Source organism: Rhineura floridana, chromosome 19 (genome assembly GCF_030035675.1).
Source record: "Rhineura floridana isolate rRhiFlo1 chromosome 19, rRhiFlo1.hap2, whole genome shotgun sequence".
Classification (NCBI taxonomy): domain Eukaryota; kingdom Metazoa; phylum Chordata; class Lepidosauria; order Squamata; family Rhineuridae; genus Rhineura; species Rhineura floridana.
In genome coordinates, this window is record NC_084498.1 from 25,486,847 (window position 1) to 25,547,530 (window position 60,684).

General features: G+C 49.4%; 2 protein-coding genes across 3 annotated transcripts; one reads left to right on the forward strand and one right to left on the reverse strand.

The window, feature by feature from the left end:
* Positions 1-4,576: 4,576 nt before the first annotated feature.
* On the forward strand, positions 4,577-12,220 carry RASL10A (RAS like family 10 member A). Its single transcript, XM_061603025.1, has 3 exons — positions 4,577-4,792; positions 9,841-9,965; positions 11,950-12,220. The coding sequence occupies exons 1-3, from the start codon at positions 4,577-4,579 to the stop codon at positions 12,218-12,220; spliced, it is 612 nt and encodes a 203-aa protein (XP_061459009.1).
* Positions 10,601-50,640, reverse strand: GAS2L1 (growth arrest specific 2 like 1). 2 transcript variants are annotated; one of them, XR_009759670.1, is made up of 7 exons: positions 49,768-50,640; positions 43,853-44,527; positions 24,578-24,685; positions 21,502-21,598; positions 18,727-19,117; positions 15,036-17,491; positions 10,601-10,654 (listed from the first exon to the last, which is right to left on the reverse strand). XR_009759670.1 is itself a non-coding variant. In XM_061603023.1 (6 exons), exons 2-6 carry the CDS (start codon positions 44,501-44,503, stop codon positions 15,892-15,894), a joined length of 2,847 nt encoding a protein of 948 aa, XP_061459007.1. In that variant the 5' UTR covers positions 44,504-44,527; positions 49,768-50,640; the 3' UTR covers positions 14,883-15,891. The 2 variants fall into 2 exon arrangements, 1 of the variants encoding a protein (XP_061459007.1); XM_061603023.1 differs by lacking the exon at positions 10,601-10,654 and having other exon boundaries at positions 14,883-17,491.
* Positions 50,641-60,684: the final 10,044 nt, after the last annotated feature.

Genomic DNA, 60,684 nt, shown 5'->3' on the forward strand with positions numbered 1-60,684 from the left:
TTTAGAAGAGGATTAGGCACATTTATGCAGGATAAGGCTGTCAGTGGCTGCTATTGTTGTTGTTGTTATAGATACAAGGCAAGGCTAGTAGCCAAAGGATACTCTCAAAAATATGGATAAGACTACTATCAAACATTTGCTCCTGTAGTCGAACACACGGCCATCTGAACTCTTCTAAGTGTTGCTGCTAACAAGAAAATGCAGGTGGAGCACATGGATATAAAAACAGCATTCTTAATAATAATAATAATAATAGTGTGTATTGCCTGATCACCGTCTTCAGCAAAAGAGGTTTAAAGATGTTCTTAAAGTGAATCTAAAAAAATGTAACATGACCATCGCGAATGGGAAATCTTGGCCCATGAACATCCCAAATGGAGGTCGGCTATTATCAAAGGTGCAATGGACTTCGAAGAAGCACAAATACAGGGTGAACGGGACAAATGAGCTAAGCGGAAGGCACGCACGTCAAACAAATCCTCATTGCAACCATCTTCCATCTGGAAACCGATGTCCTCACTGTGGGAAGCTGTGTGGCTCCAGAATTGGCCTCCACAGTCACTTATGGACCCACCGTTAAAGACCTTATCTTGGAAGTCAATCTTGCTCGGCCACGAGTGAGCGCCAATGAATAACAACAACAACAACAAGGTTTATTAGTCACTTGATACCCGAAGGTCACCAAGCGACTTACACAATGTCAAAACAAAACAAATAAAACAGAATATAAAAACATAACAGTGAACAACAAGATAATAACAATGCACCTCCACAACAGCTATGTTCCAGCACCACAGTCTGAGGCAGACACCTCTGAATGCCGGTGGCCAGGAATTGCAGACAGGGAGAGTGCTGTCGCACTCGGGTCCTGCTTGCTGGCCTCCTAGAGGAGGCTTCCCAGTTGGCCACTGTGAGAAGAGGATGCTGGACTAGATGCACCACTGGCCAGGTCCAGCTGAAGGGCTCTTGCTTTATTCTTGCATTCTTAGATTTGCAGATATTAGACCGTAAGTGTGGGAGAGGGCGGTGGTGAGAGGGGCCTTCACCTCCCTGCCAGACTCTTCATTTCTCTGACGGGCTGAGGCAGGTGTTTGGAGCGCAAGGCTGGTTTGCTTTTATAGCTGTGGTAATTAAATCACTTCATTAACTGGGAGCCGGCTCCCCTACACGTTCCATTGTGTTGGGCCTCCGGAGCAGAGGGCAAATGCTGGAAGCTTGTCACAATTTCCCGGTAAAAACAGCTGGCTGGCATTGGGGATGTGAGTATTCCATGATTTTTCACCACAATTCGCTGTGTAAAAGAAACGCCAAGTAGAGTTTGGTTGCTGTGGTCCTTAGCTGGGCATTCAAAGACATCTGTCAGAGCAAACTGTGCTATAGATCAACGAAGGGTCAAACTACCACACACTTTCCCTGTCAATCTATGTTTCTTGGCATGGCTAGAAGTCTTGGGGGAGGGGAAGTCCCAATTAGCACTTAATAATTACTGGATGGCTTCATAATGTAATCATCAATGTCTGTACTTTTCCACATTTCATTTCTATCTGAATTCTCTGTTTGCAATTCTCTCTTCCCCTTCTGACATAAACACTTCACACATCAGATGGAAGGCACAATAGTCCACGGAAGCACATACCATAATCAATGTGTTAATCTTTAAGGTGGTGCAAGGCTGTAAGAGATTGACATGCTCAGGAACACAGGGATGCAGGAAGCTGCCTTATGCAGAGTCAAACCACTGCCCATTTAGCTCGGTGCCATCTATACTGACTGGTCATGTTTGTCTTCCAGGCCTACCTAGATATACCAGGAATCAGGGGTGTAGTCGTCCAGGGTCTCAGGGGAGCTTAGACCCCTTACTTTTTTGGGAGCAGGATCCCAGCAGAGTCCCTATGTCTCCAGTGTCGTATGAGCCAATCAGCATGAAAGAGGTGTGTGCTAGCCACTGAGAAGAGTCTTCTAACATGCTTCCTTGTCCTTTCCTGCTGATTGGAGCCAATCAGAGTGAAAGGAGATGAGTCAGCCATTGAGAATACTCTTTTCAGTAGCTAACTCTCTCCCCTTTTATGCTTATTTGCTTCTAGGGATGTCTGTTGTTGTGGGAGAAGGTGTTAACGAGGACCTCATCTTCAACCCAGCAGCAAAAAAGAGGGGGAAGGGGTATGGCTGTGACTATCATGAAAGGGACCCTGCACTTCTGAATTTGCCACTACACTAGTGCCAGGAATTGAACCTGGGACCTTCTGCATGCAAAGCAGATGACCTACCACAGAGCTACAGCCTTTCCCCTTACAAACAAAAGCTTACACACAGGAAAATATCCATAGACATTAACTTGGATGCAAATAAAGTATGGTGTAAACAAACCTAAAATGCCCCATTTTCCTGACAGATTGCAACATGCCCCTCTCTTTAAAAAAAGGGGGGGGGAATGTTCCTCTTTGAACAATTATTAAAAAGAAGCATTAAAATAAATTAAAATAAATTCAAGCACAATATTTCCACTGGGTAGAACAGCGGTTCCCAAACCTTTTTCCCCCCAAGGATCACTTGAAAATTGCTGAGGGACCATTAAATGATTTTTCTGCCTGTTGCAGCGATCATAATATACTGTGCTAAATGCTGAGGGTTTTAAATTGCATTTAAAGTGCCGCCCTGGGCTCCTGCTGGGAGGAAGGGGGGGGATATAAATCAAATAATAAATAAACAAACAAATACATAAATTTCAATTGCTTCTTTTATTTCTGACATTGCATTTTATTCCATTGCCCCCCTTCCCCTCACAAGGCTACGGTTCCCAGTTCTGTGAGGGGAACAGGGAGTTTCCGAACCCAGCTCCCAGCAGCCTTCACAAACCACACCTCCCAGGAGTCTCTGGAGGAAGCCAGGAGCGTTTAAAGCGCTGCAAGGGTGCTTTAAATGTAAAGCGCAGATGTGCCCCCCTCCCCCCCCCGTCTAACTTTCTGGCTCGTCAGCTGGACTCTGCTACGTGTCTAACTCGGAGGACGGGTTGCATTGTAGCCCTGAACTCTGAAGTCGCCTTTCTCTGCATCCCTGGGAAGTGGGGGAGGGGAGGGAGGAGAGAAGAGCACGGTACATGCTTGGGGATGTAATGCAACTCCCCCTCCGTCCCCTGCCTGCTCTTCCTACACCCAACCCTTCCTCCTCTTCTTCTCTCTCCGGCGCTGGATAATCTTCACCACCCGCCTTCCATCCTCCACCAACGAGCAGAGACACCTCCCCCGGCTCGCTTCCTCTCCTCCCCCCCCCCCCCGCCTCGCATTTCTCACGTGCTTGACCTCTCTCTCTCTCGACTAAGCAGAGCCGGTCTCTCTGCCGCAGATTGGCCCCCGGCGCCGAGGAGAGGGGCGGGCGAGCACGGCGCCCCGCGGCGCCCCTGTCCAGGGTGCTGAAAACGGAGCGATGCGCTCTGCTTCCCTTTCGGCGCTCGGGAAGGAGGCAGCCGCTGCAGACGAGAGCTTTCCCCGGGCCAAGATCTGCGGGCAAAGCGAGAGGCCAGCATGAGGACCAGGCGCCGCTGGAGCGAAGGCTGCTGCGGGCAGGCAGGAGCAGCGATGCCCGGCCGGCTGCGCACCGAGCGCCGCCGGTGCCAGCGCAGAGCCCTTCCGCGGAGGTCCCCTTGGCATTGCCGTCCTCAAGGTTGAGCGCCCTTTTGGAGCGAGGATCCAGAGCGGGCCAGAGCTGGAGTGAGAACTGTCCCGCGGTGGCTGCATCTCTGGCTCCCTCCCTCCCCAAATTTGGACAACTTCTCGCCTTCCTTTTGATGCTGATTTTGACTTAGTTTCTCTGGAGCGCACACGCTCAAAGCAAGGGGGGGGAAGCAAGAGGGGGCAAGCTCTCCGCCGGCACAGGAGCTGCCCTTCAGAGCAGTCCAATTCGGTTCGAGTTCGGAGGAAACGCGGCTCGCCACGGAGAGATCCCGAAGCGGCTGTCCTTCAAGCTCCGGTGGTTTCTTTCCCTCTCGATTTGGCGAGTTCATTTCTCGGGCGAAACGTTAAATCGCCTCCTTACCTGACGGCGGCTCAACCGGCAGCTTCCGTCCATGGGACAGAAGCTGGATTGGCGCGAACTCGGGGAGAGTTGGAAGGGTTTGGGGGATCTTTTCCTTTGGGGCAGCTGAAGAGGAAGAGGAGTAGCCGCGGGAGAGCCGGTTGAGCGGTTGTAGATGGGGAGGAGGGCCTTTCAGAGTAGGCAAACAAGAGTTGCAATGAATCCAGAGTCAAAGCAAAAGGTCTGATGTCTTTTATGATGACCAAATGAAATGAACAGCAAGCCAATCCAGTGCTGCAGAGAACTAATTTTAGACTCTCTGGACTTAATGGTCTGACAGCCTCTCCCTCACCGCCCCCGACCTAATTAATATTCCTTTAAAATGTGATAAGCCACCCCTGCAGTGTTTGTTTTTTGGGGGGGCTTCCTGCCCATTCTGCTGAATGGGGCCCTGCCCTCTGCCCGACGGTCCTTCGCCGAGGGCGCCTTCGGAGTCAACCTTCCGAGGGGTCGAGCTTGGCCGGACTGGGGCGCCTTGCGCTGTCCAGGGTGCTGAAACCAGACCATGGTGGAGACTCTGGCCGTGGCTGTTCTGGGAGCCCCTAAGGTGGGCAAAACAGCCGTCGTCCGCCAGTTCTTGTACCACGACTTTACAGAGACCTACAGCCCAACGAAGCGCCGCTGTACCTACAGGCCCTCTGTCGTTTTCAACGGGAGCATGTATGACCTGAAGATCATGGATGTGCCTCACTTAACGGCTTTCCCAGCCAACAGCTCTCAGGTGGGTTCTGGCCTCTCCACCTCCCCACCCCTCCCTTGCCCCCCAATTCATCCCGAGCACCTGTAGTACAGTACGACGAACTTTGGGAATGATGAACTTTTTTTCTTTTTGCATGCACTTGTGCAGGTGAACAGCAGGTCACTGGTGGCATACTGGACTGCTATCAGATTGATTTGTTTTTTTTAAACCCAGGGCTGTTTCTAATTGGGTTGGTTTCTGTTGGTGTAAGTATCTACAGGCTTCCGAGTGCAAGTGTGTGTGTGTTAGGTATGATGGAAACACCCAGCACATCGCTGAACCCTGGAATTCGCTCCCACAAGAGGTGGTGATGTCCTTTAGCTTGGAAGGCTTTAAAAGACGATTAAGCAAAATCATACAGGATAAGGCTATCAATAGCTGGTATAGCACAGTGGGGAAGAGAGCCTGGCTGGGAGTCCAGAGTCTGTGAGTTCCAATCCCCGCTCGTGTCTCCTGGGTGTCAAGGGCCAGCTAAAGATCACCCCCACAGGGAGTAGCTCAGGGGTTATGTGCCCTGCCACCTGTGCAGCCGTGGGCAAGCTAACCCAAGGAGCCCAGTTGCCCCCCAGCTGGCACTTGTGGACAAGGAAGGGGCTGGCTTGTGCAGCTGTGGCAAGGTGAGCAGGCCCTAGCCAGCTGGGGAGGACTAGCTTCAGAGGGAGGCAATGGTAAAAACCCCTCTGAATACCGCTTACCATGAAAACCTTATTCATAGGGTCACCATAAGTCAGGATCGACTGAAGGCAGTCCCACTCCAAGGCTATCAACTGCTACAAGCCACAATAGCTATGTTAGGCCTCCACTGATGAAGCCAGTGTGCCTCTCAATGCCCATTACTGGGAACTGCAGATGAGGACAGTGCTGTGACCCTCCTCAAGTCCTGCTCGGGGGGCTCCCCAGAGGAAAGGCCTTGCTGGCTGGGCCATGGGTCAGGATGATGGGAGGGGCAGTCCCACAACATCTGGAGGGGCACAGGCTCCCCACCCCTGGCCTACACTGACTGGCAGCAGCCTTCCAGGGCTTCAGGCAGGGGAACATTCTGAGCCCTACCTGGAGATGCCACTGGGGATTGAACTTGGGACCTTCTGCGCACAAGGCGGGTGCTCTGCCACTCAGCTCCAGCCCCAGACAGTGCTGAGTCAGACCCATTGTCCCATCTAGCTCAGTATCTTCAACACTGACCGGCAGCAGCTCTCCAGGATTTCAGGCAGGGGTCTCTCCCAGCCCTACCTGGTGATGCCAGGGATGGAACCTTCTGCATGCAAAGCGGGTGCTCTGCCCGGTACTGAGCCACTGCCTTTCCCTGTAGGAGCGTAGGAAGGTGCCTTATCCTAAGACAATCTACCCCAGTGCTGTCTGCTCTGACTGGCAGCATCTGCCCAGGGTCTCAGGCAGGGAGTCTTTCCCAACCCAACCTGGAGATGCCATTTGGGCATTGAACTGGCAACCTGCTGCATGCAAAGCAGATGCTCTAGGCCCTGCACTGTGGCTCTTCTCTGCTGGAGCATGTGTGAGCGAAGTCTGGGGAAATCTTGGAAGCCAGAGGTGTGGCTGAAGAAGCTGCCATTTGCTTCCAAGTGGGGCTTGCAGTGCCCTCCGTGCCTCCTTGCTGCTCTCCATAACTAGCAGAAGTCAGGCAAAATTGTGCAGGAAGTGTAACAATGGCTGTCGAGCTGCAGGGGATTTGGCTGCCAGTCCAAAATAAAAAATAAAAAATAAACTTTTGAGCACAATTCTCCCATTTTTTGCACTTTCCTCCAGGGCACATGCTGCTTCTCAAAGCTTTCCACTCCGGCTTTTAGAATTCCTTAAATAGTAAGTCGGAGTGAAGAATTGTGTTGCCTGCTGATAAAAATGTAGGCTGAAAAAAAGCACACAACATGACAGATTGCCCAGCTTCACTTAGAGGCAGCATGTGGTGTGTGTGTGTGGGGGGGGTCAGGCCGGAAGCAACAAAGGGGAGGAATAAAGAGAGAGCTGTCTGCAAAGGGTGGCGGGAGCCAGATTAACAATATCTTGACGACAGACCAAGGTCCGACAGACCAACATTTTTTCCAACTGAGGGCCACATTCCCTTGTGGACAACCTCCCGAGGGCCGCATGCCAGTGAAGGGTGGCACCAGAGGCACAAAGAGGCAGAGCCACTGATGTCACTCTTCCATTTGCACAGCAGGTTACCTTCCAGTCCTGCAAAAGTAAGCGGTTTACATGCACACAGGCGTCTCCCCAACCTGGCAAGGAAAAGGCGTCATCATGGTCCTGTTATGCTGTGTGTAGTTGTGTTGCTTAATTTCGTTTAAAAGCAGCACCACAGCAGCAGAGAGTAACAGCAGATGTTGAAATGCGAGTGTGCCAGCGAGTGCATGCGTTTGCCTAAGAAAGCAGGCTTTTACCCTGCAACAGCATCACTGAGACTGGAGACTTAGTAAAATAAGAAAAGCTACTTTATTTAGAGAAATACATAGTAGATAGAAAAGGCATACCTAGTTCTAACTAACTAGCTAAGTTGGAGGCATAATGCCCAGGTGCGGGAGTTAGCCCCATGCTCAGAGAGAGAGCAGAGACAAAGGGATGTCTCCTCTCTCCTGGACAGCTGGAGGACAAAAGGAATGGAAAGGGTAGAAGGAGGAGGGGCAGGTAAGCTTCCCTAAAGGCGTCACAGTCTAGCGACAGAAGGAAGTCAGTCAGAGCATCACAGGTAAAAGGTAAACAAGCCTGTCCATCTGAAGGACCCTAGCTCTATCTTCCTTCTGGAGCTTAAACAAAAGAACAAGACAGGAGTTGCTCTTGCCCCACTTCCAACAGGTCCAAGGGAACATTTCAGGCAAGCAAAAGCATTCAAGGAGGGCACGGAGCAGGCAGTGGAGCTTGGTACCCTTGGGCAGATGGGGAAGTGCCCCACGATCCTCACTCTGCCTCCAGCCAGCCCCCACCTGACTGCTTCCTGGCTTACATCCAGTGCTTCTGGTGGCCCTCTGTCTGCTTCCTCCTCCCTAGTGTCATAGAATTTGGCAAAGACGAGGAAAGGGACAAGCTAGAATTAGCAGGCTCTGCCTGCCGTGGGCTCTGGCTCCACCTGTCATTGGCCCTGGCTCTGCTTGTCATTGGTTCTGTCTCTGCCTACTGTTGGGCTCTCTGCCTTCCACCCTACCAGTCCCAATGGGTGCCAGGCACCACTGGGAATGGGACAGGTGAAGGGATGGCCTGGACAGATATGAGAGACAGCCTTTGGGCAAGACGACATGACAACACGTCCTTGTCTCTCTGTCTCTCTCCACCAACACCAACAGCCCAGTTTCGTGGCATTTTATTATTACTATGTAAGTTTAAAATAGATGCTTTGTTTTCATCACCTCCTCTGCACTTCAGAAAGCTGCTAATTGTGTTTCTCTGTTGACTTCAGTCGATACTGAGGGCCTGGCTGCATTTAGCAGGAGACAGAACAGAAAGGAAATCTAAATACGGAGATGAACACTGCTTACAGATTTAAAGGGAGATCTGCCTTGCTCCGCCCACATTTGCCTCTGGCTCCGCCCACCACTGGCATGGGCAGAAGGGGTCCAGAGGGTGGCAACACAGGAACAGGCCTTTTCAGTGGTGACTCCCCAGTGGTGGAACACTTTCCCTAGGGAAGTGCGCCTGGCACCACTATTATCGACTTTCAGATGCCAGGCAAACATCTACCCGCCATCTGATTTTTGAACTGGGATCCTGTGGCATGATGAGGGTACCCCAGCCTATTGTGGTGCTCTTTTGGAAGGGTGGGGGGTAGGATTCATCCTTTCCATCATATTGTGGGTTGAGCACTTGTAGCAAATGTGGGGGAGGAAGGGCAAAATATAAATTTGATAATAAACAAATAAAAAACAAATAAATAATGTAGTAGTAGTATTCTTTGATGTTGTTTTAGATGTTTGTATTTTTGCAAGTGTAAGCCGCTTTTAGGCATTTTATGTTGTAAGCCATGAATGAATGTAATTAACAGTAGTAGTAGTAGTAGTAGTAATTTGCTGCCACAAGAGGCAGTGATGGCCACCAACTTGGGTGACTTTAACAGAGGATTAGACACATTTATGGAGGAGAAGGCGATCAGTGGCTACTAGCCACGATGGCTATTGCTCTACCTGCATGGTTGAATACCATTTGCTGGAAACTGCTGGCGGGGAGAGCACTCTTGCACTCAGGTCCTGTTTTCACGGCTTCTCTCTGGGGCATCTGCTTGATCACTGTAAGAATGGGCGGCTGGATTAGACAGGCCCCCTTTTGCCTGCTCCAGCTTCCGGGCTCTACTGCGGCTCTTGTGCCATGTTCTACCTCTGCTGGCAGGGGCCATGTGCCTCCGAATGCCAATTGCTGGGCATTCCAGGTGAGGCGACTGCTGCTGTGCTCAGGTCCTACCTGTGGGCTCCCCAGAGGCATCTGAGAGAATGAGACTCGTGAGCTGGAAAAGGTTCCCTACCCATGCTCTGTCTGGGTACAATTTGGAGGGCTTCTGCCTTGCATGCAGGAGATCCTTCTAGGAGGAAGGGCAGGATAGGAATTGAATGAATGAATAAGGTCCCAGGTTCAAACCTCGACATCTCCAGGCAGGGCCTGGAAAGATCTCTGAAACCCCGAAGAGCGGCTGCCAGTCAGTGCGGATATTGCAGAGTTAGATGGACCAAGGGGTCTAACTCAGTATGAGGGAGCTTCCAAACCTCCCTCTCAGCTCCTCTCTTGGGGAACTTCCAAAAGGCCGTCTTACTGAGAATTCATTCTGATCTGTTGGCAGGGAGATTGTCAAAGCAAACTTTATCCACCGTGTCTTCCCATCACTTCCTTCATTGCAGAAACTCTGATCTTTTGGGGAAGACAGCTTGTTGTACAAGGCCACCCAATCCACTTTAATGAGACCACCTGAATTTGCCAGCATACAATTGAATCCACCCCCAACATAGTGACAGTCTGGTAGCCCTCTCAGAAGTGTAACAATGTCCCTCACTGTTGCACCAAGTTTTCCATATTTTCTTCTCCCCCTCTCCCTAAATCAGGAGTGGTCAGACCTCAAATCCCGAGGGTTGAGGAACACGGATGCCTACATACTTGTGTATGATATCTGCAGCCCTGAGAGCTTTGAATACGTGAAAATGATCCGTCAGCAGATACAGGAAAACAGGTGAGCATAAGGTCTGGGAGAGAGGGTTTAGGGCAGGGATGGGCTCAGAAGTTTTGCTCTTTCCACCGGATTGAGGCCGAGGTCTTCAGCCCACTCCTTTTCTGAGTAAGCCCCGGTTAATTCAGCGGGATTTTACTTCTGAGTAAATGCACCACAGACACACATGGTACGTGCGCAAGGAAGGGCTTGGGCAGGTCGAATAGGATTTTTCTCTTCTGCATTTCCAGAACTTCCTTCCCTTTGCAAAATGCATTTCCTACAAGCGGAGATGGGCCCATTTGTCAATGTCACTTTCTGAGTTTTCCGATCTTCAAGTCTCCCACATTTTCACATCCGTTTGCGATTCGTTGATTTACTTATTTTAAAAATCCTCATGAAAATTCACCATCATGTTAGTGCAAATGCCTAATCAATATACACATTTTTGTACGAGCCTTTGCCTAATATACACAATCGTGCAAAGCAGTTTCCCCTATAAGAATGCATTTCTGCATGTGGTTTTCACCAATATATGCATGTTTATGCACACTTTAATATAGCCAATTTTTTGAGCACGTTACTTGGCTGGAGAATCGCTTTGCGAAATTCAGAGAAGTACAAATTTCAAAAGACAGCTGTGTTCCAGTTTCAACCCAGAGCCTCTTTGAGCATATTGACAAGTCAGGCTGCAATCTGGATTCTAGCTTCATCTTTTTCAAAGAGAGAGAGAGAGAGAGAGAGAGAAAGCCACAAAGCCTCAATTAAGATAATTAGGATAAAAGGGCAGGAGTATTAATGTTTAAAAACAAATCTGTCTTCCATCATTTTGACTGCTGGCTCAAAATCCTCAAACAACTATAAAAGTGCCAATTTTTAATTTATGTTTGTGGATAATGACAGGCTGCAATACTAACTCCACTTACATGGGAGTAAACCCCATTGAATTCAATAGAATTTACTTCAAAGCAGGCATGGTTCAGGTTACAGCTGAAGTTTAAAGATTTTGCTTAGGGCTTGCTGTTTCTTAAAGCAGGCATTCTGCACTCGTGCAAAAGAGCCACAGAGTGTGGCAACGGGGAGAGAAATAATAATCTCACATTTTCTCCTTAAAAGAAAGAGAGAGAGAGAGCAAAGCTTCTACCCCGCATGCCTGTGCTTGAAAGATGTAGGAAACACATGACTAAGGTTGCAGTTCAAAACATGTCTACTCAGAAGTAAGCTCCATTGGGTTCAACAGGACTTGCTCCCAGCTAAGTGTGTATTGGATTGCAGCCTGAGTCTCTGCAAACTGAGGTTGAGTTGGATTTCCAACAGTCAGGAGATGAGTCTTTGGTGCTCTGCATAGCCTATTGGTCCTCAACATAACCAAGAAAATAAAGTATGTAGATAAAGGAAATTTATGCAAAATTGTGAAATTTCTACAGGGTGCAGAACATAGATGCAGAATTTCATATTTCAGCGCAGGGACCTCATAGCTGTTTATTTTGCCAGTAAACCTTCCCATCTCCCTCCGTGATCTCCCAGGATGCTTTTCTTCTTGATATTGCTGTGCAATCCTAACCATGTCCACGCGGAAGTAAGTCCCTTGATTGAACTGAGTGGGGCTTACTCCCAGGTAAGCAGGGCTAGGACTGCGGCCTAAAAGAGCCCAGTCCTCCTCAGATTGACACTTTCAATTATTCAGTTAATTGAATGGTGAGGAATGTTCCCCAACCTGGTGCCCGCCAGATGTTTTGGACTGCAACTCCCATCAGCCCCAGCCAGCATGACCATTTTGGACTACAAGTCCCATCAGCCTCAGCTGGCATGGCCATTTTGGACTACAACTCAGCTGTGCTGACTGTGTCTGATGGGAGTTGTAGGCCAAAAAACTTCTGGAGAGCCCCAGGTTGGGGAAGGGATTTTTATTTTTGTCCAGCAACTCAGAGTTCAGGGCCTGTGCACTGCTCTCGTCTTCTCTCTGTGCTCTGTGACTCTTTGGATTCCTTTCCCCCATCTTCCCTAGGATGGGTAGCGCCGGTGAAGTCCCCATCATCGTGGTGGGGAACAAACGGGACCAGCAGAGGCAGCGCTTCATGCCCCGGCAGACCCTCTCGGCGCTCGTCAAGAAGAGCTGGAAGTGTGGCTACATGGCGTGTTCAGCCAAATACAACTGGCACATCCTCCTTCTCTTTAAGGAGCTGCTGGGCAGCGCCTTGGCCCACGGCTGCAAGAACAACCACTGTGCTGTGCGCCTCCAGGGGGCGCTGCATAGGGACAGGTGCAGCCTCATGTGACGAGACCCTGCTGGCCACAAGGGGGGCCACACACTCCCCCATGGGGCTCTTCCAAAAGCTTGGAGCTTTGGAGTGGTGGGCAGGTCAGAGCCACGCCCAGCTGGCCACCAGATCCACGCTCACGGTAGCCCCTTGAAATTGCTGGGCATTCGCTCTTGCCCCCAGATGCAGCCTTTTAGCGTGAGACACGGTGTGGCAACCGCCTCGGGGCCTATGATGCTGCTAAATCAGGGGCAGGGAACCTTTAACCCTCCAAGACAGAGGAGACCGGTGGCTCCAACATCAGTGGGGCAGAAAATCCACTCTGGATTTCAGTCCAAATGGTCAGGGAGTTGTCCAAGGTGCTGAAAGACCAGGGAACCCGTTCTGCAACTTTTGCCTTCTCAGGAATTTATCACGAGATGTCCCCGGCCAGGACTGTCCTCAAGAGCACAATCCTGGACGCCACCTTCAATGATAACCTGGAAAGACTGACATCTTCACAGGTTAGGGAAGTGGAAGAATTGATACAAGATGCTCCCAGCCCCACAAGGACAGGTCAGCTTAGTGAGTCACTTTCATTTTGGGGTGGAAAGGTGCTTGTTTTGGACTCAACGGTTGCCAATGTGGACCACTGGGAGGAATCAATGTCCTAGCACAGGTCTAACTTGTTGAGGACTAGCTTCTCTTTACCCCATCACTGTCTTATCAGGCTAACTGTGGAGAACCTCTAGCCCTCCAGATGTTGGTGAACTACAACTCCCATCAACCCTGGCCTGGGGCTGATGGGAGTTGTAGTTCTCAACATCTGTAGGGCCAAAGGGTCCCCACTCCTGTGTCAGACATTTGTTGGCTAGGAGAGACTGTTTGGCTTGCTTTGAATTTTATTTTATTTGTTAAGTATCGCAGAGGTGCTCTTAGTATCTGAGGAAGGATGGGAAAGGTCGTATCAGAAGTCCTGCTTTTCTCTTCCCCTTTCCCACCCTCCCTGGGGAGGGCACCGGCACGGTTTCCCCACTGACCAGAGGCTACACCACACTGGGGTCTCCCACCAACATACCCAGCGGGGACTGGTGCCTCTGAATATCACAGGGACAGTGAATCTGCTCCGGGTTTTAGTCTGAACTCGCAAGGAGCTGTCCAAGGTGCTGGAATCACATTGGACAGCTCCTTGAGAGCACCTTGGAGAGCTCCTTGAAACCTGGAGTGGATTCCACTACCCCACTTACATTCTGAGCCGCCGTCTCCGCTGCATTCACCTTTCCAAGGCATCAATCATGTCAGCGCAGTTTGTTTTAACAGAGTTCCCAAGTAAGGGCTAACCCTCTCAGTTGTGAAATTCTGGGTTACATATATAAAGCAATCTCAACCAGGCATAGTTTGATGTTTTGCTTGCAAATTGTGATGCGTTTCTGTTTGGACAGGGCACAAAGAGATGAGACGTGGCAGCAGGCAGTGTGCCCTCCCCAGTGCCCCAGAGTGGGGGAGCAGAGAAGGGTGATGGAACTGCCCCCAGCCCGCTGCTTTCGCTCTCGCCCAGTGCGGTCAAACATGCAGGGCACATGTGCTCTTTGCACAACACTTAATGAGCTTGTGGAACTGCCCTCCACAAGGTGTGGCGGCACGCTTACAAAATAAGGGGTTGCATGCCACTACGTCCTACTCAGAGTAGACCCACCAAAACCAATGAACCTCAGCCAGTCCTGTCTATTCACTTTAATGGATGTACTCTGAGTAGGGCTAGCACTAAATACCATCCCCGATTCATTCATACAGATCTATTAAAAATTCTTTCTGTGGCTCCCAGTGTTTTGTGACAGGCCATGCCCCAATGGCAACAATTTTGTGGCAGGCCACGTCCCCCTCCCACGGCAGCCATTTTGCAACAGGCATGCTCCACATTTTCTCAAAGGCCTCACAAAGGGTGGGGACCTTTACCGTTAAGCTGTGGCAGCCCAAATCAACCCTCCTTGTTCAGAGGCAGTATGCAAGAGAGGATGGGCAATGCCTTCAGGCCCTATTTTAAGCTTTCTATAGGCAACTGGCCAACCCAGGTGGATACAAGACTCACCACAACAACAGCCATCCGTAGGAGCGAATCAGCATGAAAGGAGAATGTTAGCTACTGAGAAGAGTCTTCTCAATGGTTGACTCGCCTCCTTTCACTCTGATTGGTTCCAATCAGCAAGAAAGGACAAGGAAGCATGTTAGAAGACTCTACTCAGTGGCTAAGACTCCCCTTTCATGCTGATTGGCTCCTAGGGATGCTGGAGACATAGGGGCCCTGCTGGGACCTGGCTCCAAAAAAAGTAAAGGGTCTGAGACCCCCCCAAGTCCATGGATGATGACACCCCTGCTCCCCATCACTCTTGACCACTGGCCACGCTCGGCTGGGGCTAATGGGTGATGCCGTTCAGCAACATCTGGAGGGTGACAGGTGAGCCATCTGTGCTCTAGGACTGTCCCCAACCTAGTGCCCTCCAGATGTTGTCAGACACCAAGTCCTAGCAGCCCCAGTGGTCAGCATGGCCAATGGTCAGGGCCAATGGGAACTGTAGTCCAATGATATCTGAAGAAGATCATGATTGCTCTCCCTGGCCTAGAGCAAGGGGGGATTAAAACACACACATACACACAATAAAGTCAGAGAGACAAACAGCATGATTTGTCTTTTTTCCTTTTTTTACTTTCTGGATTCCGAGATCTCATAAGTCAGTTCAATTAGCTACATTCGTGGGGTCGGGAGGCGGGCACTCTACGGGAAGCAGCGCTCAGGAAACGAGCAGACCTGCTCCGCATTTATTTATATAAATATGCATAGATTATTTAAACACACCTGCAGTACATCACGGCAGGGCCAGCGGGGAACCTCATTGGCCCAGATCCCAGGAGACCGAGCGAGTCCAGCTGAAGAGGAATTCATGTGCAAGACTTCATCCAGACCCTTGCTCTCCAAAAGTGTGACTTGTTAAAACAAAAAAGAAAGATAATCTGCAAAAATAGAAGCTTGAAGGAAACGCCATCGCATAGTGGGGAGTCACACTGTCTCTCTGTGTGTGTTTGTAACCCTCATCCTGTGAATGCTACCTCCCCCCAATTATCACTATTTGCAAGACTGCAAGGGTCTCCATTATACCACTAGGCTTCCTTCTCAAAACGCCTCCAAAGGGTGGCCCAAAATCAAGCTGAAATTGCCAGTCAAATAAGAGACAAACACGAGGTGGAGAGGTCAAAAGTGCTACTCGATTTGGAAGACTAAGGGAGGTGGTGGGAGTTGGGAAGATGCACAAACCCAATGGAAGAGTTGGACTACGGTAGGCCAATGCGAGTCAGTATTGGCTCCAAAGCCAAGGCCATCTCAGAAGTTTCCTTCTGCATTCTCCAGTGTCCAAGGACTTTCCCCTGAAAGCATGTCACGCACACACACCATACAAAATGAAGCTGCGATAAAGCCATGCCACTCTGCAGCCTCGGTTTAAAGTAAACCCAAAAGGAAAGGACGGCCTTTGACATTAAAGGCATCCCCTACCTTCACCCCCCTTCCCAAAAAATATCTTTTCGGAACAGCAGCAATATCAAGGGTCACAAAAGGAACTGAGTCGTAGGCAGAGCGGGGAGGAGGGATGGGCAACTGACGCAGCTGCAGCATCCGGCAGGCAGAGAGCATGGGCAGTGCTCTCCAGCACCCCTTCTCATGCCCACGTGCCCTCATCGTCCACCCCCGACTCTGCCGGGCCCTCGGGAGGTTCCACAAAGAGGACATTGTGGAAGGCTGCCCAGGGCCTGTGCTCTGAAGGGTGATTTGAAGGGCTGTCCTTGGGCAAGGCAGGCCCCGCGGCCTTGTAGCTGAGGGGAGTGGGGATCTTGGAGGGTGCCTTGTCTGGCTGGGAGTCGGTGCGGGGCTTGGTCTGAGGACGCAGCTTGAGCTTGTAGATGGAAGGCACACGGTCGGGTTTCTTCAGGGACAACTTTGGCCTGAGCAGGACTTCCTCGGGGGGAGGGCCTCCCGGGGATCCCTGGAGGGGCTCGTGGGGCGAAGAGCCCAGGTCTGCCTCGGCAGCCACCAGCTCCACAGCGCCCCACGGGCTGTCCACCAGGGGCTCAGGGAGTTCCACCCCCTCCTGAACCTCCTGAGGGTCGTTCAAGCCTACGTAGTAGTTGCTCTCGTCCGAGGAGCTGGACAGGGCCGGCTTCCTCCACCGCGCGGCTCGCTCCAGAGCCACGGGCGAGTCCCAGAGGTCGCAGACATCCGCAGAGCCGTTATGGAAGTTGGGGTTCACGGTGCCCGCTTCGGAGGCCCAGGGCCTCTGGGAGGCGGGGTTCTTTTTGGGCTCGTCCTTCACCTCGGCTGGGAAGCCGTGCTTGCTGAAGAAGTTGAGGGAGGAGGAGGACGAGCTGGAGGAGCAATAGGCGGAGTCGGCAGCCCCTTGATCCGGGGTGGTTTGCAGGAGCCGAGGGCCATCGCAGGCCCGGCCCAGAGGCTCCACCTGCTGCTGCTCGCCGTCCTCCTCTAAGCCCATCATTTGGGAGTTGGCCAGAAACTCTTCTTCCAGCCGCCGGTAGAGCTGCTGCTCCTGGCTCGGGTCCAGGCGCAAGGGCGTCCGGAAGGTGTGGGCCATGGCCTCCAATTCCTGCCCCAAGCTGTCCAAGGGCTGCCGGGAGTGCCAATTCTCCCTGGATGAAGGCTGCCTCGGGGCCCCACATGGTCCCGTCAAAGGTAGCTGCCGCTGCCTCTGTGAGCCTGGAGCTGAGGGGGGCTCTGTCGTTTTCGTGGCAGGGAGAGATCCTCTGCGATTGGAGAGTGCCGGGCTCCTGGACCCCACTGGAGCTCCTGCAACCCACCTTGCTGGGCTCTTGGTCCTGGGGGTGTTTCTTCCAGAGCCTCCTGGCTTCTGTTTCGGTTCTTCGGCTCGCGCCCAGGAGTGCTGCCCGTCCTTACCTCGGCTGATAACTAGCACAGGCTCCCTGGTGGGCCGCCCCTGGCTGCGGGCCCTGGGGCGTGGGCTCTGCACCACCAGCTTGCTATGCCCGTTGGACAGCCGGGGACGACCCCGATCTTCTACCTCGGTCCTCCTGGGCCCCGGCGAGGGCCGCGGCAAGCCCACCCGGTCTCGTGACTGACTGCGGCTCGCCGGCTGCCTCTTTGGACTGGGGTGGGTCTGCAGGCCTGCCCCTCCGCCAGGGCGCCTCGTTGGCTCCTTCCTGAGACCCAGGCTGCTTCCCAGGGTGCCACTTTGCACGGAGGAAGCCGAGGAATCACTGTCTCCGGAAAGACGCCGAGCTCTGGGGAGCCTGGAGCAGAGGAAAGGGAATAATAAATATGACGACGACGATGCATTCAATGATCTCTGGCCGCAGATGGGCGAGTTTTAACGCGCAATGGAGGAATCCAACCCAACGGCCGCGCTGGTGGAAACTCGTTCCGCAACAGACTGTTACGCAATCTGTTGCGCAACAAAATTACCAGCAAGCTCTTTCTGGGTTCTCTTGCGCAACAACGGTCTGCTGGTGCAAAACATTTCCCCCGAGGAACGAGCATACCACTAAATGACTTTAGTTTAGCGCTATATTGGATGCAACCTATTCTCACCATTATCATAATCACAGCACTCTGCATTTATGGTAGAACTTCTTCCACACAGTGCCAGAATTGCAGGTTGCATACATTTCCTCGGTTGTCCTTACAATCCCCCTGTAGGGTAGTCCAGTATTATTGTCTCTGTGCTGCAAACTGAAGGAGGGAGGCATAGGAGGGAGTAAACCCCCTCCCCCCACTGAGACTATAACTAAGGAAGATTTGAACCTGGGACATCCTGGTTTATAATCAACACTCTCAGCCAGGGACGTTGTCTGGGAACAGCCCAAGGGTCTCAAGGCCACAGGGTATCTGGGTTCACTGCAAGGCACAGATGAGACACGCACCCCACCACCCATCCCTTAAAATTTCTCACAGGCATCTATGCATATGCATTAGAACATGCAAATTGGCATGGAGGTCCATGCTCCCAGGCCTTTAAGCTCTACTCAGAGGAGACCCATTGAAATTAATGGGCATGACATTTTGGTGGGTCTAAGCTGTAGGAAAAAGCACCAGATTTTTTTAAAAAAAGAGGCTAGATTTTCACTGCAAAAGAAGCATCAGGAGTTCGTTTACTGGGAGTATGTGCCTGATTCTTCCAAGCCATTTGAACTTTCTCACGACGGATGTCATATGGCGTCAGGCACTGGACATTGGGGGGGGGTGCATCATGGTGAGATTTCTGTTCTCTCTCTCTCTCTCTGAGCAGAGACTTCAGTCCTGGCCCCTGCAGTGAGTGCACTCGTGAAACAGAGCAACCTGCAAGCCTGAACCCCACTCTTCCCCGGCCCATCAGCTGATGTCACCTGGCTGACTGACAGGTGGGCGTGGTTTGGGGGGAAATGGCCTTGTGGGCCAAATTGGACTCCCTGGCGTAGGCCGTACTGAGCCGGACCAAGGCTCTGACTCAGTTTCCAACGTACAAAAAGCAAGCATTGGCCCATTTTACCTGAGGGTGTTGGACAGACGTGAGTCACAGGTGTCCTGGGGAGGGTGGGCTGTGGACCCCCTCAGTGGGCTGGCGGAGCTCTGGCCAGACGAAGCAGACCTTGCAGGGAGCCCGTTGTGCCTGGCGGCTGATGAGGTGCCGGACCCCTGTCTTGGAGGGATGGAGTCTCCCAGTCCCTTGGCCGGGTACCCAGGATGGGTCCCCTTGGTGTGACTCAAGTCCCCTCCAGCAGAGAGCCGCTTATCCCCTGCACGGAGGGGTTCGGAGAGCTTGTGTAGGCTCATCACTTCAGCCCGGCGCTGGGTGCTGGGGCTGCCAGTTTGGGGGCTGCCCGGGCTTGCTGACTTCTGGGGGGAGAAACCGAGTCCCCGGGCCTGTGTCAGACGGTGGGCTGAAAAGAACAAGTGAAGGGGTGTGTGAAAAGAGAAAAGGGAAGCAGAATGGTCTTTCATTCCCAGAATAATGGGCAAGCACCCAGAAACCTGCCTGCCAGCTCACCTAGGGCGAGTGCTCCCAGACCTCTGGTGACAGAGATTCCCCAGCCCACACACCCGAGAAAAGACCCTTTCCCAAGCTCTCAGTGCATGACAGTGGACACAGGGGGGATTACAAATTAGGGCTGGCTAGTAAACCAAGCCAAAGTTTGTGGACCCTCAACTGTGGCAAATGGCTTTTTTCCAGTGGCGTCTCCTCAGCTAGATTTGAAAACAGCCACCTTCTTGCTCCCTGGAGGCAAGGAAGAACCTCTATCCGGCCAAGCAAGCTTGTTCCTTTTGTGTCATGAAGGTCACAAATGACTAGTGCGTGGTCAGGTGTAAACATTCTTGTGGACTAGAAGCTTATACAAATTTATTTGCAAGGCTGCCTGGGCCAATCTCAGTCTGGTGAGAGACAGACCCTGAGGAGGCTTAAAAGCAGCTGCAGACAAGACTGTTGTGCGGAGTTAACACAAAACTGCTTCCTGTTTTATCATTTTTCCACATCAAGGGTGAGGAACGTCAGGCCAGGGGGCCCAATGCGGCCCTCCAGACCTCTCTATGCAGCCCTTGGTACTCTCCCCAGGCCACACCCCTCCCTGGCATTGCTTTGGGTGTTTTTGCCTTGCTGGAATGGGTGCTTGAACTCTGCTCATGCCTCTGGCTGTTCCGGGTGGGGGACAGAAAAGGGTGTGAGAGTGCAGAAACTAGCCTACCGTACAAAGATAAAAATTTTCATTTGCTGCTCTGCCTGCTTTTGCATCTGGCCTCGCCCACTACTGGCATGTGGCCCCTGGGAGGTTGCTCAGAAGGAGATGCGGCCCTTGGGATGAAAAAGGTCTCCCATCCCTGCTCACATTATTATCATATCTGCAACACAGTTTTTGCACCAGCACTCTGCCCTTGCACTAGGAACTTATCCCCATCTCCTAGCCAGGAGACAGAGACGGCAGTATTCTTGGCAGAACATTGTGGAGCTTCAGCTTTTTGATTAAAAAAAACAAACAAGTTTCTAGCCCTCTGGGTTGCAAAGCTATGCGTGAAAGTACCTGGGCGACACCTGTCAGGATGCAGAGGAAAAAGCAACCTGGGTAAGCCCAAGTCACGTTGGTGCAAAGAGCAATGAATGTGCATGGAAGAAAACTACGATTACCACAAGGGGGCGCTGCTGGAACGCTGCAAATCCCCCGCCTTCTTTAGAGAGCCCTGAAGCCGAAAGCTCCAGTTTGATTATGGAACCGTTTCATGCTCTCCACTTCCCTGAGCAACAGGATGGAAGACTCAAAGTCAGCTGCTGCAGAGTCAGTTTCCTTGGAAGGAGAACATACGGAAGGCTTGCTGAGCAGGCAACCCTCACCCGGACAGTGCTGTCCTTTAAAGCAGGCAGCAACCCTCAGGACCCTCCAAAGACCACGCCAGGGCAGGGTTACAAAGCGGGAGCAATCCAGAGAATGCGGCTCATCATGACGTGGAGCCAGCGTGAAACCAGCCTTTGCAGACGACAACTGGAAACAAGGGGCTTCAAAATGGGGCTTGCCTCGGACTCAAGCACTCTTTGGGAATAACAATGGTGTGAGTCAGTGTGGAAGAGTGGCTAAGGGTGTCCACAGGGGTGGGGGACAGTTGGCCCCCAACGAACCAGAAACCCCAGATCCCCAGCTTTCATTTTAAAAAAAGTATAGTTAACAGCCACACGATACATTTAAATCACATTTAATGCACATTTAAAGCTCGTGGCATCCCGCAAAGAATCCTGGGAAGTGTAATTTATTATGGGAATTATAGCTCTGCGAGGGTAAGCTGCACTTCCCAGGATGCTTTGTGAGAAGCCATGCACATTAAATGTGGTTTAAATGTATGGTTTGGATGTGACATACGTTTCTAGCATTTGCAGAACCTGAGATATGAGGCAAAATGTGCAAGTGCTAATTCCTCTCTCTCTCTCTCTCTCTCCCTCCCTCTTTGTGAGAAACTAGCCTGCTCCCCTCTTTCTTTTACGTTGTCCTCCCCACATTAGCGGCTGGAGTGCCAGTCTATAAGTGGCTTAAATCCCTACTGGGCTGTGATGCCGGCTGAGCGACCTTGAGTCTGTCTCAATCCCCCAGCCTTGCCTACCTCACAGGGCTGTTGTAAGGAAAATTGGGGATGAGGGAGGAAGGGAATCACACAGGCCCCCTTGAGCTCATTGAAGTGGGAGGTAAATGTAGCAAAGAAATTAAACAAATGAAATGCCGTCCTTCCCCCTCTGCCCCGCCCGCTGCCTGCGCCCAGCATGGGAGTCCCAAGCCTCTATACTCACAGAAAGAGGTACATCGGCAAGGATCATGTTTGTCCAGATAGTGCTCCAGCGTGTCCCAGCCACCGCCCACCCGTACCATCACGTGGCTCCTCAGCACCTATGTGGACAACCCCCCAAAAAAAAATCAACTTTCACAACAAGCGGGTAGATTTTGCCTCTGGGATAACTATGTTGGGTTTCTACCTGGAAAGAGAAGAGAAGAGCATGCTGGGTCGACATTCCAACTGAGCTAGGCTGAGTCATCAGGCCTGGATAAAATGTGGTGCAACGGAGGGGGAGCCTGAGCTGTGCCAGAGAGATACGGATTCAAATCCCCATTCAACCATGCATGCTCACTGAGTCATCTTGAGCCAGTTACTTGCCTCTTAGTTCTTTCTCAGGGCCTGTGCATTTCTGGCGATGCAGCAGGGATAGGGTATTTGGGTGCAGCATCTACGTGTATTTGTTTTAAAGCAAGTTTCTAGTCCTCAAGGTGGCAAAGATACACGTCAAAGCGTGTCGGCAATGCCTGTTGAGCTGTCAGAAGCCAGATGAATTGAGGAATGATATATCAAAAAAAAAAAATCATTTCTCCTCCCCCCCCCCCGTGATTAAAACAGAGGCCAAATTACATTTTTGGGGGGAGGTAATTTTGATAGAACTGGCTGACAAAAAGTATGCCGTACCAGGCAGATAAGGTACATGTGCTCAATTTTGTGTAATTTATAGTGACTGAAGGTTTCCTTGGTGCAGAATTTGAGTTACATTGGTGCAAAAAGTTCTTATGTATATGGAAGTGCGGTGTGCATAACCCTACCTTGCAGGATTGTAGTAAAGGTGCAATGGGATAGCCTCATCTATACTACTCTATGCTATTCTTTCTTGCAGAAAGGATGAAAATGTACCTACTAGTAGTATACCTATTATAGTAGCAGTGGGAATAGTATAGTAGTACTGTAATGCAAAATGCAATCAGCAATGTTCCCAGGGTGTGAGCCCCATTGAATGCAGAGGGACGTACTTCTAAGGAAACACGGTTATGATTATTCATTCTGTTTATATAACCGCCCTTCCTGTGAAGGAGGCCAGGGCAGGGCACAACTCAGGAAAAAAACATAAAAAATCATCATTTACGATAGTAATTAAACATCTACAAATGACAAAATGAAAGCAAACTTACAGAGGATTACTCTGTTAATTAGTAACATAATGAATGGACGCAGTGTCAGTCAAACTGGGTATTTTCAAGGTTGTAATTTAACTGACTCCAGGTGGCTAGCCCTTAGGAAACACTTTATCACGTACAGTTCTTAAGGCGGGGTGAAATTTGTATGCCAACAGCTTTCTGTGCCTTCCCTGGTCTTGTTGTAAGAACATAAAAAGAGAATTGTTGGATCAAGCGAACAGCCCATATCATCCAGCCGCCTGATCTCATGGTGGCCAACCAGAGGAGGGCCGGAGTGTAACGGTGCTCTCTCCACCTGCAATTTCCAGCAACTGACTTTAAGAAATATACTACCTCTGACAGCGGAGGTTATCTTTTTATTACTATTACTTGAACACATTTACAAACCACTTGCCATTTAAAAATATCTCCAAGCAGTGAGATATAAACATACGTGGCTATAGAGGAATCATTTTGGAGAAAAGGGGGCATCAAATGCAAAAGGTAGAGGCTATGACAACTCAATTAAAGCTAAAATACATGCGAAATCAGCACACGGCGTTCCTAAAAGCTGTAATCATTGGTGAGAACATAGTCACCAGGGCTGGTAACTATTGGAAGCCTCAAACTCCATGAATTTTGCCCAATTCTTTTTTAAGCCATCCAAGTTTGTCATCGTTGCTCCACTGAACTGAACAGGACTTACTTCCAAGGGAAGATGCCAGTGTGGTGTTGTGGTTGCTGTTGGACTACAACCTGGGAGACCAGCGTTCGAATCCCCACACAGCCACAAAGCTCACTGGGTGACCTTGGGCCAGTCACTGCCTCTCAGCCTCAGAGGGAGGCAATGGTAAACCCCCTCTGAATACCGCTTACCATGCAAACCCTATTCATAGGGTCGCCCATAAGTCGGGACCGACTTGAAGGCAGTCCGTTTCCATTTTTCAAAGATGCATAGAGCTGGACTGCATGCAGGTTTTACAGATCCCCCCCCCGCCCTTCAAATCAAACATTCCAGGTCATCTACTTTGGTCACCTGGGGAAACTCCAGAGATATTTAAGATAGCCTGCCTATTCATATAGCATTTTCGAGAGAAGGATCTGTGCTATATCTGTCACAACAAAGCAGTCTTGGGGCACCTTAAAGGCTAACCAATTGATTATGGACACAAAAGTGTGCACCCCACTCAATTTGGTAGCTTATAAGGTGCCGCCGGACTCTTTAAAATTAAGCTAGGGCACTTTTTTTTTAGTTTTGTTTACTAACATTGCAATCCTATGCATGCCTACCTAGGAGTAACTGAGTTCAATGGGACAACTCCCAGGTAAATGTGCACAGGATTTCAGACAAAACAAACATACTAAATCAAAATCCAATGATTTCAGGCAGGGTTGGGGGACATCTTTGGCCGTGCAGATCATCCCTAACCATTGGCCATACTAGATGCTGGGAGCTGGAGTCTCAACAACACTTGCCACAGGGTCCCCCTCCTTGACTGAGGGCACTGGAAACGTGTTCCAGCACAAACACTCCCAAGGAAAATCCTCAAAGCTGCCCAGGGCATCTGCCGTCTCCTAGATGAGAAGCCAGCATCTTCCTTTAGGGAGAATAAGTTCTTTGCATCCATGGGGCTGTGATGTCATTTAACCCTGCAGCCCCTTTCCAAATCTCACAGAGCCTGGCGCCTGGCAGAGAGGTTTTAAAGCGTGTTTTAATAGCATTTTCATCATTATTTTGTTTTTTGGATGTTGTTTGGTTCTTTTTATTGTTTGTTTGTTTTGTTTCTTGTTTTATTGTATTATTGTATTCATACACTGCGCTTGTTTTTATCTTTTTGTGCACCGCCCAGAGAGCCTCCGGGCTTAGGGCGGTATATAAATAAAATAAAATAAATAAATAAAATAAAAAGATGTATTTGTAGAAGACCTTACTCGAACAAAGATCAGCGCGTTGGAGTCTCCCACTTTGTATTTACCCTCCGAGACTTTGACCATGGGGAACTGAGAAGGACAGGTGCAGTGGCCCAAGATCTCCCTTACCTGTGGGGGGGGGGAGAGAGAGAGAGGAAGAAAGAAACAAAAGTCATTGTTTGGTGAGCAATCCATTGCCAATAACCCAGCATGCACGCCTGCTTCTTCCCAGCCCACCCCATGCTATGAACATAAGAACATCAGAACAGCCTGGCTGCTGGATCAGACCAGTGGCCCACCTCGTCCAGCGTCCTGTTCTCACAGTGGCCGACCAGAGGCCCCAAATGGGAAGCCTGAAAGCAGGCCCTGAGTGTAACAGCAGCATCTCTGCCTACTACCAACAAAATTACGCTGATGCACAATGTTGCCTAGGTTCATGGAAGTGCAGAGTGTGTGAACCTACCTCGCAGGATGGTAGTGAGGGTAAAATGGGACAGTCTCCTCTCTCCTACTCTATGCTATTCTTCCTTGGAGAAAGAGCAGGCTAAAAATGTAACTACTAATAGTATTATAGTAGTAGTGACATAGTAAAAGCAATGTAAAATGTAACATAATTTGTAAGGAGAAGTTTAGTAGTAGTAATGTAAAATGCAACTATTATTACTATCAGAATAGTAGCAGAAGTAGGAATAAAGTAGTAATATAAAATACAGAGTAACAGTAATTGCATATTCGTCTTCATCTTACAGCACATGTAACGGATGATGTAAAATATATAGTATAATTACATTTAAAATATGTAATTCTATTGTAATTAAAATGTAAAATATATGGTATAATTACATTTATAATTAAAATGTATAATTACATTTTACACTACTAGTACCACCACCACCAGTCTTTCAGCCTAACTACCTCACAGGGCTGTTGTGCAGATAAAATAAGGATGGGGAGAGACATGCGTGCCACCTTGGAGGAGGAAACGGTGGGATGCAAATACAAGAAATAATCAGTCATTACTAATAAAATACTATCTCCTAGGCTAGAGTGAGGGGTGTGAGTGTGTCCCGAAACTAGACCTACTGCTCAAAGGGAAAATTTATTGTCCCACCCACTTTTCCATTTGACCCTTGGATGGTTGCCTGGATTGTGGCCCTCGGGTTGAAAAAATATTCCCCACCCATGATCTAGCCACAGCACTGTTCACTCAGGCCATTTCACAGCAGCCTTCCCCAACCTGGTGCCCTCCAGATGTTTCAGACTACGACTCCCACCAAGGCCACCCACCACATGCACTGCCCTGAGCACCTGGGATAAAAAAGAAATGCAGTTAAGCGAAGCCCCTTGCTGACTGTCAATGAAAGAACAGCTGGCAGCGGACCGAAAGCTGGGAGGTGTTTTCCCCTCTCGCCTTGGCAACCGGTGCAAAACAAGGAAAGGCCCCTCCCTGTCTGCAGCTGGAAGCTCTGATGCTTTGGCAAAAAAACCCCAGAAACAAACGTGCTTCCCATTTCTGTGATTTGTGCCCTCCTGGGTCAGGGAGCCATCGCTCCAATCGAATGGGAAAACAGCAAGGCAAACACACTCCCCGGGCGCAGCCTTCCCAAGCCGGGGGCCCTCCAGATGATTTGGGTGACCATGCCCATCAGCTCCAACCAGCATGGATACATGATGCTGAGGCTCCTGGGAGTTGTCTTCCAAAACATCTGGAGTGCCCCAGGCTGAAGAAGGCTGATGCAGACAACACTGTGCTGAATGGCCCCTTGATTTGACTATAATCATTTTTTTCTCATAGAAACCTCTCCCTCTAAGGCTGGTTTCCCACTCAGGATATGTGGTCCTGTCGGTGTGCAGCAGGCGTGGGGGACCTTTGGCCCTCCAGATGTTGCCATTGGCCTTGCCGGCTGGGGCTGATAAGAGTTGTAGTTCAGACACGTCTGGAGGGCCAAAGGTTCCCCACGCCTGGTGTGAGGGCCAGGGCTTGCCCCCAAATAGTGGTGCTGTCAGGGAACAGAGACATTTGACCTGTTGACAGACATGGATTCCTCAGTGGATGAAACAGACACTCCACCGGTCAAGGACCTTCTGGAGCAACCAGTGTTGAGGCTCCCCTGGAGGGTCCCTCCACGGGGTGAGGGAGACCAGCTGAAGAACTCTTGGAGCTGTCAGAGGAGGAGGAGGAGCCCTTGCCACCCAGTCCTTGAGAATGCCGGCATGAAAAGATCCAAGTCCAAGCAAGGTTTTCTGGGGGGGATGACCTTTGGCCTTCCAGATGTTGCTGAACTACAACTTCCATCATCCCTGCCTCTTGGCTCTGCTTGCTGGGATGATGGGAGTTGTAGCTCAGCAACATCTTGAGGGCTAAAGGCTCTCCACACATCCTGCAGTGGACCAACAGAGCATGCGTCTGCAGACCGAAGAGTTTTTGCACAGCTCATGAGTGAGGGGTCTCCTCCTGGGTAAGCAGCCCCTGAACCTCCTGCACCACCAGCAGCTGTGCTTAGGAGGTGGTCTAGCAGAGCAGAGTATGTAAGGTCTCCCTCTTGAGCTTTCAAATTGCTGGAAACAGCACAGGCCACTCTGGCTCCTTGTTCCCGTGTCCCAGGCTATGGTCTGAAGGCACATAAGGCCAGCTCCTTGCTAAGCAGGGTCGGTTGTGGTCAGTGCCTGGATGGGAGACCACCTGGGGACCATATGTAAGCCACCTCGGGTTTCTACCATGAAAAAAAAGGTGGGGTATAAATGTAATAAATAAATAAATAAGTTCCCTGCCTTGCCGGATTGTACCTTGCCCCGATTCCCTGCAAGGTTGACCTTGGATGCCTCCAGGCCACGTCTCTGGGTCACCTTTTGGACTTAGGCTGATTCTCTGGGCTTGCTTTGGCTTGTTTGGACTGAACGATGCTGTCAATCCTGTCCTCTTTAGGGAGTGTTTATAGGCTACGTGGCTTATGCCTCCTAGGATTGGGACCCTAGCCCCTGAGGTCACGCACTGGAGCGTGGCAACAGTTGAGTCTCAAGCACGTCTAGGAGTTGTTTAGGTGTGTGAGTCAAGATTTCATTATGGAGATGCCGTTTTGCCTTTATTGCGGCTACGGCTTTGTATCTTTGTTGTCAGACATTCTTGTGAAGTATGTGGGGATTTCTTGATTGTGGATTTATTGAGCTGGTTCATTCGTTTATTGTTTATGGCTCTTGTTTGACTATACTGTTTTATTTTTGTAACTGTTAAAATTATGTCAGGTGTTGTTGTTTTTACGTTGTGAGCTGCCTGGAGCATAGCTGCTGTGTTAAGGCAGCATACAAATAAATGATGATGAAGATTAGGAAGTAAGGGGTGAGGCAAGAGGGGGAGGCCCCTCCGTAAATGGCAATGCTTTGGGGGGAGGCTGGGATGCCAGCACCTACCCTGAACCACAAGTGCAACAGGCTGGGGAGGGCATTTAGGGAACCTGATCCAGGACTGCTGGCATTGCCTGCAATCTGAATAGCATGAACTGAGGAGTTTGAGGATCTGTCTTGCATGAACGTTCAATCCCTGGCATTTTAGGAGAGACTCCTGCCTGGAACCCTGGGCAGCTGCTATGAGATAGATAGATCAACGGTCTGACTCGGTGTAAGGCCGCTTCCTGGATTCCTACGGAGCGGCTCAATTCCAAGGCTTTGGGATGCCCGCCTTCTCCTTTCCAGTCTTTCATAGAGGCTATAAAATATAGGGTTGCATCCCACGAAAGGCCACATTCACACCATATACTTAAAGCTCTATGGTACCACTTTTCATCATCATCGTGGCTTCCCCCAAAGAATCCTGGGAACTGTAGTTTGTTAAGGGTACTCAGAGGTGTTAGGAGACCCCCGCTGTTCCCCTCACAGAGCTTCAAATCCCAGAGTCCCCAGGGAAGAGAGCTTGATGGTTCAACCCCTCTGGGGGCGAGCATGGGCTTTTAATTTTCCTTTGATGGAACAAAATTAACGCATGGAATTTTACAAGTCTGTGTGTAATGCTTCTCTTGCTGAAAAGAAGAGGGGGGGGGGAGAAAGGGAAAGTGGAATTTTCCTGTTCAAACAAAAAACAGCAGAAATGACCACAGTTTTTCCACATTGAGCTCAGCTCCTGAAAGCAAGGATGCAGGCCTCCCCGACACGACATCTGTTGGCAACTTTTTATTCCACAGCAGGGCTGTTTAAGGTGAAGAGTCAGAGCTCAGGGGGAGAGCATCTACTTCGCATGACGAAGGTCCGGGCTTTGGCCCTCAGCATCTCTTAAGCAGAGGAGGGAGGATGCACGAGGACACAACCCTCACTCATCCTGCCACGATGGGTTGCAAAACATGCTCAGCACAAGGGTGGAAATTAAGCCAAGGATCCAGGGGATAAAATGCCCTGGTTTTCTGCCAAATGAACTCAGCTTTCCCCCAGGTGCATCTCTTAAAAAAATTACTTAATACTAATTAGTTATTACTTAAGACTAGTCTGAACGGAAACTTTTTTTGGCGGAAGGGCAGGTATGCAAAAGGAGAGAGGGCCGGGGAGGGGAACCATTTTTCTCTAATCACACTAATTTGCCACCTTTCCTCTATTTTATCATCACAACAGCCTTAGAAACATAGAATCATAGAACTGTAGCATTGGAAGGGACCTCTAAGGCCATCTAGTCCAACCCCCTGCTCAATTCAAGAATCCAACTTAAAGCATCCCCGCCAGGTGGCTGTCCAGCTGCCTCTTGAAGGCTTCCAGTGTCGGAGAGCCCACCACTTCCCTAGATAATGGGTTCCATTGATGTACTGCTCTAACAGTTAGGAAGTTTTTCCTGATGTTCAGCTGAAATCTGGCTTCCTGCAACTTGAGCCCATTATTCTGTGTCCTGCACTCTGGGACAATCACGCAATTTCAATAGAAAAATTTGAAGTGAATGTCCATGACATGCATGATTTGCATGGCCTGGATATACAGAATGTTGGGTTGTATTCAACTCACTTTTACTCAGAGTAGACCTACTGAAATTAATGGCCATAACTAGGCCCATTAATTTCAATGGGTCTGCTCCAAGTAAAAGTGAGTTGAACACAACCCTTTCTTTTCAGGTTTGTGCACGCCCGCCTCCTCTCCCTCTCTCAATGACCACTGCAAATGTTCTGACAGATGGGGAGCATGGCCAAGGCCATGTCGCAAGTTTTGCAAAGACAGCAAGGATCCCAGTCAAGCGTCCCAGAGCCAAAAAGTCTGCCTCGCTACACTGGCTTTGAGCTGCTCGCATTCTGCTGGACACACTTTCTCTTCCAGCTGCCTGGCAAAGCCAGAGAGTCTTCTCCCAGCATTTCTGAATGCACATGTCAGTCTGCTAAGTCCTCTGTTTCCTTCCAAGCAGTTGAGGACAATTTAACTCCTACACCAGTATGTCCATTATGAACTGTTTGTGAGACCAGCAGAGGCTGAGAATCGGGGTATGTGTGTCTTACTATTTATAATAAAGCATCATGGACGGAACAATCTTTTGCAGCCCAGAGGAAATTAACACCCCAAATCCCTCGTCACACGCTGTCTAATCTGCTGCGGGATCTACTTCTCCAGATTATCCCGTGGGCGATGTGGCTTCAGGCTGGGTAATGCACGGCTTCTTCCCTGCACTGCAATTATTCCGCAGCTGGCTCAGCACAGCAGTGAGAGATCCTTCTGCACATGTGGCACATGTGGACCGGCATCACCAAGGAGACCAGATCTCAACAGATGTTGACTCCACGCCAGCGTCAAAAAGCTAGAGAGAGTGTGTTTTTTTGAGGGGGGAGGGAAGAGAGGGACGGATATTTTTAGCCAGTTGTAAAGGAACATTTCTAGTATCGAGCAGGGTGCACACATCTTCCATCTGGAGCAAAGGGGAAGCAAGCAAGCTGGGAACACTTAAAAACAGAGAGCGAATCGCTCACCACCAACTGGGATGGCTTTTTTTTTTTACAACCAAAATCCGCCAGGCGCAATTGTTTCCAGATTGATCGGCAAACGCAGGGATGGAAGAGGCAAAGCAAGCCCCTATGCTCTGAGGCACCCAGTCAGAAAGTTGCACATACGAAACCCAGTTCAGTCTCGTGGTTTAAGACACTGAAGTGAAAAGCGGGGGGGGGGGAATTCCCACCCCAGAGAAGTTAGGGCTGGGGAGCTGGCAGTCCTTTCAATCGGGTCCCAGGCTGCAATTCCACTGTCCCAAGATTCCAGATGCGACCACTGGACAAAAAAAGCTTGGTAACCTCCAATTTGTGTTTTGTTTTTGCATCCCCCCTTTTAGGGTTAAAAATCTTCCAGAGGATGCAAAAAAAAGGATGCTCTTAAAAAACACACACAAGAGATTATACACTGCCCTGACTACACTTCCCTCCCAGTTGCTCAACACACCCTGGGAATAGGGTAGCATCTCTGTCTTGTCTGTCTGTCTAACCATGCCCTTGCATAACATAATCAGCTGCCCGTACAACACAGAGGCACGCTCACCCCACCAGCCCAGCCTCCCGCCCACGCCTTCCTCAGTCTCTTTCTTCGGGTGGCTGCCAAGATGTGCCTATATTTGGGAGGCCTCGTTGAAACTCGTCCCAGCGGCGGGAGATCTGGGCCACAGATGACCTCATCACCACAGATGACACAACCGAGGGCTCCCTGGGGGAGAACTGGTATATATGCACAATTAGGCAGGCACACACACCCAGTCCACAAATCTAAGCCGGGCAGGTGCAGGGGCATTCTCCAGCCCTAGTGCCAGTTTACCTGCCTTCAGTAGAGGCTGAAGAGCTTGAACGTCTTCCCTATGTCATGCAATCACGATGGTATTCTGAGCTTTTGAAACCAGTGGAGGCTGGTGCCCACTGGGACTGGTGGGGCGGAAGGGAGGGAGCCCAACAGTAGGTGGAGCCAGAGCCAAGCCACACCCACTTTCCATCCCATCCTTTCGTTTTGTTTTGCTGCTGGGTTGAGAATGAAACCCTTGTTAATGCCTTTCTCCACAACAACAGCCATCCCTACGAGCCAATCAGAATGAAAGGAGTTAGCTACCGAGAAGAGTCTTCTCAGTGGCTGACTCGCCTCCTTTCACTCTGATTGGTTCCAATTGGCAAGAAAGGACAAGGAAGCAGGCTAGAAGCCTCTTCTCAGTGGCTAACAGACTCCCCCTTCATGCTGATTGGCTCATAGGGATGCTGGAGACATAAGGGCCTTGCTGAGATCTGGCTCCCAAATAAGTAAAGAGTCTGACATCCCCCAAGTCCCTGGATGACTACACATCTGGGCTTATTTATTTATTCTTTTTTATCACATTTCTATCCCACCTTTCATTCAAGGAACTCAAGGTGGCGGACAAACATGCTTTGCCCCCTCCCGTTTCTATCCTCATGAGAACCCTGCGAGGCAGGTTAGGATGAGAGATAGTGACTGGCCCAAGGTCACACAATGAGCTTCATGGCTGAACAGGGATTTGAACCCTAGCCTCCCAGGTCCCAGTCTGACATTCTAACCACTCTCTTTGCCAGGGAACTCTGGGAATTGTAGCTCTGGAAATTAGCGCTGCACACGTGTGTGTCGGTCGGTGGGTCGGTAGGTAGATAAGCAAGCAGCAGTCAAGAAGTTATCCTTGAAGCGAGGATATTTTCATCTGTGAAAAGCTGGAAGGTCCAGGATTGGTGGAATCTGATTTTTCAAAGAGGCATCTCACCAAAGGACTGGCAGACCTCAAAAGAGAAACCAAAGCAAGACTCTGTTCTCAACTCCTCCTCCAGTCGGGCGATGCCCATAAAAGGAGATGGTTGGGCATGCAACCTGGTCCTTACGAAGCACACAGAAATGCTCCAGGGGACCTCCGAGGGAAAGGTGGGGAGGCGGGGAACGCTGGGCCCTTCAATCAACTCACTAACATACAAGCACCCATCTTGCGCCAAGCAGGGAATGCGTTCAATGGGGGGGCAGGGGGAATAGCCAAAATCTGGACATGCGCTTTCCGTCTGCCCAGAAAAGCCTCCACTTCCGGGGTCGGGGGGACTGAACAACCCCCAAAGCAATTTCTGTAAAATCCCAGAGGGACGGCTGTATTGTTTGAGATGCCTGCTGAAAATGTTTTCATTTCAGCAGGCCTACCTGGGCAAATAATGTCTGTTCGTTTGAAACATTCTGTGGTATGCTGTACACCACCCTGGGAGCTTATTGCTATAGGGCGGTCTAAAAATGTAATAAAATAAATAAATAAATAAACATTCTGCTGATTTTCTCTGGGCCCTAGCAATCAAAAATGTATACATAAGAGAATCAACAGCTCTGTGGATTTTGGCTGGGCTACATCAGTAATTGTATCGTGTACACCTCTTAGAAGGTTTTATGATGAAACAGTCCGGGTGGTTTTTGGTTTTGGTTTTCTAGCTAAATCAAATAAATAAGCTCAGCTGAGAATGCTTTGTATCAAAGGAGTCTTGCTCCGGGCTTCTGGATCACAGATGGAAGGATAAAGGTTCTTGAGGCAGGGGGCCTGAGGGCCACATTCCCTTCTGGACAACCTTCTGAGAGCCACGTGCCAGCGGTGGGCAGAGGCAAAAGTGGGCGGAGCAAGGAATGTAATTTTTTGCTTTGTAAACTTCCCTCCATCCTCAACCCAGGGAAGGACAATCAGAGTTCAAGGTCAGATTCCAGCGAGGCGAAATATCTCAAGGAGGGTGCACAGCAGGAAGACTCCTGAGGCCCGTGCAGGACCACCTGAGGGCATTTTAGTAACCAGGTGGCACCCCACACACACACACACTAATCAGTCCAGGACACAAGCTACCAAGAAGTTATCCAGCGCAAGCCTCGTTGAAGAGAGCTGCAGATGCACGTAAGTGTCGAGTTCCCTGTGGGTCAGAGTTGTACGTCAAGGTTGTTCATTCCCATCCCATTCTGCCACCCGTAGCCAGATTCACAATCCGCACCCTGAACGGGCCACCTCACTTCTCAGCCAAGCCAGCTCTGGGTCAGTGCAATGTGTACAATCCATGCAGCTGCCTGTGGCGTGGGGAAGAGTTACCCTAAGAGCCTGGCTGCTGGGTCAGGCAAGTGGCCCATCTAGTCCAGCCTCCTGTTCTCACAGTGGCCAGCCAGGTGCCCATTATGGGATGCCCACAAGCAAGACCTGAGTGCAACAGTGGCCTCTAGGCTTTGGAATTCCCTCCCTAGGAAGATAAGAATGAGCCCTTCCCTGCAGTCCTTTCGCCAACAGTTAAAAACTTTCTTATTTCAGCAAGCCTTTGATTCCAAAGGCGGCCAAGGATAGGCCCAAAAGGATGTTATATTGTTCTTGCCAGTTTATTTTTTTAATTATTCTGATTTTATGATTATGGTTTTTAGTTATTAGGAACAGTTTAATGCTATTTTAAACTAGAGTTCATTTTTTAATTGTATCTGTTTATACTTATTCATTTATGTATTATATGCTTTTATTTTTGATAGGTTTTTAATTGTATATGTCTTTTATCTGGAAGCCGCCGTGAGTTCCAATTTGGAAAAACGGCGGGGTATAAATAAAGTTAATAATAATAATAATAACAACAACAACAACAACAGCAGCAGCGTACTCTCCCCACTTGCAATTCCCAGCCACTGGCATTCAGAGGCGTCCTGCCTCCGACAGTGGAGGGAGAACATGGTCATCATGGCTAGTAGTCACTGATAGCCTTATCCTCATAAGTATGCCCATCTGTTTCCACATCCTCTTCTCACAGTGGCCAGCTAGTTGCCTCTGGGAAGCTCAGAAGCAGAATTAGAGTACAACAGTGCTCTTTCCCACTTGTGATTCCCAGGACCTGGTATCCAAGGGCTCGCTTCTCACATAGCCACTGTGGTTGGCAGTCACTGAGAGCCTTCTCCTCCATGAATTTGTCTAAGCCCCTTTATTCGGCACTGGTTAGGCCTCATCTTGAGTACTACATCCAGTTCTGGATACCACACTTTAAAAAGGATGCAGACAAACTGGAACAGGTTCAGAGGAGGGCAACGAGGATGATCAGGGGACTGGAAACAAAGCCCTACAAGGAGAGACTGAAAGAACTGGGCATGTTTAGTCTTGAGAAGAGAAGACAGAGAGGAAATAGGATAGCACTCTTCAAGTACTGCAAAGGTAGTCACAGAGAGGAGGATCTCTTCTTAATCATCCCAGAGTGCATGACACAGAATAATGGGCTCAAGTTAGAGGAAGCCAGATTTCGACTGAACATCAAGAAAAACTTCCTAACTCTTAGAGTGGTGCAACAATGGAACCAATGACCTAGGGAGGTAGTGGGCTCTCCGACACTGGAGGCATTCAAATTGCAACTGAACAACCACCTGTCGGAGATGCTTTAAGTTGGATTCCTGCGTTGAGCCATTGGTTGGACTGGATGGCATTAGAGGCTTCTTCCAGCTCTACAATTCTATGGTTCTATAAAGCCATCCACATTGGAGGCTATCACTGCTATCAGTTGCGCTCCTCTCCGAAACTCGGTGCCAGATCTGCCTTGGCACCCAACAGTACCATCATTGAGATACAGCAGCTGCAAGCAACGATCTCTCCCTCGCCAATTGCAAACAAAGAGGTTGCCCTCCATGCCAGCGGGGGACTTAACAAGGGATTGGGGACAGGGAAGGAGTTTTAAATTAAAAAGGGCTTTGAGATTAGTGAGTCAGAAGAGGGCAATCTCTCCGCTCCTCCCTGTCTCCCCCCCCACACACACACATCCTGAAAAGTTCTTCTTACAGAGCTCTCAGTAATCCAGATGTGATTCAGGAGCGATGTGGGAGGGGGCTCAAAATGAGTAACTTGCACATGGGAAAGGGTGCCAGGCACCTGACAGCCCTCAGGGTGATCACCTGCCCCCTGTCTCCCTTACTTGTTTCTACAGCAGGTAGGCAAAGGCAGGCAAAGCAACTGCAGACGTCAAAGTTGGAAGAGTTGGAAGGGGCCTATAAGGCCATCAAGTCCAACCCCCTGCTCAAGTTGTTCTGTTTTAATATGTTTTAAAGTGTTTTAGAGTTTTTGTTTGCCACAGTGGGCTCCTTTGGGGAGGAAGGGTGGGATATAAATTTAATAATAAACAAACAAACAAAAACTCCCATCATCCCTAGCTAACGGTCATGCTGGCTGAAGCTGGTGGTAGTTAAGGACATCACAAGAGCCTCACTGGATAAGGCCAATGGCCTATCTAGTCCTGCATCCTGTCCTCACAGCGGCCAACCAGATGCCCCTTCTGCAAAGCCCACAAGCAGGAAGAGTGCAAAAGAGCAACTCTCCCCTCCTGCGCTTTACAGCCCCTAGTATGCTGCCTCCAGCAAATTCCACTCTCCCGGGTTCCAGGCAGGAGTCTGTCCTAGCTCAACTTGGAGATGCCAGGGATTGAACCTGGGACCTTCAGCACGCCAGGCACATGCTCTGCCGCTGAGCTATGGCCTGTCCCCAATCCCCTGGCAAAGTGCCAAGTCATTTGCACCCAGAACTGAAGGGTTATTTGAAAGGCACAGAGGGAGGGAGGCCTGTGGTTCCGTAGAGGTGCAAGCTGAGCTCTTAGGAGCCTGTCAGCATGTCAGCCCTGACAGAGGAACACCAGGCAAGTAAGGAGTCTAATAGTGCCAGATGGACATGGTTCCTCAGGTCACCCGCTTCCTGCAGGCCTGAAGGCTGCGGTATGCTCTCTGACCAGCTGTAGTGGTGGTACTATAGAGTCTGCACCTCTCTCAGCTTGCAGACGGCCCCAGTGGTGCACAGAGAAAGGAGCCTGTTGTCAGATTCCAGGGTTCAAGTCCCATCCTCCCTTGGCACTTTACACTTAAGGTCTGCCTATCTTCAGATGATGTTAGCCATGGTGATAGCGATGGGATTAGCAATCACGTGCAGGTTTTCCAGTATATTAAATGCCAGGTGCAGAGGAGGGAGGGTTTTGTTATCAAGATCGCAACGCATGCAATCTCTTGGCGCCAATGCACTGCAATCCTGGTAACCGTTCCTCCCTCTGCCTTGGGGCACCTGGTATTTAATTTTTGAAAAACACACAATGTAATGCTAATCATGTCGTTACACAGTCAGATACAGGGAGGCCCGAAGGCTGAGGAAGAGATGACTAACATGCAGATCCAGAAATGGAGGCAGAAAACTTTGCCCGAAGGAAAGCTGCAAACATTTTAAGCCCAGCAGGATACACTTCCAACTAGGATCTGGCTTCCAAGGCACACCTGAGAAAACAGAATGAGTTTGTCTCCAGCTAGGAGGCAGGATCTTTAAGCTGGCTCCCTCCTCCAAACAGCAGGGGGCAAACAAAGCACTATCTTCTCCAACGACTCAGCAGTACATAAACTCCGCCCTTCAGCTAGGATTTGGCTTCCAAACCAGGGAAAAGAAGGATGGGCTTGCCTCGAGCCAGGAGGCAGTGTAATGATGCTCCCCTTTAAGCTGGCTCCCTCCTCCAAACAGCAGGGTGCAAATAAAGCACTATCTTCCCCATTGACTCAACAGCACATAAAGACATTCCGGTTGTAAAGCAAATACTGTATGAAGCACAAAGCAGACAAGGAAACAAAACCCACACACACACACACACACACACACACACACACACACACACACGGAGTGCCTGTTTCAAGACCATTATTCAGGGTTTCTCTACTCAAAAGAGAGACTGTTGGGTCGGAGTCATGAGTCCGCAAGTGATAACTTGTCCCAAATTTTGCAATGTGGCTGTATCACACCTTGCGGCAACCAGACATCGCTGCAAGTTTCCACTTGAGAAGCCATAAAAACAAGCCGGCCACATCTAAGAATAAAGTCAGCAACGTATCCAAAGGCGTTCATTTCAGACTGCCAAGAGAAGGAAAGGGAAGCGAAGGGAGAGGAAAGGCAAAGTGCAAGGCTTCTACTGACTCATCCCCCACCGTAAAATTATAGCCTCGATAATCCATAACTCCTGCTCTGTTAGAAATGAGGGGCCTGGCCACAGAATGAGAGACCTGGACGGCACCACAAGCGAGGCCCACCCAAAACATTTTGCACTCGAAAGCGCCTCTGCACACACACACACAAAAGGGCTTTGCAGAGGTGCAAAAGAAGACAAGGCATCAATTTTCTCAGGTTGTTGGCTACGTCCTTGCATGGGCAGGCAGGCCCTGACCCAAAAGTTAATTCGGTGATCTTCAGTTTGATCAAAAGAAGAGCCATGCTTCTGCCACGACTGCTGTTTTCCTTTTTCAACATGTTTTTCTCTCCCGTTCACTACAGTCACGGAAGGGACATGCCTGCAAAGGTGCTGGGGAGAGTGCAAAGGAACGGAACATAGTATCTAAATGGAACCTCCATAGTCAGGGCAGTGCACCGCCAAGGGCCAGGTGCTCTGAGCAAAGCAGAGGCGAAGACCCATCACTTTATTGGAGCCATTTATCCAAAGACATTCATTTCAGACTGCCAAGGGTAGGGTAGGGGGTGGAGAGAGAAGGCCCGCGCAAGGCTGATCACTATCTGCACGAGGATGTCAGATTAAAGTGGACCATTACTCTGATCCAGCATGACTGCTCTGATGGCTGCCACCAGGCATTTGCATAACCCAGCCTTTGCCAACCTGGTGCCCTCCAGAAGTTTCGGACTAGGGCCGTGCTGGGTGGGGCTGATGGGTCGAAAATACCTGGAGGGGAGGAGTAGCCTTATCCTGAGTCAGACCGCCGGTCCCTCTGAAAAGCCGTTCAGCCCCTAGCAGAGGCTCATCCAATGATGCCTGCGCTCCCTCTCAAGGCTGTTACAATACACAAGACTCTATGGCTTTGACGTCAGGCCAAGATCATTCCTCCTCTGCCCTCTCATTTTGTTTAACATCTTAGCCTGACTAAGGGTCCCGGGTAACTCGGAAGGTTGCTCATTGTTTCGGGGCATTGGAGTTGCTCCTAATAAAGACATTGCCCTACAGTGGGGTTTGGATTTTCCATTTCTCCCCCCGCCCCAGAATGGATCAATATGGGTTAGCGCTGCTTTTTGTAGTCCATCTAGCCCAGCATTGTCTACACTGACTGGCAGTGGCTCGCCAGCTCAACCTGGCAATGCCATTGGGGCTTGAACATGGGGCCTTCTGCATGCAAGCCAGGAGCTCTGCCACTGAGCTAAGACGGCCCTTCCTCAGTGAATTTGCAAATGGATCTGGAAGAAGATTGGAACAGAGAAAGCTACCTTATGTTGAGTTAAACCATCGGTCCATCGAGCTCAGAATCATCAATGCTGACTGGCAGCATCTCTCCAGGGTTTCAGGCCCAGCTCTGCCTCAAGATGCCAGGAAGTCTGGCACTGCTTGAAGGGGCGCACGGCAGCTTTGCCCAACTATGCATCATGGTCTTGGATGATGGACGCTGAGGGCCCAAGGTGGAAGAACACTCCCCTAAACCCGTCTTTGTCAACCTGGTGCCCTGCAGATGCTGTGGACCGAACCCCCCACTTGTCCTTGCTAGAGCGATCAGGACTTTCTTGTATTATTTACTTATTTATTTAACTTGTATACCACTTAATGTTTCAACAACATCTCAGAGTGGCTCCCATTTCAACAAAAATCAGTATCAATATAAACTCAAAAATCACTGGGTGTTCAGTACAGTTGCTAATGATAAGAACAACCATAATCCACATTTTAAGCAACATAATTGAGCAATAAATCTCTAAACAATGTAAATAAAATGAAAAAAGTGAATCATATGCAAAAAATATATATAACCATTATGCATCAAAAAAATCACTTGAATATTACACAAAAATTGGATTGCCGTTCAAAACATCTGGCCAGCACCAGGTTGGCAAAGACTGCCCTAAAGCCTGACCCAAAGTCTTCCAAGGTGGGCTGGTGCTCTCTTGCACCCGAGTCAACAAGGAAAGGGTTCCCTAAAGGCAGACTTCTTGGGAAACCACTGCTCAGCACCCAAACTGGATGTTCCTCCAACTATCAGCCCAGATGGGTTAAACCCTCACACTTCGACCAAGGACAAATGCAGAACATCCTAAGATACCTGCAGACCATATTTTCCTGACTTGTTTGCTAAAACGCTCTAGCTTGTTCAAAGAGTGCTGCCTTTCACAGAACACCCTCTGTACTCCGAATGTGTCCTCTTTTGAGACACAGATTAATAATATTTATCCACATCAGGAATAACCTAGCAGCCAAATGAATGCCACCGTTATTCTCAGGCCCACGCCAAACCTTACGAAACAATCTGCAAGGTGTTTTTCACATGCAAACATGTTGTGAGAGGAAGTTTATTTAAAAGACCTTTGTGTCAATATTAACAAAAAAATAAAATAAATACGCAACCTAACCTTTAAGGCACAGAATAGTTTGCACTTTCAAAGCAGCAACATCCCTCAAAATGCAAGGCCAACAAAACAGGCTAAACTCGCTAAACCTTTTTTAAAAATATGTTGTTGTCAAGCATATACTGACGGGAACGATTTTCAAAGTTGCTGAGGATTGTAATTCCCACCCCCAAGACTGCTTTTAGGCTGGCAGCATCCCTCAAGAACCATTAAGAGGTCTCGGAGTTAACAGCATAAGAGTGAATTGGAGCAATTCACTTTATGGCTAAAAGCGACCATTTCTCATGGTAGGCCATCTGATGTGCATCACTGCACAGAGGCACATATTTTGATGGATTTCATGGAAAGGCAGAGGGGTCTACAGATTCTGGCTTGCCTCAGTAGCCAGACATTATGTGTGGCCATTGTTAACCCTCTTCCACATGCTCCGCAGCACATACCATAAGACTTGGTAAAGTCATATCTCTCATATGGAGCATGCACACACACACAATAACACACAAATCTTGTGCTTTCCCCCCTGCCAGTTCCAGAGCTCAGAGACCCTCCCAGCCTTCACCAAGTCCACTAAACATGCCCAAGGGCTCAGGAGAAAACTCGAGTCACACCGAGCTGTGGAGGAGGCACAAGTTTCTGCATGATCCAAAGCTCAGCATGTCACAAGGTATCTTTCTTTGCCAGGTTTTCTGCGTTTCACAAGAGAACAGGAGAGGGGGGCCTGTGTGTTGCTAGGGGTACTGCCCTGGTAAAGAGATCTACAGAGGCTCATAGAGGCATTTTACAGGACTGGCAAAGAGCAATGTCAATCTTCCCCAGCCATTCCATCAGGCTATAGGAGACGGAAATGAGACGGGAGTGCAGAGCTGTTCCGTCCACTCTGCTGAAAAGGCCAGCAGTTTTTGCTCCTCCTCTTCTCGGAATTTTCCACTCCAGTGGGCTGTTACAAGAACTCTGCAACTAAGAAACAGTGCCCAAGCTTGCTTTTTTCCTTCTCCCTCCCAATCGTTTTTCCTCTTATGTCGTGTCTTTCAGATTGCAAGCCTGAGAACAGAGACTGTCTTATCAGTGGCATTTGTTAGCCACTTTGGGAGCCTTTTGGAGGTTGGGGGCTAGAGAGAGGGATAAAAATGCTTGAAATAAATAAATACAAAAACAAGACGGAGAGATCCACATCCAAATTCTGCGTACGCACCTCGTAGGTACAGAACCGTAGAATACACCTCTCTTTAGGAAGAGGTCTGTGGTTTCCGTGCCAGGCATTATTACATCGGAACGTCCGAAGGAGGCACTCACCCCTCAACCATGGGTGGGGAACCTTTATCAGACTGAGGGCCGCATTCCCTTCTGGACAACCTTCCAGGGGCCAGATGCCAGTGCCAGGCGGGGTCAAGGGCAAAAGTGGGTGGAGTTTCTACACACCCCTGTCTATCCTCCATCCAGAGACATCATCTGTGTTCAAGGCCACTTTCCAGCCAGGTAAAACACCTGGGGCACAGGGCAAGGCCAGTGAAGGATGGAGCCTCGGAAGAGTTCAGAGGGCCAGATAGAGAGATCCATTTGGGCCCCCGGGCCTGAGATTCCACAGCCCTGCTTTAATACAAAAAATGTGTGTGCATACTGTAAAAAAAACCACACACGCACAAACACATGCAGTACATTGCTACCCACCTGTAATATTTTTAGAATATTGAATGTTTAAAATTATCCATAAGGTGTGTGTATAACTATTATATTATGATGCGCCAGTGAATTATATTTGTAAATAAACATAACCACAACAGAAGAGCCTCCTGGATGAGGCCAAAAGCCCATCTAGTCCAGTGTCCTGATCTCACTGTGGCCAACCAGATGCCCCAACCGGAAGCCGGCAAGCCGGACCTAAGCGCAAGAACACTCTCCCCACCTGCAGTCTCCAGCAACTGGGAACTTAAATTATATTTAAAAATAATAAAGGGAGGTACAAGTCTCAAAACATTGAAAGCCCACTGCTGAGAGAGGGAGAGAGAAAGTGACAGCCTATCTTTTCTTTAAGGTAAATGGGTCGTCAAGTCCTCAGTCTGGGAACACACCACCACCACCACCACTGCCCTGGTCTGGTACTATAACCACTACCCAACACAACCCATTTATGATGCCTGCTGTTGGCTGGAAATGCAGCTGGGGGGAAATATGAAGATCTGCTCAAGGAACCTGAAGGGGAGTCATGCAAGGGAGTCCAAAAACCAATGAACAAAGAGTGCAGGTTGGGGGAAAGAAGCACAAAGGGGAATATTTGACAGTTGCCAAATATTGAAAAAGGAGGGTTGAGGCACCAACAAGGGAAGAAAAGCAATTTCCCATATCCACTGAAGGAAATGCAAATAGCCTGCAGGTCTAAATTACACAACAGCCCTCCGAACAGGATGGGATGCTTGACATGTTCAAATCCTTAGCCGGGCATTTCAGTCCCAAGCAGATGCAAACGACAAGCCCAATCAGAGCAGTGGCCATGTGCTTGTACTTCCTGCATCAGGCACATCAGCAACGTCTGCAGTCCAGTCAGCTGTCAATTCACCGGGCCATTTCTTGCTGTCCCTCAAAGTTAAACCAAGCACATCAACAGGTCTGTGCGTTCAGAGGAACCCTGATAGCTGCCTTATACTGAGTCAGACCATCAGTCCATCTAGCTCAGTACTGTCAACACTGACTGACAGCGACTCCCCAGAATTTCAGATGGGGGATATTTCTTGTCCTTCCTAGTGATGCCAGTGATTGCTTAACCTCTGAGCGACAGCCCTTCCCTTAAGACTCTCTTAAACCAGGTCAGATCAGCGGTTCATCTAGCGCAGTCTTTCCCACGCTGGCTGGCAGCCACTCTCCGTTGGAAGGTGCCATGGATTGACATTAGAGCCTTCTTCTGCATGCAAAGCAGATGCTCTGGCACACAGCTACAGCCCTTCTGTAATTCTGCACTTGTTAACTCTTCAGGAGCGCAGAGAAGATGCAAGATGCAGCATCAGCCTCAGAATTCAGCTTAATGGAAAATCGCAGCTTTGGTTTCAAAAGCAAACAAACAGGTTTCTAGCCCTCACGGCTGCAACTGCATGCTTGAAAATACATGAGCAATGTCCGGTGAAGTTACAGGAACGAAAGAAGTTGCCGAATAGAATTTACATTGTTCATGAGGTGGGATTTCAGTGTTCTGGTCAACACTTTGCCCCTTCTCAGGTCCATCAGGAACAGAGTAAATTATGCAAAACAAGGCCCAGCGAACGGAATAACGTATCCAGGTCACCAAATCCTGTTTTGCTCGACACAGAATTTAGATTGAAACCTGCACTGAAAATACCCACACAACCATGAAACCCAGTGGATGGAGCAGTTTTCCCCAATCTGGTGCCCTCCGGATGTTTTAGACTACAGTGCCCATCAGCCCCACCCAGCATGGCTAATTGGTGATGGATGATGGGAGTTGTAATCCAAAACATCTGGAAGGTGCAAGGCTGAAGCAACTGTTGAATCAGTTCTGTTACTTTTGTGCTGCTGGAAATTTGTCAACCAGCTTGGATATTGTTAATTCTTAAAATTTGAATGTATACTGTGATTTTATTTTTTTTTACCAACTGATTCTGTTTTCTTCTGTTTTCACTTCTATTTGTTAGGCCCCATCCGGACTGTACATTTAAAGCACCATGATACCACTTTAAACAGTCATGGCTTCCCCCCCCAAAGAATCTTGGGAACTGTAGTTTGTTAAAGAGTGCTGAGAGTTGTTCGGAGACTCCCTATTCCCCTCACAGAGCTACAACTGCCAGAGCGGCTGAAGAACAACCAATCCCTCTTCCTAGGACACTGCCGACAAGATAGAAATTTTTAAAATAAATGTGTAAAAAAATGTTGACACAATTATTGGCCAGCTCTCCATAATCAGGCCAGAAGAGGAATTCCACTTAGAAAAGGAGACACAAGGCATTTTAAAAAAAATGACACCAGCAGGACGAAAAGAGACTCACCAGCTCATCTAGGTTCTTGAGGTCACATAAAGTGATCCTCTGGGTTCTACTTGGGTAAACGGGAGACTCAGGCCCCAGATCTTGGCTCGCCTCCTCCATCTCCAAGTCTCTGTAGGACACCTGATCCCTCATCTCCTCCTCAATCTCCTCCTCCATCTGGATGAGCATGGGAGCCAGCATCCCAAACTTAGAGCCCTTCCTGGCCACCTCCAGGAGACAAAGGACAAAGTTCTTCTCGTTCTTCTTCAGCACCAGGTCGTTGGTTTCAAACATCAGGACATCTTGGATGCCCAGCTCTTGACGGCACCACTGGATGAAGTTGGAGATGTTGTCCCTGGCGATGAAAGAGCCAGGCATCACATTTTTGGCCTGGAACACCACCTCCTTCTGTGGGAGCCTCATGCGAGCTGCCGCCTCTGGGTGTAACTGCTGAAACTCCAGAGCTATGCGGTTGACATTGTTGGCGTGTTGGCAGAGGTCGTAGCCAGTCTCCAGAGCATCCATGAAGTTCTCCACTTGGACGTCGAGGTCATAGAGGGTGTTGAGCCACTCAGCTAGGTCTTCCTTCATGGCATAGAGATACTCCTCACTGGACCGGAAGGGACGGATGCTCTTGGAAGCCGCCGACTGGATGTTACTCTGGTCAGCCATCTTGCATTCTCCCGAAGCTCATCACTGTTGGGGGAGAAGAATAGAAGATACCACAAATTCCCTCAAAACCACCCAGGAAAACACAATCGATCCTTGACAGCAGAGAGCCAGCAGGGCACAGTGATTAGAGTGTCGGATTAAGACCTGGGAGACCAGAGTTCGAATCCCCACTTGGCCACAACACTCACCGGGTGGCCTTGGGCCAGTCACGGTCTCTCAGCCTCACCTACCTCACAGGGTTGTTGTGAGGATCAAATGGGGATGAGAACCAGGTGCGCCACCTTGAGCTTCTTGGAGGAAAGATGGGATATCAATGCAATAAATAAATACATAACCCACCTTGAACAAGTGTTGCCAAATGCTGACATGCTGGAATCTTTGGTTTGTTTTAACAGTCTAACTTTGCAGGATTTGTAATATCTCTGAATCTTGTTTTTCCTTTCAGACAGGAATCCACTCTCAGTGTGAGCAACGTTGGGTACAACCCAAGAGCAACAAGAACAAGAGATTCATCTCCACCTAAAGTAGACTGCAGAAAGGAAGGCAGCTAACCAGGGACAGACGGAGAGGCTCAAAATGTGTGCCAGACGCAGTCTGCCCCGATTTCAAACTGCACGCCATTTACAGTTGGCTCTCGTTGTTAGATCTTGCAAAAAAGAAAAGAAAAAAGCAACAAAGGAGATCCTGCAAGCCTGAAGTGGGCTTTACCCTTCTCCAGGCCACTGTTCTTCAACCATAGACAGTCTGCGTCTGTGTTGGAATTGCTTTTTAATAAGTTTTTAAACCTTTTTTTAAAAAAAAAATACATGTTTTTAAACCTTTTTTTTAAAGATGTTTTTAAAGCTTTTTTTAAAAAAAATGTTTTTAAAGATGTTTTGTTTTAATATATTTTAATGTCTGTTTTTATGGTGTTTTAAAGTGGTTTTAGTGCTTTTGTTTGCTGCCCTGGGCTCCTACTGGGAGGACGGGTGGGATATAAATCAAATAATAAATAAGCAAGCAAGCAAACTAACCTTAGGTCCCCAGGTGTTGTTGGACTACAACTCCCATCAACCCCAGCCAGCTTAGCCAAGGGCCAAGGGGGATGGGAGTTGCAGTTCAACATCATCTGGGGATCCCAGGTTGAAGAACAGTGCTCTAAGCAATTGGTTTCAATCATTTTCTCTCTTATTATTTACATATATATATCCCATCTTTCCTTTACGAAGCTCAAGCGGGTGCACGTAGTGGTCCCCCTCCTCCATTCTATCCTCGCAACAACCCTGGGAGGTAGGCTAGGCTGAGAGACAGTGGCTGGTCCTGTTGGAAGTGGGGCAAGAGCAACTCCTGTCTTGTTCTTTTGTTTGTGCTCCAGAAGGGAGATAGAGCTAGGGTCCTCCAGATGGATAGGCTTGTTTACCTTTTACCTGTGATGCTCTGACTGACTTCCTCCTGTCCCTAGACTGTGACATCTTCAGGGAAGCTTACCTGCCCCCCCTCCTTCCGCCCTTTCCACTCCTTTGTCCTCAGACTCCCAGAGAGAGGAGACTTTCCTTTGTCTCTGCTCTCTTCAACCATGAGGCTAACTCCCGCACCTGGGCGTTACGCCTCCAACTTAGTTAGTTAGAACTAGGTTTGCTTTTCTATCTATTATGTATTTCTCTAAATAAAGTAGCTTTTCTTATTTTACTTAGTCTCCAGTCTGTGATGCTGATGCAGGGTAAAAGCCTGCTTTCTTGGGTATACGCACACACATGCTGGCACACTCGCATTTCAACATCTGCTGTTACTCTCTGCTTGCTGTGGTGCTGCTTTAAACGAAATTAAGCAACACAATTACACACAACGCAACAGGTCCAAGGTCATCCAGTGAGCTTCCTGGCTGAGTGGGGATTTGAACCCAGGTCTTCCAGGTCCTAGTCTGATGCTCTAACCACTGTACCTCACTGGCCACCACTGCCTTACTGTTGTATAATTCCATGGGTTACAAAAGTAAGCCTCTTTGGAAGCCAGCTTTGTTGCAAAGCAGTGTACACATTTAATCATTAAGCAAAATAGCCACATTTCCCCTGTGTCTCAGACCGGATATCTCATCCATTGGACCTGGGATATTTTGCACATAAATATCCTAGCTCGATCGCTGAGATCATCTGCAGGATCGGCTCTGGTCATCCCCCAAGTTGGCGAGGCTCATTTATCATTGACACGAAATCGAGCCTTCAGTGTCCTCGGCCCAGTTCTCCGGAACGCTCTGCCAACAGAGATTCAGCAGGTGCCTTTGGTTTTAACTTTTAAGCACCTGCTGAAAACCTTTGCTGTTCCGGCAGGCTTAGGCAGGCAATGAAGAAGATGCTTTTTTCGCAGCAGCTGACCTTTGTTTTTATTGTGTTTTTAACGTTTTTATTGTACAGTTGTTTTTAACTTCTTGTAAATTGCTTTGATGATTTCAAATGAAACAGCAGTATACACATATATTTATAAAATAACTAAATAAACCTCTGCATTACAGAATTAGTGTCCTTCCCACCCACGTGGCTCATTCCCGGGCAAGTGGGCTCATATCTTGGGACTCTCTCCAGCCCTCGATCTTCTGCTCATTTCTTTTTTGAAAAGACAGTGCAAGGAGACGTTCATCGGATCCCCGCTGCTGGATCAGGCCAGTGGACCATCTCCTCCCTCACCCTGCTCCTGTTCAAAGGGGCCAACCAGATGCCCCAATGGGAAGCCTGCAAGCAGGAGTTGAGGGCCACGGCAACACTCTCCCCACCTGCCATTCCCTGCAACTGGTATCCAGAGCAGTAGCATAGTGAACAATTCAGAAGTGCAGGGTCTACTCATGTTACAGCTATGCACCTCTCCCCACTTTTGCTATTGGGTTGAGAATGAGATCCTTGTTCATTCCTTCTCCCACAACAACAGACATCCCTAGGAGCCAATAAGCATGAAAGGGAAGAGTGTTAGCTATTGAAAAGAGTCTTCTCAGTGGCCAACTCGCCTCCTTTCACTCTGACTGGCTCCCATCAGCAGGAAAGGACAAGGAAGCATGTTAGTAGACTCTTCTCGGTGGCTAACACACTCCCCTTTCGTGCTGATTGGCCCATAGGATGCTGGAGACATAGGGACCCTGCTCCCAAAAAAGAAAGGAGTTTAAGACCCCCTCAAGACCCTAGACAACTACACCCCTGATTCAGAGGCATGGTGTGTCCGCCCATGGTGGCAGAGCATAAGCCATTGGGGCCAGGAGCCACCGACAGCCTTACCCTCCGTGAATTTGCTTCATTCTCTTTTAAAGCCATCCCCGTCGGTATGGCACAGCTACCAGCATCGCCACCCACTATCCGGCAAAGCCAAAATACAGAGAGCTTTTAAGTGAACTGGGGTGGGCGGTTGGGTCTGCAGGAACAGGAGGTGGGTGGGAGTAAGGTTTCCATGGAAGCTCAGGCAGGGGGCACAGTTCAGATCAACACTGCCAACCAACCGGGCGCTGGGCCACGTCTTCACTCAAGTCTTTTCAGGTGCCTAAACAAACGCCTTTTTGGCTGAAGTCCCTCTGCTGGCCGGATGACTCATCAGTGAATTCAGGAGCCAGCTTTCCAAGCCACACACTCCCATTCAGAGCCTGTGAACTTTTAGGGAGAGGCGGGGACTCTCATTGTAGGCATCTCTCATTATGCACAACGGCCTGAAGCGAGGAGGAAAGTATCACAGTCGGGAACTTGACCCCACTGTTAGCCAAGATATGTCTCAAGTTTTGCCTCTGTGTTTAACTGCAGCACCGGAGCCCAGGCAAGGGGTTGGTCACAGCAAAAGCATGGGTACATCTGAGCATATGCAAAGGGGCTCTTCCATAACCAGTTCCCGGGCATCTGCCAAAGGAAGCGTGCAGCTGGAATTTAGCTTATATATATATATATATATATATGGCTGAATTTAGCTTTTACGAGTCACACGCTTAATGTGATGCTGTGGTTGGGGGGGGGACTCTCCTTTGCCTGTCCCCTGAAGATAAGGAAGGGTGGTAGCTCAGAGGCAGAGCATCTGTCTTGAATGCAGAATGTACCCGGTTCAACCCCCAGTGGCATCCCTAGGGAGGGCTGGGAGAGGAATCTGTCTAATAACGAGTCAGATCATTGGACCATCTAGCTCAATATTGTCTACACTGACTGGCAGCAGCTCTGCAGGATTTCAGGCAGGGGTACTGCAGATGCCAGGGGACCAAACCTGGGATTTTGTGCATGCATAGCCCTTCTCCAATTGATTGATTGATTGATTGATTAATAGACAGAAGCTGCCTTATACCATTCAGGCCATCAATCCATCTGGCTCAGTATTGCCTGCACAGGCTGGCAGCAGCTCTCCAGGGTTTCAGGCTGGAGTCTCTCCCAGCCCTACCTGGAGATGTCCTTGGGGGATTGAAGCTGGGACTTTGTGCAGGAAAAGCAGAGGCTCTAACCACTGAGCTCCAGTCTCCTGCCAACACCCCAAGCAGTTTGGCTCCCTGCCAAGTGGGTGGGCATGTTTCCCCTGCCTCACAGGGCGCATCAAATGGAGGCACACAATGGCCCAGTATTAAGCTTTCAAACCTGTCACCCAAGCAGAAAAGATGATCCCACTCGGGGGAAGAGCCCAAGACGCGGAACTGAATATGGCCAAAAGGAATCAGATGCACCTCTGGAATTATTGGGGGTGGAAGTTGCTGTTTTTAAAGAAAGACACACAGCTGACAGCTGGCTCACCCACAGAGTTTCATGACTCCGTCCATCAAGCTTAAGCCACCCAAGTTAAAACAGCACAGACAAAGCTTTCAGTGTCCCTCTCCTCGCCCAACGCTTTTGCGGGGTTCGCACATCCAAGCTCATCGCCTGACGCGGGCAACGTCGAAGGAGGGCTCGAATGTGGGAACGGGGCCACGTCCTAGTTCCAACATCCCGGGCGAAACTTTCGCTTCCCTCCCATTCGCACAGCAGAATCAGTCCCCACATCCAAGGGCTCGTTCACACAGGCTGACCGCTGGACATGTGAACCGACTCCCATCAGAAAAGCCTCAAGATGGGGAGACTGGAAAGTTTAATCCCCCGGTCCCACCTTCCCCCATTCACACATGCAAGTCCTGGCTCTTTGCTGCAGCCTTCCATCGTGGGGCCTGCACGTCTGAACCGGGCCCTGCCTTCATACACCGACATCATGACCGATCATAAAACAGCTGCCTGCCGACGCCGTCCACACGTCCGAGGGCCGACCGGCAGCCCTAGAGAAACCAGACCGGCCCTATCCTAGAGACTCACCCGGATCCTCGTGATGGATGTGGGGGCGCCTCTCTCGCCCCAGATGAGGCAGAATCGCGGTGTCATCAGTCACTTCCCACACCAACACACAAATCCAACGTGGATATTTTTTCCCCGGGGAGGGAGGGACAGACGAGCTCAGCCCGCCCAGTCCTCCCAGCAGCCGCTACGCGTCATCGTGCCGCGGTTCTCCCCCTTTCTCACGTGCCGGTTTTCCGCTCCCGGGAACTTTTTGCGCGCGGCGCGGAAAGGAGCGGCAGCGTCCTCTCAGGAGAGACTTCGGGTTCGAATCCGGATCCTGGAAGACTCCAAGAGGAGGGGCTGAGAAGAGAGCAGCCAAGCAAGGGGGGGGGAAGAAGGCAATCGAGGCTTGGAGGCGCTGGGGAGGGTCTTCTCCGTCGGGCTGGCCGCACCCGGGGGAGACCGGGAGCCTCTCCAAGGCGCAGAGGGGCCGCTGGCTCGGAGGAGGCGCCCGGGCGAGCCGAGCCTCCTAATCGCGGGATGAATCGCCTCACCCGGGAGGAGGCGAAGGAAGAGGTGGAGCCGCCGCTACCCGGCCGGGAGGAAGCGGGAGAGGCGAGCGCCTTGGAGCGGCCCGCCCGGGGAGGGCGGCCAGTCTCCTAGGGCAGCTGCGCTCCTGCGCCCGGCCAAACGCCGCCTTCGGGGCTCGTCGTCTCCATCGCCCGGTCAGCAGCGATCAGGGTGAGCGGGGCTCCGGAGCTGCCGTCCCGGCCGGCCTCCTTCCCGCAGCCGGCGCCTTCAGATCATCCGGATCAGGCACCAAACACGCCCGTCCTTGGCTGCTGCTGCTGCGGTCACCGCCTCAGCCTTTCTCTCGGGGAGGGCAGAGAGGTGCCGGGGCTGAAGCCGCACCGAGATCGCCCAGGTTGCCTGGCCCAGAAGGCCCTGGCGTCGAGGCGGGGCGGGGCGGCTTCGGGGGGAGGCGGAGGCAGGCGCTCTGCACATGCTTAGGAGGAGGCGCATTCTTCCTTTAGGGGCGGGCTTCTCTGACGGGCTTGGGTGAAATCCCGCTTCACCTTCTGGAGAGCCCCTCTCAGTTGTTTTAGGGTTTTTTGGGGGGGAGGAGAGACAATTTCCTCCACCTGCCTTAAAGTAAGAGAAACAGAGATCCAAGCACGCTGGGGGGAGAATTCAGGGCCTAGAAGCCCTCAGGAGTGTGGGAGCTGGCTGGCAGGCTGTGGACCCAAGGAGGGGGAAAAGCACTCTGTGCAAGCTCAGAGGCCCTTGCCATTAGTCCTAGGGATGAAATCCGGGCTTGGGTTTACAGGGCAGGGAGGGTCTGTAAGCTGCCCTGGGAAAAAAATTAAGATGGCTTTCCCAACATGGGCTTTAAATTTCTAAAACTGAAGATGCTGGAAGGGGAGGGGCTGAAGGAAAGTCTCTCTGCACATGCCCAGTGATTAAGGCATCATGGAAGGAACTCGGCATGTTCAGTCTGGTGAAGAGAAGGCTGAGGGGTGACATGATTACACTCTTTAAGTACCTGATGTAGGCTACTGGACAGTGTAGTATGCTAGCTTTTCCAGAAAGACAGGAAAGGGTTAACATGTGCAGCAGCTCAAGGACAGCTCACAGGAGAAGCTGCAGCTGGCACAGAGCGAACAGTGTGTATAAAGCCTTGGAAAAAGGGCTGTCACATAGAGGAGGGTACAGATTTGTTCTCTGCTGCCCCAGAGGGTAGGACTAGGTCTAATGGTTTTAAGTTGCAGGAGCGTAAATTCAGATTGGACATTAGAAGGAACTTCTTGACAGTAAGGGCAGTTCAGCAATGGAACCGACTGCCTAGGGAGGTGGTGGGATCCCCTTCGCTGGATGTCTTCAAGCAGAGGCTGGACAGCTATCTGCGGGAGATGCTCTAGCTGTGGATTTCCTGCTGTGAGCAGGGGGTTGGACTCGATGGCCTACAAGGCCCCTTCCAACTCTATGATTCTATGATTCTATCATCATCATCATTTCTGTAGACAAATCCTGGTTCAGACTAGAGGGTTGCAGCTCCTACAAAGCCTTCTAGCCCCAAAGGCCTCTGTTTTCATTCCTTAAATTGGCCTTCCCCAACCCTGGTGCCCTCCAGATGTTTGGGGCCACAACCCCCATCAGACCTGGCCCTGCTGGAAGGCACCACGTTGGGGAAGGTGGATTGAACTGCATGCCCCCTCCCCCCGCAGCAACCTGGGGTTGCAAACAGCCCTCTGAGCTGAGGCCTGGCTCTGCCGTGAAAGCCTGCCGGGTGCTCAGTCAGCTGGATTTTCTGTTCCTCTTTGGGTGGAGAAGCAGGGAAACATTTTGCGCTTCTCAATTGCTATGGGAACTCCCTGGCTTTCTCTCGCCCTCCGAGAGACACAGAAGCAGAAGAAAAAGAAACAAGAGTTGCTAGGGGAGGAGGAAAAAACCATGCATCCTCTTTTCATATTTCCCCCCCCCTTGGAATCTGGAAAAGGCCCAGAAAGCTGTTGCCCTGAGTTTTTAAAGAGACAGTGGCCCTTTAGAGGCCTGGCTGACGCCATGGATGAAGGGTGCTTTGCACTCTCCCTGCAAGGGCTGCCTGTAGCCCAGCAGGAGAGCATCGCTTGGCCTGCAAAAGGGCCCAGATTCAATCCCTGGCCTGGGTGATGTAGGAAGCTGCATTATAGTGAACCAGCCCGTTGGTCCATCTAGTTCAGTATTGCCTACACTGACTGGCAGCGGCTCTCCAGGGTTTCAGGCAGGAGTCTCTCCCGGCCCTACCTGGAGATGCCATTTGGGAACTGAACCAGGGACCCAAAGTGAACTTTTTGATTAAATCAGCATCAACTTGATGAAACTGCAGCTTCATGTTGCAGCCTCCCTTGAAATCCATTTGTTCTAGGATTTGTTCACCTCAAGACCACACAGAGGAGGGCCAAGATCTCTTCTCGGTCATCCCAGAGTGCAGGACACGGAATAATGGGCTCAAGTTCCAGGAACGGAGGAGACCCCTGTTCTCACAGAGCTACAGTTTGCCATAGTGATTCAACAGACAGCCTCTCTTCCTAGAGATTTCTGTGATTGTAGCTCTGTTAGGGCAAGAGGAGTCCCCTAACAGTTTTCAGCACCCTTTGCAAACTACACTTCCCAGGATTTGTTGAGGGAAGCCATGGCTGTTTAAAGTGGAATAAATGTGGATTAAATGTCTGGTGTGAATGTGGCCTGAGTCTTAGCAAGTGGAGGAAAGCTGAATGACGCAGAGGAAGCCAAGGTTGGTTGATTCAGTCCCTACTTCCAGATAACATCTTTCGCCGTCCTCTTAAAATTTCCTCTTCCTCTGCGGTGCCCAAGACGGCAAGAACCCTCTGTGGTCCAGGAAAGACTGAGACACTTCTTTTCTGAAGGCATCAGAACTGCACCTCCCAAGAAATGTCCCTAATGTCCTACTACGAGTTCTACCCACACGGCCCATCTGGTATGTTGGCAATGATGATGGAAGGAGTCTTCCTCTCCAAACCCTGGCTGTGCTGCTGTGATGTCACGGAATACTCATGAACATTCTAACTTCTGGGGTAGGGGACAGAGACAACCGTGCAGGGGTGCCATTTGTGGGTGGGAAGTTAAAGATGGGCTTGACTGCGGAAGGAGGGCTGAGGTGGCAGGGAGATGGGTGCGAGACCTCACATAAGGCTTAAGACAGGAGGAACAGTTTGACATGAGAAGCTGTCGTATACCCACTCAGACCCTTGGTCCATTTTGTCCAGTATTGTCTACACTGACTGGCAGCGGCTCTCCAGGGTTTCAGGCAGGGTGCCTCTCCCAGCCCTACCTGGAGATGCTGGAGACTGAACCCAGGACCTTCTGCATGCAAAGCAGATGCTCTATCTCGAAGCTATCACCCCTTCCCTGTGATATGCAAGGACAACTGAGTAGGCCTGGATTTCATCTCTCAGTTCAAAATAATATCCAAGCCCTCGGCTGCAAGTCTGGAACTGCTTCTTTTAAATCTAGCAGCCTCGTCCCCTGCGTTGCTCCGGAAAAAAATATTTCTTAGAAAAAATAATTGGTGCAGTTTTGAAATCTGTGGTTAAAGCCTGCGCAGTTTTGAAAGGCTGTCGGCCATCTTGATTCAAAAATGGCGTCCAAGTGTATACAAACAGAGTAAAAAAACGGCTGCTTGATCTCAGGAGCCATTCGTGCAAAACTGGGTTACAATATCTTAAGAGGTGTCCAAATGTATAGCGAGCAAGCAACTTTCCAAAATGTATAGTACATTAGGATCAAAACATTAGGAAAGGACTGGTTGTTACTGTATTGTTACTGAAAGATGTTGCTGTTGCTTTTTTAACAATGTTAATAGTTTGTTATTTAATTTTTTGTAAACTGTATTGTTCTTTTCTGATGTGTGTTTTGTATTTGTGTTTAACTTTTGAGGGCCTTTTTGGCTAAAAGGCAGCATAGAAATAAACCCTAACATAACATAGATGGGAGGAAAAGAAGTAGCAAAAGTTGTAGACCAGGAGAGGGGAACCTCAGACCCAGAGCCAAATGGCAGCCCTCCATCACCATCATCATCGCTGTTTAATTGTATGCCGCCTTTCCATAGCAATCTATGCTCAAGGCGGCTCACAACATGAAAAAAAAGTTACACAATTCACCGCTAGAAAATAAATTCAGATAGTCAATGAGTTAACGAAAACTTCTTAAGAAATGTGCAATAAATTGATACACCCTTATAATTCCTAATGAGATCCAACAATGAAATACAGAAGCATCATCCCACTAACAGCAAAACAAAAAACTGACCAGCAGAATTAAATTTGTACCCAAACAGAAGCCCCTCAGCAACACCTCAGGCTCAAGGTGGTCTCCGGCATCTTCAGGTAGTGATACCTTTTGTAGCTGCAGTCAGCCAAGGCCCCACCCTTCCAGGCCAGGTGGAAAGAGGCCAGCAAGCAGGGAGAGAGTCTTGCAGTCAAGGTGGTCCCCAGATCTCTCTGGCTGGTGATTGGGACTTTTCCCAGCCACACACCCCTCACAGGCCTTACTTCACACCTTCCTTGCGTGTTTTTGTCTGTTTGCAATGTGTCCTTGAACACTGATCATGTTTCTTGCATTATCTGGATGCAGGACCCACAGGGATGTGTGAGTGTGTTTAGAAACCAGCCTGTTGTACAAAGGTGACATTTACATGTGTTGCTCCGCCCTCTGGCCCTGCCCTCCAGTGGCATGCGTCCCCCTGAAGGTTGCCCAGAAGGGAATGCGGCCCTCAGGCTGGAAAAGGTTTCGCACTCGTGTTGTGGTGTATGTAAATACCCACTTCCTGGAATTTTGGAGCAGAATTTCAAGGGAGGATTATAAAACTGATTTATCTTCCAAAACCTGTAAGAGGCAGCGCTGCACTTTCATTTCCTTTCGAGAGAAAGTCAGTTCAGGCCCACTACCCCATGTCGCACACGTAGGCTGTCTCACCTGCAATATGAAAGGGCAAAGTCTTCCCTCCACCCTGACTGGGGTTCCTTTATTTACACACTTTCTTTACAACAGAAGGTAGAGTATCGGATTGACGCCCCCAAAACCAAACTTCGGCACGTAACACGCTTCACGATCCTCAGCCTGTTTACAGTTCACCTGGAAGACAGGACCGCAGTGCTCAACAGGGCTTTACACACCCTAGTAAGTGTGTCTCAGACTGCAGCCTTGGTTCTGTGTGGCTTGTGTGCTATAAAGTGTCATGTAAAAATTACAAACATAAGGGCCCTGAAGCTGGATCAAGCGAAAGGCTTGTCTTGCCCAGGGTCCTGTTCTTACAGTGCCAGTGAGATGCTTATGGGACCTGAGCGCAACATCTCCCCTTCTGTGGCTTCCAGCATTCAGAGACATGCTGCTTCCAACCCCAGAGACTGAATATAGCCATCGTGGCTGCTAGCTGTTGATAGCCTTGTCCTTCATAAGTTTGTCTAACCCCCTTTTAAAGCTGTAAGAAGAGCCCTGCTGGGGCAGGCCAAAGGGGACCCATGTAGTCCAGCATCCTTGTTCTCACAGCAGCCAACCAGATGGCCATGATGGGAAGCTCACAAGCAGGACCTGAGCATCACACAGAGTTCTTCCGACTTGTGATTCCCAGTAACTGACAGTCAGAGGCATATACTGCTTCTTACTGGTGAGATTGAGCATAGCCATCATGACTAATAGCTATTGATAGCCTTAAATGTAAATGTACAGCTTTCAAGTCAATTCTGACTTATGGCAACCCTATGAATAGGGTTTTCATGAGGCTGAGAGGTAGTGACTGGCCCAAGGTCACCCAGTGAGCTTCATGGCTATGTGGGGATTCGAACCCGGGTCTCCCAGGTCATAGTCCACCACCTTAACCACTACACCACACTTATCCTCCATGAATTTATCTAACAGTAATTGTCTTAAGTTACCAGTCCTGGTTGTGTCGGCTCCCATCCCCACTAAGCTGCACTGAATGCTGGGAAGGTATCGCATCACAAAGTCGGTTTCTCGGGGAAGGAGGGGTCATAGCATTACAGTCAAAGAGATACTGTATCTTGCATGCAGCTTTTTAAAATCTCACAGTTTAAAAATTGGTTAAATATGGAAAGAAGAACATCAAAACGCCTATGCATGTTTTTTAAATGAGCATTTTGCACATGGACACAGTGTCTTGTCTTCCAAGAGTGTGTGTGTGTGTGGGAGCGATCAGGTACCTGCACACTCTGTCCTGGACAAACCCACCTTGAAACACATTATTCTCCGTGCCGAAATAAATACTAAATAATTTAAGGTGCTTTAATATCTTTCTTTCACATCGCATGCAGCCCTTGAATAATTCAGCGCAACCCGTAATGGAAGTTGCAAGGCGAAGTCAGCCGATCCCTTTCAGAAGCTCTGTGTTGACGGAAGCGCAGTTGGGCAAGCTTTCAAATTAACACAGGACACTTCATCTTTCAGGGTGAGAAGGTGATGCTCTCAGTTACTGCGATGATGCTAATCCCTAATGCAATCTTTGTGCCAAAAGGGTGTTTAGATCTGCATATCTTCTGATATCTGGAAACCCAGCCCTTGCCCTTCTGGAATTCGGGAGCCAACATGGTGACCCCCCCCCCGATGTTGCTGGACTACAATTCCCATGAGCCCCCACCAGCATGGCCAATGCTCAGAGGTGATGGGAACTGTAGTCCAATAACATTTGGATAGCAACGCATGGGCTACCCCATACTGTAACTTCATGTAAGGCAGCTTAGAAATATATGTTGGAAGAGTTTTTCAGTCTGAAATTTTTATTATTATTATTACAGTAGTATGGCCTTGAGCCACAATGGAAGGAATTCCAACTTCTTCACAAATTAGAGTTGATGGAATACCAGGCAGCAGAATTAACCACTTTCCCCAAAAATCTGCTTCAGGGTTACTGCCCTCAGAGGCTACCTGTCATGCCTCTGTATGAGACCATGTTCTGGGCTCATCATACAGAATCTCAAGAGGGAAAATACTTTTTGACAGCATTCCCCCACCTGGCCCCCTCCAGGTGCTGTGGACTACAACTCCTATGCACAGTTTTGCTGGCTTGGGGGCTGCTGGGAGTCCTTGACAAGTTCAGTCTCCTTATTGTCATCTGTAAAGTTACATAAATCTTCTGTTGTCATTACTTTAGTCTTCTTGACATTCAGTTTGACGTTCAAACTAACAATTGCAATGTTTGTTTAATTTTTTTGTAAACCACTTAGGGGTTCCATTTACAATTAAGGGGAATATAAATTTTGTTAATGGAAATAAAAATAAATTGTCACAAAACAATTTACACAACAATCAGTCAATCAAAATAATTCTGTGTTTAGCATGAAACCATTGGTTAAAACATACATTCAATAATTAGGCATAGTACAACTTCCTTAAAATGTGTTCAGAAATAGAAAGGTCTTGTGGCGAGCGCCTTAAGTTCAACAGGGCAGGAGGCCTGTCTGATCTCAGCTTGGAGGGCATTCCACAGAACCAGGCCTACAATACTGCGGTACAAGCTATGCATCTGAGCCATGGGGAACCACTGACAGAGATTCCCCCTTGCCTGGGGCCAGATTATCTGAAGGACCACCTGCTCCTGAATAGACCTGTAAGATGTCTTGGAACATCTGGACAAATTTTATTTGTGGCTCTGCACCCTACAGAATATCACCGGGTGCTGACCCAAAAACTGGCCTTTTCCAACATTGCCCTGCTCTGCTATGCAGGAAGCATCATTCATCAATTGCTGCAGACATTGTATGAAAGAATATCTAGTGGCAAAGGGCTGTAGCTCAGTGGTTTTGTTATGTGCCTTTAAGGCGATTATGACTTACGGTGACCCTATGAATCAGTGACCTCCAAGAGCATCTGTCATGAACCACCCGGTTCAGATCTTGTAAGTTCAGGTCTGCGGCTTCCTTTATAGAATCAATCCTTCTCTTGTTTGGCCTTCCTCTTTTTCTACTCCCTTCTGTTTTTCCCAACATCATTGTCTTTTCTAGTGAATCTGGTCTTCTCATGATGTGTCCAAAGTATAATAACCTCAGTTTCATCATTTTAGCTTCTAGTGATAGTTCTGCTTTAATTTGTTCTAACACCCAATTATTTGTCTTTTTCGCAGTCCATGGTACGTGCAAAGCTCTCCTCCAACACCACATTTCGAATGAGTTGATTTTTCTCTTATCCTTTTTTTTTCACTGTCCAACTTTCACATCCATACATAGAGATTGGGAATGCCATGGTCTGAATGATCCTGACTTCGCAGAAGGCCCCAGGTTTAATCTCCAAGGGCCTCGGAAAGGCTGCTGCCAGTCAGTGCAGACAATCCTGAACTAGAAGGACCATTGATCTGGCTCAGAATGGCAGCGTCCTATATTCCTATCTTTTGTCCCATCAGATCCCTAAGACTGGACCGTGTTACTACGAGATTTTTTGTTTGTATGTTATTTTTGTACGCTGCTTACTGATCTTAAATATTAAGCGGTTTTGACATGTTTTAATTAATTAGAAGAGAGTCAGTGTGGTGTTGTAGTGGTTCGAGTGTTGGACTGGGTCCTGGGAGACCTGGGTTCAAATCCCTGCTTGGCCATGAAGCTCACTAGGTTGCTGTGAGGATAGAATGGGGGAGTGGAAGAACCACATTTGTACGATTTGAGCTCCTTGAAGGAGGAAAAGTAGGATATAAATGTACTAACAAGAACAAAAGAATTAAAATTAACTAATAAATTAGTATTTATTTACTTAAATATTAAATAGCATACATAAATACACACAACACACACACTCATTTCCTGTGTCTGTTCAGACAGATTCCACAGGTTCTTGCAGCCATACCCAAACCGTGCAAAACCCGTTTCCCAATGACTGAAGCAGGATAGGACAGACAGGACACCCCACAAGCAGTGAACCCCTCTTTTAAACTCCTTTGTTTTCCCTCTCTGGAAATAGTGCTGCTTGCCTCCAGGCCCAGACGACTGGTGATCTCAGCCTGCCTGCTTGCTGCACAGCAAAGTTGCCCAGGATTTGTCAGCGGCTGAGTCATGACCTCATTTGCTAAGCAGAAGGGTTGAAAACAAAAGCATATTAAAAAACAACAACAGCTGAACAAAGCCAGAGAAATATTCCTGCTGAAAGGCGCCTTGAAAGCAGGAAGCAAGAAATCAGCAGTAGCATTTCTGCAGAGTCCTCACTTGCCCTTCCTGTTACTCTAGAGGAGCCTTCCCCAATGTGGTGACCACCATATGCTTTGGACTACAACTCCCATCAGCCTCAGCCAGCACAGCTGCACGATGCTAAGCCCGGCTGCAGTTCAGCTGTGCTGGCTGGAGAAGAGGGGAGTTGTAGTCCAAAGCATGCGGGAACAGTCACTGAGAGGAGTCATAGTGGGTATGTGTCCAGTGGTCATGCCACAATGTTCTGACTCCCATGTGCCCAGGGTCCAAAGCAGCTGGCATGAGCCGTCGGAATTGGGGAAGCTGCCTTGGTTGGTCCATTGAGCTTACTCTTTCCTGCACTGACCGGCAGCAGCTCTCCAGGATTTCACGCAGGGGCCTCCCCCAGCCTTACCTGGAGATCTCGAGGCTTGAACCTGGGCCCTTCTGTGTGCAAGGTAGATGGTCTTACCACCGAGATTCTTAAAGGACAGCCCCTCTTCTCTGCAAAGCAGCCTTTCCCCTTGTCTGTGTTTTTATTTCTTGCAGGGTGTTTTGCCTGTTTTTGTGTGTGGTGGCGACAGTTTCTGGTTTTGTCAGTTTTTCTTCTGCGAAATGGGTTACCGTTAAGGGAGAGGAGACTGACCGGCTGGCTCTGAGCCCTGGAAGATAATGCCAACTCTCTGATGGGCAGCCAAAACTATTTGTTTGAAGCAACTTCCGTCTCCCTATTATTTTTTCCGTTTGATGAAGCATCCGACAGTAGCGTCCGCCTTAGCAAAGGGAGCCGCCCCCCCCCCCCCCCCCGTCACCACTGTGGCTGGCTGGTAAAACACTCGGATCTATTATTTTTCAAAGGAAAGCATCAACTGACAGAGCAGAGCTGTATCTAATGAAATACTACCACCTGCTGTTGAGTTGTATCATTCGAACAGGATGTCTGGCGTGGGACGTGGATTATGATGTTTCCCAATCCCAGACGATTCTCAGCATTTCTGAAACACTTTCCTGGCACTATGATTGCCTCCCAGGGGGAAGGTCCGTAAGTGCAGTGGCAGAACATCTGCTTTTCTGGGAGGGACCCTGGTCTGAAATCCCTGTAGGGTCACTGCCAGTCAGTCTGGATAATACTGAACTAGGTGGAGCAATGGTGCAGTTTTGGGGGGGGGGAAGCAATAAAATCATATTGATTTTAAATTGAATTTTTAGTGCTGCTTTTGTTTCCTCTATTGAGTGGTATTCAATGCTAGTGCTATTCAGAGTAGACCCATTAAGGTTTACAGACATGACT

Coding starts and splice junctions, on each gene's coding strand:
- RASL10A (XM_061603025.1), top strand. CDS start 4,577: ATGGTGGAGACTCTGGCCGTGGCTGTTCTGGGAGCCCCTAAGGTGGGC. Junction 4,793..9,840: donor TCCCAGCCAACAGCTCTCAG/GTGGGTTCTGGC, acceptor TCCCTAAATCAG/GAGTGGTCAGACCTCAAATC. Junction 9,966..11,949: donor CAGCAGATACAGGAAAACAG/GTGAGCATAAGG, acceptor CATCTTCCCTAG/GATGGGTAGCGCCGGTGAAG.
- GAS2L1 (XM_061603023.1), bottom strand. CDS start 44,503: ATGGCTGACCAGAGTAACATCCAGTCGGCGGCTTCCAAGAGCATCCGT. Junction 24,686..43,852: donor TCAAGAACCTAGATGAGCTG/GTGAGTCTCTTT, acceptor CCCCCCCCACAG/GTAAGGGAGATCTTGGGCCA. Junction 17,492..18,726: donor CGTCTGTCCAACACCCTCAG/GTAAAATGGGCC, acceptor CCTCTGCTCCAG/GCTCCCCAGAGCTCGGCGTC.